At 37.3% G+C, this 72,089-nt stretch overlaps 1 protein-coding gene across 1 annotated transcript; it reads right to left on the bottom strand.

Annotated features, from left to right (window-relative positions):
- Positions 1-47,242: 47,242 nt before the first annotated feature.
- SPACA1 (sperm acrosome associated 1) lies at positions 47,243-70,670 on the bottom strand. The gene is made up of 7 exons (XM_004605655.2): positions 70,448-70,670; positions 62,606-62,647; positions 58,111-58,212; positions 57,371-57,477; positions 56,453-56,588; positions 47,945-48,065; positions 47,243-47,399 (listed from the first exon to the last, which is right to left on the bottom strand). The coding sequence occupies exons 1-7, from the start codon at positions 70,668-70,670 to the stop codon at positions 47,243-47,245; spliced, it is 888 nt and encodes a 295-aa protein (XP_004605712.1).
- Positions 70,671-72,089: the final 1,419 nt, after the last annotated feature.

Genomic DNA, 72,089 nt, shown 5'->3' with positions numbered 1-72,089 from the left:
AAATCCACTAAGGTACTATGACTTTTTAAGCTTCAAACTATGAAAAAATATCTTCTTATGCATGATCACTCAAAAGTATAGATCATGTTTAAAAAGAAAACCCAAATTAATTTTTCTTATTTAAAAATTACATAGTAAAATAGTTTTTTCCAAGTATCATGCTAAGTGAAATGAGTCAGAAAGAGAGAGACAGACATAGAAAGATTGCACTCATCTGTGGAATATAAAATAACAGAATAGGAGACTAATGTCCAAGAATAGTAGAAATAAGTACTAGTAGATTGGCTCCATGGCTTGGAAGCTGGTCTCACATGCTGGGGAAAAAGGCTGCTCAGATAGAGAAGGGAACACCAAGTAGAATGTGGTTGGAGATCCGGCCCAGGAAGGGAGATGTGTGCTGAAAGTAGACTAAAGACTGAACACAATGGCCACTCAATACCCCTATTGAAAACCACAACACCCAATTGGAGAGAGAGAGATCAAAAGGGAGTACCCTGCCACAGAGGCAGGGTGGGGTGGGGGGGGGGAGATGGGATTGGGGGGAGGGATACTGGGTTTATTGGTGATGGAGAACGGGCACTGGTGGAGGGATGTGTTTGTGAACATTGTATGAGGGAAAAAACAAGTTCTAACATGTGTGAATCTGTATCTGTACCCTCATGGTGATTCACTAATTAAAGAATAACATAAAAAAATACTAAAAAATAGTTTTTTCCAATTATATAATAAAATACTTTATTTTCCACTTATATAATTTATTCTCTGGTTTATTGCCACCAATAAGTATACAACACCAATGTAATAGGAATCTAGTGAATTAATATTCTAAGGCTGACCATCCAATTAAAAATTTAATTCCAGCTGTATCACCCTATTTAAAATTTTAAAATTCCTGGAGTATGTGGCTGCATTTGCAGCTGTATGACATGTGGCACATACTCTACTGATATACCAAGAATAACACACCACATTTGATAGGGTGTAAAGTAGAAGGCAACCGATCTCTATAAAAAAACAGGCTTAACCTGTAACAATATGTTAGTAACCTCTTGTAAAAGGACTTAATGGCTCCAAGGTGAGATACAACAATCTTCATACACTTTCTTCTAAGGAAACTTTTGGATCATATTTAGCAGATTATTTAAACAAGGAACACAAAATAAATTATTTAGGGGCAGGCTTTGGGGATGATGGAAATATTTGAAATAATGGTGGTGGGAAGGTATACTGGTGATGGAATTGGTGTTGTAATATTGAATGTAATAAATAAATGTGAATAATTATGAAATAAAATAAATTATAAGACTGTAAATTTATGTGTCTTGTTTCTTTGGGGGACACAACTGTGACCACACCTTGCAGTACTCAAAGCTACAATAACTTAGTGCTTACAATTGACCACTGAGAGTGTTCAGGAGACCATATGTGGTACAAGGAATCAAACCTGTGTTAGCCACATGTAAGGCAATGCCTTTACCCCTGTACTGTCTCTCCATTCCGAGGTGTCTAGTTTCTTAGGTTCAATATTGATTACAATATTTATCCATGTTGTGAGGGAAGGAGGAAGAGTGGGGAAAGAAAGATTCATCCATGTTGTTATGTTTAAAGATAGTTTACTTGTTCACTTTGATGTGTAGTGTTTTATTTTTGTCAACATGCTACCATCTATTTTTCCATCTATTATGGACATTTGAGTAGGTTGGCATGTAATGAATATACATATGTAGATATTTTGTACATATTTTTTGGCATGCATTTATATATATTTCCATAGTACATAGTCTCAAAGAAGGAATTTCTTGATCAAAGGTCATGCATATGATTAACTTAGTTGTTGATTCCTATGCCCCAGCAGCAGTCAGAAAAGTTTATTTAGGATGTAATCCCAAGAAACGCTTGTAGGAGAAATGGACAATGTCATATATGTGATGTGAAATAATATATCCATGGCTTTAGAATATACAGCTAAGTTTCAAATCACAAACTGGCCGAGCATTAGAGAAACTGACGCAAGTACGTTTATATCACTCTGAAATTATGGAACAGATTCTTGCCATGCATGTCTGAGACTCAACACCACTGTGAAACTTCAGAATTCATAGCACAAACATCAGAGCTGCACCAAGTAAAGAGTTAAAGTTTGGGATATTTAACTATTAATTTCCTTTTATTGAGTCATTTATTGAATTATTCCCCAAAAATAATACCTCCTATGCAGATCAAATGAGTTCCAGCATTCAGAGAAATCCTCAAACTTACAATTGTTTGCTGTTGGAAATTGTGAGGTTAGTTTGTATGGGTGTGATAAATGCTGAGAAAATATAAATGCAGAGTCAACAATGTCTTCTAAACTGATAAAGAGTTTATACACCCCACTTACTGAACAGTGTTCCCTCATCTCATATTTTCATCAACAACTGGTACTGCCCATTTATTTTTTATTTTAGCTATTATGAGTAGTTTTTGATATATTACTGAGCTTTTATTTTAAAATTCCTTGATTATGATTCATTGAAGCAAAGGATCTTTTCATTTGCATATTACCATGAGTCTCCACTATGTGAAGACTATGTCAAGTCATTTGCTTATTTTTCTATTAGGTCATTCCTGTTGACTTTAAGGAATTCTCTACATTTTCTAGATATGATTCATTTTCTCCTAAGTTTTATTACTTTATGTATTATGCTTTAACTTTTCTAATGTTTTAATATTAGAAGAAGGTTGAATTAAAAATTTTAATTTTCTTTGAATTTTCATTTTCTTTACAGTTGTTGCATTTTGTCTACTATCTAAGAAATTACAGTCTAATTAAAGATTATGATAACATATCCCTTTATATATAGGGATATCACTTTCAATGCATATGAAAGTGATTTTTATATGTGATGTGAGAAGATACAACTTTTTATTTCAGTACCTGCACTCAATTGATCCAGCACCATTTATTAAAAAGGTCATTTTTTCCCTCTATGTTACTCTTCTGTAGTTTAATTCTGGTTGGCAGTTACTGACAATATTTTCTTTCAGCACATAACTTAGTAGTTTCCATTGTCTTCTGGTTCCTTCCTTCCTTCCTTCCTTCCTTCCTTCCTTCCTTCCTTCCTTCCTTCCTTCCTTCCTTCCTTCCTTCCTTCCTTCCTTCCTTCCTTCCTTCCTTCCTTCCTTCTCCTTTATTTCTTTTATTTGGGGGCCACACCCAGCCATGCTCAAAGGTTACACTGGCTCTGTGCTCAGGGACCACCCTGGCAGTGCTTGAGGGGCCATATATGGTGCTGGGGATAGAACCCAGGTTGGCTGTGTGCACTGCAAATGCCCCCACCTGCTGTATCGCTCCAGCCCTGTGATTTTTGTCTTCCTAACTGGAAAGTTACAGATAGGTTTTATTTATTTTACTTTTTAAAGGAAATGTATTTTTTTAATCTCAAATTGTCTTTAAAATTACCTTCATATTCAGGTTCAACAATTTTACTATCCTGTGCATTAGTGAAATTTTCTTTGTGGCTGCTTGATATTGACCCTGAAAATCTAGATGATTTTATGTATAACCAGAGAGGATGTTATTTAGCTTGTTAGGCAGTTACAGCATGAAGCAATCCCATAACCTAATCAGAGACAGAACTAATTGAGGTTTGGTTTTACACTTAATAAGGCCTTGTCTGTCTCTAGTTTGGCCACTCTACAGGTCATATTGCTTCAGGATCAATTGAAAGCCTGGGTTTTTATTTCTGTTCTCCGCATTACTAAATACTAGTATTAGATTCACTGGCCTTGAATTCACCATTTCTGCTCCATTTACATACTCCATTTTTAATCAGAGCTTTCTACTTTTCATTCTAATTTTATATCAGTGCCACTGGTATAAGCAAATTCTTTTAAAATAGTTAATCTCATTTTAGTTTAGGTTAAATGATTTTAGTGATAATGAAGTATATAGTATTAACATAAAATGTTATTATACCCCACCACTATCAAAGTGCTCAAGAGTCTCCACCACTGTCTTTATCAAGTCCTTGATGTCTTGGTAACCTTCTAAACACTTTCCAATAGAGATCTAATACTTTTCCCAATACTTCTCTACTTATTCTTGGTGAAAGAATTGATCTCCTGCAAACTAATTCTTCATGGCAAGAAGCCCTGGTTTTTTTGTTCCCACTGGTATTTTCTACAACAGACTTTATTAATTGATTACCAGTACTCTTAGATGTTTTCAATTTAAGAGCTGCTGTTCATCAAATAAACCTTGTCACATTCTGATTCTAAAGTGTCTTCTAGAGCATCTAGAAATTGAATTAAAATTATATTAATTTTAGAGCTTAATATGTTTAATTGGTTTTAATTAATTTAACAGGTAATCTGTAAATTGTATACATGTGAATGTATTTCAAAATATTCTAAGATATTTTCTCATTTTGCTATGTTGCACAGCCTTGAGGCATCAATTCAACCATATGAGTTTTGAGTAAATTCAAATGTTTCTTTAGAAATGTCTTGGTCCTTCTCTCTGCACTCCATAACTTTTATGCATAAGAGGACACTTTCCATCTGTTTAAACAAAAAATCATGGCACAAATTTAATTTTTATGCAAAATATCATCTTTGCTAACAAGATGCTTGGAATCTAAAGTGTATGACTCACCTAGTCTTGAATTGTTTGCTTAAAAACTCTTGTCCAAAACCCAGATGAGACAACTGATATTTAGGAGGAATTATCTAGACATCACACCAGTCATTTATTTATAGCTACGTGGTAAAATTATTTTGCAAAATAAATTTGGGTCCTTTCTCAAACAAACTGAATTAGAAAATCTTGGAATTTTTCATGAGCATTTTCTGTAATTATAATGTAATTATAATCATTTTCTAATATTTTTATGGCCAGTAATATAGCTCAATAGTCAGAGGGTACAAGGCAGACATATGCCAGGACATGACTTTGAATCCCAGGACCATCTCCCCTTCCCCCATGACAAGCAGGGTTTTGTATAGGTCTGGAGGTTTTCTTCAGCACTATTCAATGCCCACTCTTTTTAATTTATTATTTGTTTCACTGTATCACTGTATCACTGTCATCCCATTTGTCAATTTACTGGAGCAGGCACCAGAAACGTCTCAGCCCTGAGATTTCCCAATGATTGAAGGCTCATTCAGGGTCAGGGAAATGAGATCTATTGTTACTGTTTTTGCCATATCGAATACACCACGGGTAGCTTGCCAGGCTCTGCCATGCAGGCGGGATACTCTTGGTAGCTTACTGGGCTCTCCGAGAGGTATGCACATATCTGTTACGCTATTTTGTATATGAATATGCCACAGGGAGCTTGCCAGGCTCTCCCAAGTAGGCAATAGACTCTCGGTAGCTTGTCAGGTTCTCCAAGAGGGAATACTAAGCTATTAGATGCTTCTGGGAGCTTGGTTTTATAGTCTTTAGATGTTGGCCGTTGATGGGCTTACACGGCGCTGGGGGCTGTGTAATCATTTGTTTACTTAATTTTTTTTGTAATTTAAAGCACCATGGTTTACACGATATTACTATTGATAGAATTTCATGCATACATTGTTCCAGTATCATACCCACCACCAGAGTGCCCACTTCCCTCCACAGATGTCCCAAGATCATTCCCATCCATCCTCCTTCCCAACCCAGGCAGACCAGCTCTCCAGTTCTGTTGTCTTTGGTCATTTGTTGCTCCCTTTTTTATTTTCTTTATATATATATATATATATACATACCTCTCGGAAGGCCCAGCAAGCTACCGAGAGTAAACTGCTTGCTCCGGCAGAGCTTGACAAGCTACTTGGGGTGTATTCAATATGCCAAAAACAGTAATAATAGGTCTCATTCCCTTGACCTTTGAAAGGGCCTCCAATTGTTGGAAACGGTGAGTAAAAAGAGGCTGCTAAAATCTCAGGGCTGAGAGGAATAGAGCCGTTACTGGTGCTCGCTCAAGTAAATCGACGAACAATGGGATGACAGTGATACAGTGATATACCGCATATAAGAGAAATCATTCTTTGCTGTACCCCTCTTTCTGATTCACATCAGTTACCTTCCAGTTCATTCATGTGGTGATAAATGCATGATTTTGTCTTTTCTTACAGTCAAGTAGTATTCCACTATGTACACGTACCAACATTTTTTTTATCCAGTTATCTGTTCTGGATGCTCAGATTGCTGACAGATCTCAGCTACAGTGAGTAGTGCTGCAATGAACACAGTGATGTAAATGTCTTTTTGAAATAGAGTTTTTTGTGTCCTTGGAGTAGATGCCAAGACATGGAATTGCTGGGTCATCTGGAAATTTAATTCTTAAGGTTTTGAGAAGTGCTCATATTGTTTTCCATAACAGATCAGTCAACATTCCCACCAGCAGTGGATGAATATTCCTTTTGCCCCACATCCACATCAACAGCACTATTTTATTTTTGTGTGTATGTGCCAATATCATCTGTGTGTGGTAATATTTTATTGTTACTTTGATATTTTTTTGTTCTGGGGTCCATATCCAGCAATTTGGATTACTCCTGGCTCCTAATTCACTAATTACTCCTGGTGATGCTCAGGGGTCCACATGGGATTCTGGAAATGAGACCCAATCTGCCATATTCAAGGCTGTACCATTGCTCCAGCCCCACACATTTTGCTTTTATGATATGTTTCACATCCATTTCTTTCTCTGTGCATTTCTATTTAGTGAGTTTATGCTCATCATTTTTTAGCAGGAGTTTAAGAACACTTCTAAATAGAATTTTATGGCTTACTCTCTTTAGTTCATTTCCACACTACTTCCAAGATAAGCTTTCTAACCAAAGACCTAATTTTTCACTCCCTGTCACCTTCCAATGAGCTTAAGATCTTGCCTATTCTTTATTTATTAGTGCAATGTTAGATAATTTATTAAACATTTCTAAACCTAAGTTCCATCAATTGTAAAGTAGAGATAATAATGGTCCCTGTTTTGCTAGAAGTTGGGGGACTTGCGTAAGGGAAGTGTCATGCTAGTATAAGATAACACAATACTTCAGAGCCATAATAAAAGTTCAACACATTAGCGGGATAGATGCTACTATAGGCATACAGTTAATCTTTTTTTCTCTTACATAAAATGGAGCAGTTCTGTTTTTATTTTACTTTCTTTTTCCATTCACTGGTACTAAGTTATCCATCTTATCAGATTATTCCCACAGTTTGCATATGCTAGTTTTCCAGTATCACAATCTAGCATTGATTCCACTACTGTCACTGCCAATGGCACCTGGTCAAATGCTTCTTTTTCCCTAGATATTTTCCTTTTCTTATCCTAGACCCAACATTTTATCTAGCTCTCCCTGCGTAAGCTTTAAGAAAGGACTTGGAAACTAGAGCACACACATCTAGGTGTTTCAACTAGTAGAATATAACAGATGAGAAAGAGGTACTGGAGGAGAAGATTGATGGAAATTAAGAAGAATAGAGAGAAACTGTGTAAAATTTCTTTTTTTTTTTGCAACTCTAGAAAATAATACTTTATTTATTTATTTATTTATTTAATTTTATTTTATTAAATCACCATGTGGAAAATTACAATGCTTTCAGGCTTAAGTCTTAGTCATACAATGCTGAAAAAATCATCCTTCACCAGTGCTCATATCCCACCACCAAAGACAAAAAAAAAAAACAAAAAAAAACACACAGTACACCTCCCATCCCGCCAAACCCCGCACCCCCGCCTTGTAACTGATAAATTTCACTTTACTTTCTATTTACTTTGGTTACATCCAATATTTCAACACAAACCTCACCATTATTATTAGGACCATCCCACAAGAGTCAGACCTGTTGTGAAGAGAAATGAACTGCGGCCGCGCGGTTTTGTATTTCTGTACTTTAACAACTAAGTCCAGGGAGATTTCTTCCAGATATTCGATCATTGCAAGCTTGTAAACCCCATCTGTGGTCGTCATACTATGGCGGTCCCCACGCCCTTCATCCCCTGGAAGGGACAGGCGAGAGAAAGAAATACCTTTCCCCTCCTGGGCGAGCATGGGGTCGCAGCTTAGTTCTCTGGCAGGAAACAATCTGCTAGGAGCAGTCCATGTTGTAGTTGGTTCAGCAGGGTCTGGATTCACGCGGGTGCAGCTGCGGAGGGGCTGCAAACACGTGCGGCCCCCAGGGTCACATCTCGGTAGCGGTGGGAGGGGCCAGTGCCTCCCACCTTCCCAAGAGCACCCTAGCGCCCTTTTGCTGCAGTTTTTGTCGTAAAATCCCATCTGTGGTCATCATAATATGGCGGTCCCCACGCCCTTCATCCCCCAGAAGGGACAGGTGAGAGAGAGAAATACCTTTCCCCTCCCAGGCGGGCATGGGGTCGCAGCTTAGTTCTCTGGCAGGAAACAATCTGCTAGGAGCAGTCCATGTTGTAGTTGGTTCAGCTGGGTCTGGATTCACGCGGGTGCAGCTGCGGAGGGGCTGCACACATGTGCGGCCCCCGGGGCCACATCTCGGCAGTGGAAAACTGTGTAAAATTTCTTATGGTCCAAAAAATTGTGAAGAGAAAAGAGTAATATATATGTTCAACGTTTAAGACTCCAGCTGCAATCTTTGCTGAAATTAGTCCCCAAACCATAATCTAATAATTCCTAAAATGGTACTCATAAGAAAAACTTTCAATATAAAAAGGGCAAATGTGCTCAGAGCTTAAATTTTTTACCACTTTTTATACTTCTGTTAATAATTAACAATTTATTTTATTTGGTTTTAATCTATAGATGAGGTTTTGTGTTACCTGACTTCAAATACAGTGAATATACACTCTCCTACAATACTTTCTAGCACATCACCAACTATTGTTATAAAATTTATTTTTAAAAAATAATGATTAAAAACCAGAAAAAAGAGTTAAGTTTGTTTTTGCCACAACATTAACATTACTGCAGTACTTTTTAACATATTAACCATGAGGCAAAATTTGATTATTTTGCATTTGCCAGAAGCAACTGAAAGCATTTATGATCTTATTTTTCAAATGTCTCTATTTTATTTCTACTGAGGTTTACTTTGAGATTCTAGAAGAATTCAGAATGACAAACATAAATGTTTTTTGAAGTGATGCATAATTTTGTTAAGGCATCATTTGCACATGTTCTTTTTTTTTATTTTTTTTTAATTTTTTTTTATTTTTTATTTTTTATTTTTTATTTTTTTTTTAATAGTTTATTTTTAATTAGTGAGTCAACGTGAGGGTACAGTTACAGATTTATACATTTTTGTGCTCATGTTTCTCCCTTACAGAGTTTGATAACCCATCCCTTCACCAGTGCCCATTCTCCACCACCAGTAAACCCAACATCCCACCCCCCCTTCCCAGTCCCGTCTCCCCCCACCCCACCCTGCCACTATGGCAGGGAATTCCCTTTTGTTCTCTCTCTCTGGTTAGGTGTTGTGGTTTATTTGCACATGTTCTTAACCATATATTTGATTTTGCTGGAAGGAAATACACTGAATTTCAACTTACTTGTCTAGGTGCTATAGGGGTTAGACTAGATGATTAACAATGTTGCTTAGAGATTTGAAAGTGTAAGACTTGTATACATTTTTTTAAAATCTTAGAAAATATAATCATCTCTCAAGAAATGTGATATTGAATAAACATATTGTGATAAACCCTCTATATATAACCATTGGCAATGTTCATAATTCTAGGGAGAAGAATGATAAGAATCATGAAAAATATTCAAAATATTCAAATAGATGATCAATGCATGATGTTCTTTGAAAGGATTCTGACATATGATGAAAAGGTGATAAACACAAATCATTGAGCATTATAAAAAGATATTTAAAGGAGAATATATTAACCACTAAATGACAGTATTTTCTGTGACACTTCAGCAGACATATGAGCTTAATTTAGTTTCATTATGTGACTTGCACAATTCTCAATACTACTGTAGAAAGTATAGATATAGATTTTTGTTATTTTGCATAGGCAAAGTTAACACAAATAATTAAATGAAAACACTATGCTTAGTTCTTGTGCTAGTGAGCCCAGTGTGCTACAAAAGAACTGATGGTATCTAGAGGATGGAGAAAGTAAAATAAAGCATAAAACTTATAAGAAAATTAGGAAAACCTCAGAACTCTTCTCTATATCCCACCTACAACCCCTCTTTGATGTTAAATAATAAATACAATATTTTTTTAAAAGTTAAATATTTTTATCTTTTAAAAATATAATTTTTCTTTGAATTTGGGGGGGATAGAAGTCTCCCATTTTCTTTTTTCCCTATGATTGTATTGAATAATCTGAGGAGCTTATTACTCCATATAAAATTCAACAGTGTTTAATTTGTGTTTAATTTGTGTTGCTGACGACAGGCGGAGCCTGGCAAGCTCCCCGTGGTGTATTCGATATGACAAATACAATAACAATGATGGGTCTCATTCTCTTACCCTGAAAGAGCCTCAAATGCAGAACCACTGGGAAGAACAAGTAAGGAGAGGCTGCTAAATTCTCAGGGCTAGGATGAATGGAGACGTTACTGGCACCTGCTTGAGCAACGGGATGACAGTCATACAGTGATAATTTTTATATTTTATAAATATACAGTGGGTAGGGTGCTTGTTTTGCATATGGTTAGCCTGAATTCAATCATCGGCATCCCATACAGACCCCTGCCCCTGCCAGGTGTGATCCCTGAGTGCTGAGCCAGAAGCAAATCTTGAGCACAGTCCTGTATGCCCCCCCCCCAATAGATACATTAGTCTAATATCAGGTCCATATAGCAGAGATTCAAAAGAAGACTATGATATTAATAAAATAGAAGCGTGAAGGCTGGAGGATTTATGAATTTGCTCCATAAAATTTTTAGGGATCCTTGCTCGCTTGGTTTTGTACGTTATCATTGCAATGGGTATAAGATATAACAATTTTATTTAGTAGCAACATTCCAGAACTGTCCCATCAGAATATTCCATAGGTTTATAATAAGTCAACACTCTGTAGCAATGGTCAGATTAAGTGTGATACAGCACAGATGGGTAATTGTGAAAGGAGAAAGGAAAATAACTGGGCTCACAAGTAGATAGGTGGTTTTTTTTTTTAAAATTTTATTGAATCACCATGAGATAGTTACAAGCTTTCATGTTTTCAGATAGATCAAATATAAGCAACAGTGCCTATCAGGAAATTTCCTGAAAACTATCCACGCCTATGTATCCCTTTGAGATATTTCTCTTATCTTTTTAGGATGTGCAGTTTGCAAGCCTAGGCTAAGTCAATGACTGTGTTTCCATTTCCTGGTCACAAGGTTGAATAAGTCCAACATTTTCTTTACCCTAGACTTGAGCCTGGCAGAATGCAAGCTGTGGCAGTCCTCTTGGAACTCTTAGGAGGGCTCAGCTTCCATGCAGCAAATGCCTCAGAGATAAAACAGAGAGAGCTGCAGAATCTCGGTCTTCAACAGTGTGTAATCAAGCGGGTGGCTAGGGAAGCCCCGGGGCTCTCTCTCGCAGCCAGCGTTCAGTGGCCTCAAGCTGCTCCCCCACTTGGGACAGCTGATGCCAGAGGCCGGATAAAGGAGGAAAGGAAGGCCAAGCTGGTTGGTGATCAGTTGCCATTTATTTCATTCTTCCCAAACACCTGTTCCAATCTCACTAAGGCCCTCATTCCCGTCTCCTCCTGTCTTCCTCACCCATCTTTCAGCACTCCCACTTGCTGCCCTGGTTTCTCCCTAGTCTCTCTCAACTCTCCAAATTTGGGCTAGTCACCATACCCCATCCCCTAGCACAATCAACATATGAAAACCCTTCTTCTCTGCTCAAGGTAGATATTTTGTATGGACACAATATGAGATACATTAAGCGTGTAGGGTGGCTCTCCTGGGGACATCTTGCTATAAATCTCAGACTACAGTACTCAGGCCAGATTAATCTTTCCTAACCCTAGCAGGGTCCTAATTCAGTGTTACTTTTGGATCCTGACATAATTTGTCTGTGACCATGCTCTTAACTTATAGTTAAGTATTATGGCACTTTGGCCTAACCCATTTCAATGCCAGGGTAGCTCAAACCTTGCCCTGGGTCCATCCAATCCCTTGTTGGGACCCTGCTTTTGGGGTGCTAGGAAGTAAGGGCAACTGAAGCTTAAATTGAGAGAACAGATGCCCACGAGTAAATATCATTTGGAGTCAATTAACTCCCAAATTACAAAAGCATAGCCTTAACTGTCTTCCTGTGTTTATACAAGAAGGACATTGCTGTGAATTAACTATGCAAAGGACTTAATGAGAAGAGAAAAGCAGTATTTACAAGTTGAATCTGTTGAGTCTGATCAGAGATAAAGGTGATTGACTGGGTAGGGAAGCAGAGCACAAAGAAAGAGGTTACAAATAAACACAGAAGAATGGGAGCACTGTGATGGGAGTAACCCAATCAACTTAAGCTCCCTGTGGCAAGGCAGAAAGGACAAACCAATGTTATCCTACAAACAGTATCATTTTATTTTTATTTATTTATTATTTTTATTTTTAATTGAATCACTGTGAGCTACAGTTACAAAGTTTTTATGTTTGAATTTCAGTCATACAATGATTGAACACCGATCCCTCTACCAGTGTACATTTTCCACCATTAATGTCCCCAATACTTTTCTCCCCCCTTCCGCCCCTCCCCCTGCCTCCAGCATACAATTTCCCTTACTCTATCTCTACTTAAGGGTATTATTGTTTGCAATACAGTTAATGAGAGGCCATCATGTTTGGTCCTTTATCTTCTGACCAAGCCTTGCTTTCTACTATTTTTCTCCCTGACTTAGTCTAGGAGCTAACCCATTTATTGTTTCAGTTCCTTTTATTTAGAATTTGTGTTACCTTTAACAAAAACATGCCAAACTGACATGCTTTAAAAAATTCTTATACAACTTGTCAATACCTGTCAGCTCTATTCCCTTGTCATTTCTTTCCTGAAATCAGCTTCAAGTTAGAGTACAGACATGAGCCAATAGCTTCTTGCCACATTCATAGTTATTTTTGCAATGGTATTTCTTCTGCTTTGCCATGTATTATATAGGTTCATCACTCTTAATCTACAATTCAGAAATTCAAATGCCTTGAAGAAAGAAAATATATACACATATACAGACTATATATTGTAAATATATACTATATATGGATACATATATGCATACATGCCATATATAGTCTGAGTGTATATGTCTATATCTAGGTAACTGAACATATATCTTTCTATATACATACATGTGTGTGTGCAAAAACTCATATTCAACTGATATGGAGTTATTATGTGTATTTTTCAATCAGTACAAATATTTGTGTGCAGAGATTATTTTACTGGAAAAATATTAAGGGCTTGATTCTAAACTGCTTCACCAGAACCTATTGTGGATTCTAGATAATGCTGGTCAACAGTTCCAAATCCAAATTCTTTGGAAGCAGGTTTATTGGAGGTGTGTTTGGAACTTAATGTCTTGTTTTTGTGAATTTAGGAAAGTTTTATAACATATGTGAGATATTTCACGCTGCTGAGAGTATCATGTAGTATATAGTGGGGATTTAGAAATGCCGGAAAAAGAACACCTACAAAACAGAAAGTACATTCAAAGCTTCTCAGCACAACAGTGGGGATTCATTCACTTCATTACAGTGACCAATGCTATGTTGGCATGGAGAATTTCTTCACTATACATTTTGAATGAGAAGTAAATATCTGTATGTATCTACTGATAAATGAATGACATTATTCATTGATCTATAGATATAGAACTATATGACATGAAAAATTGAAGCTTCATTAAAATTATGGGTCTGAGTTGGTACTAATACTGTTCTAATAATATTGGTTTGTTAAAAGTAATAAATGCATCACACTAATAAAAACAGGGAAAACTGTGGAAAGGGATCATTCTGAAATTCAACTTTCTGTTCAATCTTTCTGTAAACATAAAATTGCTCTCAAAATAAAGTAAATAAAATTTTTTAATTAAAAAAATTCCCCAAGGCTAAAGAGAGAGAAGTTAACAAGGAACTATCTGGGCTTCAAAGTAAATGTTTAATCTTAACCTATAGATGCCAGTTAAAAAAATTAGACATATATTTTGTGGTTTTTTGCATAAATGTTCTCCTTTTCCAGGAGTTCTTGCAAAGTGCCAACCACACCACTAGCAGATATTAACATATGGGTGGGAAACTGACAAGAGACTCCTGAGTGATCCGTGAGTAACCTAAATCCCATCAACATACTAGGATCTCTGCCTCAGGGAGGATTTTTCTGCCATTTTTCCAACAAGTAATAAATGGCTTAGCTTGTTTGAAAGCCATGTCAGAAATAGCTTTCCGTTAAGTTGAATAATTAAAACTAGACCTCATCAATCAGTGGTCTGCCTTCTCACATGTGGATCATTAAATTTTCTATAAATGCCATCCCTGAAATAGACTAAGGTGATAGTGCTTTGAAACACAAATTTTCCCATCTAAATCACATATTATAAGTACCAAACTATTTAAGGGTTACCATGTTTACTAACTTGGCATTGAACAGGAGGCAAAACTTAATATTAGAATTACATGGGATCCGAGGATTCAGGAATACACAAATCTAGTCCAGCTTCAGGAGTTACAAAAAGAATCTATTTCTTGGTGAAATTGACAAAGAATTTTCTGCCATTTTTAGCATATCACAAATGTAAAGGAAGAGAATACTGGCAGAAGTTTACTCTTGCATAAATCTTTCACGAAGACCAAAAAACCTTTTAAAGTTGTAATGGGGGAAGAAGACAAAAAATAAAACACTGTTTCATTGATTTGGATAAATGACAGGAAATTGTGTGGATGACAGAAAAAAAAGTAATGTCTCGACTGTATTGCTTTAGTCAATAAGAAATTTTGTCAGGTACTAAAGGGCAAAATTAACATTGATATGAGGGAATTGAAGACCAAAACAAGCAAACACACACACACACACACACACACACAAATTTAACTGCTCTGAATGACAATTCCCCTTCCCTTGGATGGTCCAACTGAGGTTTTGTAAACAAGAATTTATTGAGGTCATAGTATGTGTCTGGTATGAGTGTCTACATTTATAGACACTGAAACTTGAAAGAAAGTGTGTGTGTGTGTGTGTTTGTGTGGGTGTGAATGAGAGAGAGAGAAAGAGAGAGAAAGAGAAGTTTTGACATTACTGATTAATTGATAAAAGAAAATGACCACTGAGTTTGTCAGTGGCTTTGATGTCTGAGATATCATAAATAGCAAAAATCCATCATTAACTGCAATGTTTAGTAATAAAATTATTTTTATTGGAAACAAAAATGATAAATTCCATTGAAAAGGATACAATTTAAAAGGAATACACAAATTTAAAATTTACTTGTATAAGAGAAGTTACTAAATAGCTATATGCATGCAAAAAGGTTAAGTGCTTTCAGCTTATTATAAGTTGAGTGTGCTACAAAAATTCATAAACATACAAAAATAGCAATGAAATATTAAGCTATAAATAGAAGAGCCTACTTAACTTTACTTGAAAGTAACCAGAGCAGACCTGTATCAGAGCAGACCTATATTCAACTTAGAAGCTTTACTTCAAGTTCACTCCCAGTAACCTGGAAGTATACATAGAAAAAAACTAGGAAAACAAGAGGACCAAGAAGTCTGGAGATAGAGACACTTGAGAAATATATAAATTTTTACCCTGAAAGCAAGAAATCTTTATATTACTTATAATAAATTGTGTTCAAATGTTTAAAGGGTCTTTATGTGATTCTGACTGCTTTCTAGTATTTAGATCAATTTGATACAAATATATTTATTAAGAGACTTAATAGATCATATTGTTCTCTGGTTTAGAGCATTCTGTAGGTTTTCTAGAAAATATTGAATTTAGTAATGAGAAGTATAGAACATTAAGAAAAACCCAAATGGAAATTATAGAGATGAAAAATACAATCTGAAATTAAAAAAATTAAAAGCACACCGCATGTTATATATTATAGTTTCAAAACTGCCTAAGAAAAGTGAAACTAATATATATAGAGAGATACTACCCAAGATGAAGTACACAAAGCAAAAATAAATGGGAATTACAAATTTGAACATAATGAGCTAAATAACCTGTATGATAATAGCAAACATCAAGTGTGCATAAAATTAGTCACAAAATATGGAAGAGAAGAGCATGAAGTTAAAAACTTATTTAAGACATCATAACTAAAACCTTTCCACATGTCTTAAAAAGTTAGCCCAAATATTAAAAAGCCAATAAAACTCAATTACAAGAAATGTACACCCACACTTGGACTCATTATAATCAAATTACTAAGTATCAATGTTAAAGAGAAAATCTTACGTTAAGGTAGAGAAAAGTCTTGAGTGTGAATACAGAAGAGGAATAAAATTAATAAAGATTACATATGTCTCATCAGGAGGTTTTTATAAGGCAACATCTTTAAAGTATTAAGAAAAGTGCCAAATGAGAATTTTGTAGTTAAAGACATCATCTTTCAAAAGTAAAGGTAAAGTAAAGATTTTTACACAAAATCTGATAAGACTTATTGGAACCAAATATGTATTACAAAAAGTGATAAAGTTCTTTGAAGAGAATGATATGAAACAAGATGGAACTATATTAAGGGGTAATAAGCATATAGGAATTCAGTAAAGTCAAAAATATGGATTCTTTTCATGTATATATCTTCTTAATAGAAAATTGTTAAAAAGAAAAATGATAATGTTTCTAACTGTTTTTGAATAAAAATATAAATGATGAGAGGACAAATGAAATAGTTCATTTGTGGGCTGGAACAATAGTCTAGTGGGTAAGGTGTTTGCCTTATACATGGCCCACCCGGGTTCGATTCCCAGCATCCCATATGATCTCCTGAGCATGGTCAGGAATAATTCCTGACTGCAAAGCCAGGAGTAACCCCTATGCATTGCCCATTTCCAGGTTGCCAGGTATGACCCAAAAAGAAAAAAAAAAGAATTATTTTGTAAGGTCTTACACTATCTGTGAAGAAATATTATTTGAACCTAGATTATAAATTAAAAACATATATAGTAAGCTTTAAAGTAACAACTAGAAAGTTTAATATAGGAAAGTGATACATGTATTATAAGCAAAGGAGATACAATTTAATCATTGAAAAGTTTAACTGAATCCAAGAAAAAACAGAAAATAAAAAACTCATATAAGAAATATAATAAATAGCAAAAGACAAATTTTCTTTGATTCCCCTAATACTGAATATCTAGAGGAGTCAGACACATGGAAACACAAAATAGAAAGACACTTCCCTAATGTTAATGGGAAGGATACAGGGATAGAAGAATTAGGATTAGAGGGGTTGAAGGGATAGAATGCTTAAGGTTGCAAGACAAAAAATTTCCAGAAACCTATACTCAATACTACTGAATAGTAACATTTAAAGATGGTTAAGATATCACACTTGACAATTATGTTATTTTTATCATGATAATCACAAGACAGTAAATTCAAACTTATCATGAAATAGTTATACTACTTGTAAATTGTCTAAATATTCAAGATAAAGGGCAGAGATTACGTTAGAAAGTAAGACCCAAATATAAACTCTCTATAAGAAATCAACATAAACTACATATAAATCATTATGCAAGGAATAAATGTGAAAGCAAAGAAGAAAATGACAAAAAGGCATGTCATGAAAACACGTGTCAAAGGAAAGTAGGAAGGCTGGGGAGATAGTTCAAAGGTCTTGAGCTCACTCTTTGTCGGTTTCAGTCCCCAGAACCTCATGGTCCCCTGAGCACCACTGAGAGCAACCTTAGCATTGAACAACATGTAGGTACCAAAAAGAAAAGTAAGAAAAAAGAAGTAGGTGTTTCTCTTTTGCTATCAAACAAATTATATTTTAAAGAAAGATTATGATAGAAACAGACATTTTACAATGAGCCAGTGTCAACTCATTAAGAGAACATAATGAATATGTATATTAGTTGAGTATGGGTCAAGTAACAGGATTTCAAAATATGTGAGTCAAAAACTTGGAGAGATAAAATATGAAGTTTACAGATAAAGCTGGCCATTTCAACATTCCTCTTTCAGTAATTGATAGGACATATGTAAAATCCTTGAAAATACAGAAGACTAAATCTACAAAATTTTTAATATTATACCAAGTTTGTATTCATGAACCAACACCCACTTTCTTATATTACATTAAATTATAATATATATCTGAAATTAATTTGATAACTTGTAATATATTGTTAGTTTGATTCACTAATTATTCAAAAGGCTATCTTTTTAAGCTTATAACAGAAAGATACACATTCTTTTTTGAGAGTACATAGTACAGTCGTCAAGGTAGAACATACTCTGGAGGATAAGTAATTATCAAACTTATAAGTATTAAAATCATAGTAAATAAGTAGTATATTTTTGACACCATAAAATAAACAAAAATTTTGAATAGGAAGTACCTTAAAAACACAAAATTTTGAAAATTGAGCATCATAATTCTAAATTACCCTTAGGTCAAAGAAGAAATTAAATGGAAAATTAGGAACTAATTTTTAAGTGAAAGAAAATAATACAACACCAAAATGTGTGGGATGTAGTTACAGGAATATTTTTAATGAAATTTATAGCTTCAAATACTTATGTTAGAAAAAAGAAAATACAAAAATGAATCATTCAAATTTATAACAAAGCTATAATAGAAAAGCAAATTAAATCTAGGGTAAACAGAAGAAAGGAAATGTTAAGGATAAGCAAACTGAAAAAACAATATAGAAAATCAGTGACACAAAAACACCAGTCTTGGAGAAGACAAAATAACATTGGCTAACCTTTTAATTAGAACTGTTGAGGGAGGTGGTGAGAAATAAATTGCCTGTGTTAGGATTAAATAAAAGAGTTACCATCATAAAGACTGTAGGCATTAAAATAGTAGTAAGAAAATGTAAAAATATTATGCTCATAAATTAAATTTATTGTAATGTATTGTAATTTAATGTATTGTAATACATTAAATTAATTGTAACGTTTCAATGAAATAAATTTCTTAAAAAGCTCAGACTGTTAAGGTACTATGTTCATTTAAGAAGAAAAAAATTGTATAGCTCTATATGTATTACATAACTTGAATTCATAGTTTAAAATATTCCTACAAAGGAATTTTATGACTTGATTTATTTCACTTGTCAGTACTATGGAAAGCAGATATACAGTTTTCGAGCAAGACAGACTAAATTCAAATGAACAGGAGGGAACTTTGGGGGATTATTAAAATAATTCCCCACGATTTTGGTGATAGACACATAACTGTATTAATTTGCAAAACCTCACCAAGTAGTATACTTTAAATCAGTAATCTTTATTGTATATAAATTGAGAATTAATAAAACTAACAAAAAACAGTAACATCACTAAAATATTAAAAGACCATTTAGTTTGGATATAGAGAACTACAAACATGCGGAAGTATATTAAGGTACAGACCACTTATTCTGCATCCTGATGGCAGTTAGAATAACCTAAGTAACTTTTCAACAAATACCAAGGTCCAGCACCGGAGAGTTAGATTAGTGGGCCAAGTTCACACTTTGTGTGAAGGGGGGCCCAGGTTTGATGCTGGGCACCACATGGTCCCCCAGCAGTGCAGGGAGCAACTCTGAAGCACTGAGCAGCGAGTACCACTTAGCACAGCTGAATGTGGCCCAAAAACCAACCAAACAAGCCAAAAAACAAATATCAGAGCACAGATCCTAGTTCTAAATGTTCTGATCACTTGTGAAATACTATTGGACTAAACTAGAACTAAAAGATATCTTCTAACACTAAACAATCAGATTTCAGCATCTTAGATCTTTATTTTTAAGTTAAAATGGAGTTAATTTAGCATCACATTGTTCCCAGCTGCTCCCAGACACCTAGTTGCCCTGCCAAGTGTATTTTGAAAACTATTGGGCAATATTCTGAATAGTTTAGCAATTATAACTTTAAAATATAGGTTATAGAGAAACAGACATACTTTAGACTACAGCTGAGATACAGTACCATAAGAACATATGTGAGTTTCCCAGATGGCTAATCCCAAGGAGACATATTTAGGTGTATATTTAGTATGAACCAGCAGAAAACCCTGGTAGTCCTGAAAGTTAATCAGTTTTCACAAGAAGAGAGAATGAACGAGAATAATGAGTTCTTATTACTCAATGTATTATCTTTAAATCTTATTTTCTATATGCTATGATGACTATCTGGGGAGAGAAATTATTTTACCGAATGTCTTATGACTCACCACGTAAATTTTAGAGCTATAGTTTCTCCTGATTTTAGTAGAAGATTAATGGGTGTGTTTTCTGCATTTACATTGAAAGGATTTTAAATTTCAAAGTCAAGGAATCTGTAAACAGATACATTAAAGATATTTCAGTGGATTGTTACTATTCAGGTTCTTTCCATTTTCATCATCATTCACAATTTCAATGATGCAGCTTATATAATCAATTTTTGTGTAAGTCAGAGGAATCTTTTAAAACTGATTTATTATTAATAATATAGCTACTCACTTATACCTTACATTTAGTGCAGTACCAGATGTTGAATTGGAGCACAAGTTTTGAATTCTGAAGTAAATATCATGTTTCTGAAATAATAATAAAGCATATAATTTATGTATTCACTTATTATAATAGTCTTAAGATTTTATCCTTTATTTGAGGTTTTTGAGCCACACCTTGTTGTGCACAGGGATAACTCCTGGCTCTATCTTCAGGTCACTCTTGATGAGGCTCAGGAAACTATATAGGGTGCTTGTGATCAAACCCAGGTTGGCCCTACCTGTTTCAATATTGCTCTGGCCCCAGTACAATGCTCTTCAGATTCTCTAAGAAAAATAACTTATATAACTCACGAACTGAAATAAAGATGGCATTTTTCACTGATTATGGATGTAATAGGATATATATCAAATGGCTTTGTGTGCATGTTATTCGATAAGCAGACATTAAGAGAAGCAAGATATAGAGCTTGGAGAGTTACATATGTGCATTTTCTTTAAAATGGCAATCCTCTTTTTCCCTTTCTATTATTCAAGTCCTTCTTACCTCTCTATTTTTACTACCAGAAATGCACATGACAGAGTCCAGAGAGATAGTAGATTGTATAGTGGGCAGGGCCCTTGCCTTGTACACAGCAGACCCAGGTTCTATTACTGGCACCCCATATAGTCCCTGAGAACAGATTCAAGAGCAATCCTTGAATACTGCTGGTGAGGCAAAAAAAAAAAAATGTACATTACAAACTATACCTAGTTACTTTTTTCCATGGGCCTGTCCAACCATCCATGATTGCAGTCCAATTCCCAACCCCAGATGGTTATTAAACAGCATATTGAGTAGTTATTTTTTTTAGAAAATTAAAATATTTCAAACCTACCCTAAATAATAAGTGGAAACATCTGAAGTCCATAATTACCAAATTCTTTATATCTTTCTATGTACCACAGTATGCCACAAACGTGTCCTGCCAGTGACATGAGTGTGGGCTAGTAGTATTGCTTTAGAACTAGAAGGATCTTAATTGAAACTGAATATGCAGTAAATAAATCTCATATTTATAAAACCATGGTGTTTTCAAAAATGACTTATGTTCCATGCAACAACTTGAAGAGAGCAGACTTTGAATCTATCAAAATGTATTTTTGTGTATTTAATTATAGTTTTATATGCAATAGCTATGAAAAACTTTGTACAAGGAAGAACAAAATCATTCTACTAGTGGTAGGGAAATGTTTTTCTATATTAGAAAAAATAAGGCTTGTCTTATCATTCATCATATTGTCATAGACACATTGCAGCTAATACTTAGGATTACATGTATAGTTCTTTCCTTCCTCTTTGGAATTTTCAGAGCTCATTTTTATTTAATATCCAAAGTAGACTTCGTTGGCAGAAATATGTTAAACCAGAGTAACTTTTCATCATTGAATTTTATTACAATGCTTCCTAGGTAATCTCTTGGGGAAGTAAATAGACTGGCATATGAAGACCACAATATTCATCCTAAAAGTCACCAAAATGCATCATTATTCCAAAAAATTATATAAACTAGGGGAATAAAGAGTGAAGGGGCTTCTCCTCTATTATCCAGTTTTCTTTTTGGCTTCTTGGGTCACACCTGGCAATGCACAGGGGTCACTCTTGGCATTGCACTCAGGAATTACCCCTGGCGGTACTCAGGGGGCCATATGGGATGCTGGGAATCGAACCCGGCAAATGCCCTGCCCGCTGTGCTATCACTCCAGCCCCCAGTTTTGCTTTTAAAGCTAAGCCTTACTGACTTTTTGAGTACCACTATGTGATGTCTCATTGATACAATCTACACTTATGATGAATAAAATTGACAAGGTACAATCCAGAAATAGCACCAGATAACAGAAATAGGCAATAAATATTCAATTTAAAGGTTTCTATCTGTCATTTATATAGGACCCGATACTGTCTAGCTTCTTGACTTTTTCTGGTTTGTCGAGTTCTATAGGGAAGAAGATAGAGGTTTGTCTTCTGGGTATTCGATTAAACAAATGTTACATTTTCAAGTATGGACTGGAGTGATAGCACAGCTGGTAAGCGTTTGCCTTGCAGGTGGCCGACCTGGGTTCGATTCCTCCGTCCCTCTCAGAGAGCCAGGCAAGCTACCAAGAGTGTCCCACCCGCACAACAGAGCCTGTCAGCTATCTGTGGCGTATTCTATATGCCCCAAACAGCAACAAGTCTCACAATGTAGACGTTACTGGTGTCTACTTGAGCAAATTGATGAACAACAGGATCACAGTGACAGTGATTGTTCTCTTGTTCAAACTAAAATGCAAGCTAATTTAAAGAAATAAACATACAAATTTTAAGTTGAAAATATTTCTAACCTCAGAAGTCTTAGCAGAGTGTGTAAAAAACAAAAACAGGAGCCAGAGAGATAGTATAGCAGAGAGGGCACTTTGCCTTTGAATAAGACCAAATTTGATTTGATCCACAGCATCACCTATGTACTCCTGCCCCCTCAGGAATAATCCCTGAGCACTGCTGAGTTTGGACACCTAAAAAAATGGAAACCAAAACCAAGACTTGGTGATGATTATAATGATAATGATAAAGTTGACTCCTAATCTATGCATTACTGTTAATAAATACTTTATGGATTTTCTAACTGAGCTCATTTCAGAAATAACTCTTTTAGATGGCTAACTAGGAAAAGAACAAGTGGGTAAAGGACAGACGTGATTTCCAGGTGCCTTCTCTGTAGATGAAGATTTCCTTGTCCTTTGATGAGAAATCATTGACTGTATGGGAACATAGAAAGGATACAGATGGTAGCAGAAGAAAAATTGCACACCAGCAGATCATCAGAACAGATCTTCCAGGGATCCATCCCTATTACCAGAATTCAGAGATGAAACAGTCACTCCATCCAGTGTGAAAAATGAAGAGGCTCTAGTTCCCTTTAGGTTCAAACACTTGAAACAGAAATTGAAAGGAAAGGAACCTGGGAGTCTCTCTTGGTGATAAGGAGGGTAATGAAAGTTCCACACAAAGTACCATTCCCACCTGGGGAGTTCCCACATATTCTAGTGGAGGGGCCTCCCCAATAGTGCTCGGTGGTCTAGAGGCCTCTTCTGATGATTTTAGCTCAGCTGTGGACCTTAAATCTCAGTGTTCAGGCTAGTGCGGTGGGGGCCACCTTGGTCATTCTGATGCTACTAGGCAGCCAAGAAGTCCCAGGGAGTTGAATTCTGGGCCACAGGTGCACCAACCTTTTGAGCTACTTCCACAGTCCTGGGAGACTAAACCAGTGTAAGATTGCTTTTTTTTTTAGACATTAAATTGCTCACGAAACTTCCTGAGAACAAGAGAATAGTGTTTTTTTCCAGAGCTTCACACGTGTGTGACATGTGCTCAGTCAATGAGTTACAACCTTCAGCTATGAGAAGCATTTGACTCAACTCAGAAATAAGGTTTGTCTCTTTCTTCCCTGCTTTGTATTTTCCCATCAATCCTTTTCAAAGATAGTCCTGCAAGAGGAAAAGCTTCCCTTACCTCTGAACTTCTTCTCCCACCTCCCATTGTTTTCCTGACTAGACATTTGGAGATGGCTGGTAGGGATGAGATGGCTGTGGTCAGAATGAGGTGCTAAGAGAGATGCAGATAAGGGACCCGGAACTTCCTGAGTACAGCTGAACATACTCACTTTCCACAGCTACCTTTCTCTTACACCATCGCACAGAGTAGAGCTCCTTTAACAAATAGGCATGTGGGGAGAGAGGGAGAGAGACCCAAATGGACTGTAGATACTGTAGTATATTCGTTGCATTTTTTACTTTTGGGGTCTTACTATGCTCTTAGGATTTCCTGTGAAGCTATTTCTTTGTGCCTGTATTCTTAGAGTTCCAGAGTTCTTCAAAGATCGACCATGTTCTTAGTCAGCACTCAGGTCCCTGCTGTGGCTTCCTCTTCAGTCGTAACTGGCAGCACAGCAAATGAAATGGACTCAGTAGATGGCTATTGAGCAAAAGTCACTGTCACTGTCATCCCGTTGCTCATCGATTTGTTTGAGCGGGCACCAGTAACATCTCTCATTGAGAGACTTATTGTTACTGTTTTTTGGCATATCCAATACGCAGGGTAGCTTGCCAGGCTCTGCCTCGTGGGCTTGATACTCTAGGTACCTTGCCAGGCTCTCGGAGAGGGGCGGAGGAATCGAAATTGGGTCGGCCACATGAAAGGCAAATGCCCAAACACTGTGCTATCGCTCCAGCCCTGAGCAAAAGTATTGGTAATTAAATATAAAATATAAGAAGCTGATTAAAAAACTAAGGATAGAATTGCAAGGGAGCTTTTTTTCTTTTCATCATTAAAATAAACTGTATTTAAAATTAAATTATTTTAATAATAATAGCTACCTTCCCAAGATTATCTGTAATAGAAGGAATAGAGAGAAATTCTATCACTCTTGAGTTTACAGTTCTCAGGTTGTACACTGCAACTTCCATCAAGCAAACCCAGAAGAAAAGCAAGATATCTTCTTAGTAGGTTGCTTTGCACCTTAATTTGAAGATATTACTTCTTATTTTTCTTTGATTACAATAAACTCTGCTCTTACTAAAAATCACAAAAATGACTCTAGTAAAGCTTTTAAGCAAAGTATCCTTTGCTTATAATTAAAACAATTAAAAGAAACACAAAGGTTTACTGTGTTATTTCTGTGCTCATACCATAGTCCAAGATATTTAAGGTAAGCTGCAATGACCTGAATTGCTTTGGTATATTTTTAAGTGAACTTATTATTGAGGTGAATCCTAGGAACCAAATACATATGCTCCATTGTGGTAGAACAAGAACCATATTTCCCTAGTTTTCAGTTGAGATGATTTTAACCTGAAAGTACCAGAAAACTAGACAAGCTTATATAATAAGGAAAACCACCCCTCCTCTCAAACCTTTCTTTATCCAAATTTTGCTTTTCATGATTTGTTTCTTGAAGCCAACTATAGTTTCCAAAATATTACATACAATAATTTATAGAAGCAATATTCAACAACTTTTATTATGGTATATTATAAGAACTGTTCTATTTTATTTATTAGTCTATAGCACTGTAGCACTGTCATCCTGTTGTTCATTGGTTTGCTCGAGCAGGCACCAGTAATGTCTCCATTGTGAGACTTGTTACTGTTTTTGGCATATTGAATACGACACGGTAGCTTGCCAGGCTCTGCCGTGTGGGCGGGATACTCTCAGTAGCTTGCGGGGCTCTCCAAGAGGGATGGAGGAACAAACCTGGGTCAGCTGCGAGCAAGGCAAATGCTCTACCTGCTGTGCTATCACTCCAGTCCATTTATTAGTCATTGTTTTTAATCTCTTGTTCTGCTTAATTTATAAATTAAGTATATTGAGGCATGTATTTGCAGGTAGAAACATTGTGTATACAGGATTCAATACCATGTATGGTTTCAGGAACTCATTGGGACCTGGGGTGCTTGGGAAATGTCCCTCTAGCTAAGAGATGTGGGATTACTGTGTCTCTACATAAGCAAGAACATAGAAGCTGGGGGTGGGGAACTTGAGAGTTAGTATAACTTAGTGGGTTCAGTATCTTTGTTCTTGTGTTTCTATGTCTCTGAATACACCATATATTATCCTCCTCCTAAAAACTAAATTAGTATGGATGCATCACTTCTTTGCCACATAGATATGCATAATAATAACAGTGGAAGTGAAATATTGTCTTTTCCAGTGTTCTCTTCAAGACAGAAGAACCATTTCTCAAAAGGTTTGAAGATTCTATTCAAACCTCTTTGTTACAGGCCCAAGCTTGAGCCATGGTCACTTAAGGAATGTGCCATTCTCTGAATCATTTCTTACATCACAAGAATTCTATATAAGGTAGGTGCATGAAATAGATATCAAGGAGGAAACTATCCTTTCTAAGCATACCATCATCTTGTTAGGATATAATGCAAGATATTTTTTTACTAATTGATATTAAGCCATTAAAAATGACACTTATAGCAAAAGATGAAATTTCTTTTACTAGAAATTTACCCAAAGTAGAAAAATAACATAGCAATAAGAAATAAGAATAGCCTCAAATCACATAGTGCCAGTGCAGAATTAGAGGAAAAATAAATAAGGACACTGAGAGATATAATGTAATTCCTAAGATTTCTGGAAAAACACAGGTGAACAAAAATAAGATTTATTATTTCTCAAATAGCCCATCCAAGGATTCTGTGATTAGAAAAGCAGTCTTCTAATGGCTGTGTGTCAGACAGGCTGAGTGGCCACAGAACAAGTCATTAATGCAATGAGACAGAGGTAGATAGACATTTAAGAAACAAACTGCCAAACTAAGAAAGTTTGGCATGCACATTAATAAAATTTCTGAAGAACAGAAGAGAATATATGAAATAAATAAAGATCAACAACACAGTAGTAAAACCTCTTCTAGAATAATTGATAGAATATAACTTACAGGATCAAATACCTCAAATCAAAAATATAACACAATATTTTGCAATACCAAGCAATATCCACATAAGATTAACTAATCTCTAACATCAGCAAAAAATAAAATTAAATTAAGTGAATATTTCTGCCAGTAGAAGAAAATACATTTCTGTAAAAGCAGAAACAATCAGGTTGGTATCAGAGATTTCTCTTTAGTAACAGTGGATGCCATAGTAGATAAGTACCTTCAAAGTTCTACTGGTAATAAAGTATATTTAATAATTGAAACAGGTTTAGAAAGTGGGGATTTTCTTGTTATTGAATGATATAAAAATTAGCAGTAATTTTGCTATTGAATACAATAATTCTCATAAAAATCAAGAAAAAATTAACATAATCTGTAATTAGTAAAAATATCTGCAATCATTCAATTAGATAAGCTGGAGGTATGTTTGATATGTTGGGATTTTAACAATATCTATGCTCTTCCTTTTGTCTAATAATGGTTTTCTATAAAATTTTGTTATTTCAAGAGAACTCTATGGTCTATTTTTGAGTGCCAGTTCAGCTCTTTATACAATCACCTGTAATAGCAAGTTATATTGTCAATATAAATATCTAAATATGATATCTTGTGAATTCTGGCTTTCCTCAAGTGTTAAAATCATATGAATAAAATTGATACTTATTAGTTGCTATAATGGGAAAACTTGGCTTTGGGATTTCATTATGTTATGTTTCCATTGGGTTTGTTTTTGTCTGTTGGGGGCCACGCCCTGCAGTGCTCAGGCCTTACTCCAGGTTCTCTACTCAGGAGTCACTCTTGGCAGTGCTCAGGAAACCATATGGGAATCTGGGAATAGAATGCGGGTGTGCCACATACAAAGCAAATTCCCTACCCACTGTATTATCTCTCCTATGTTTCTATTGTTTTCATTTGAGTGTGGGATTTTTATTTTTACTAGTCACAAAAATTGAAAGATATGTACCAAGACACCTAGTAAAGCCTGAAATCACAGATAGTACCAAACCTTATGTACATATCTTTGATAAAGCTTAATTTATAAATTAGGCAGTTTGAGATTATTATCAATAACTAATAATAAACTGGAACAGCTATAACAATAGACTGCAATGATGGATGTGCTTTTCCCACAGAATGTCTTACTGTGCATAGTATTTTTGAACATGGTTAGCTATAGGTAACTGATCACAGATAAGGAAACCACTATAATAATTATAATAAGAGCTTCTGCTGATTGTCTAATATATATAAGAAAGTACATTAGATGTTCTATATTTTGATCTCTTTGACTCTCTCAAACCTTAATGAGGAAGGTGTATTTTTGATGAAGAAAGATATACCAAATTGTACGTATAACTGCCTCCAAGGGTACACATAAAATAAGTGATATAAGTAAAAATAAGACACAAAGACACAGAACTCTCCACGTCTTTCTTCCCTCCAATTTCACATTATTTCTGTTGATAAATGTAGAAAGAATTCAGAAGCTTATTTTCCATGACCAAAACAGAACAAGAAATGCTTTTTTAAAAGGCAGCAAGTAACAATAGCAGAAATAAATTTTGAGAGCAAATCTTTAAAAATTATTTCTTTCCCAATAAAAGGATTTTTAAAACTATTTTTAAAGCTATCTACTGGACTATCTGTCATTTGCATAATGACTTCCTTGTCATCATCTTGTTCTTTCAGCTGATCCCAACTAATTTGTTTAGAATGACTTTCATCTAGATTTCTAATCCCACTGGTGAGCAAATTTTAGAAATAATATTCTCCAAGGCACAGTGAAGAATCCGTCTATGATTACATAAACCACAGATTATCACAGAGAATAAAGCTCCTGACCTAGGTGGTATTAGAAAGTCCTCCCAGGCTGGTCCTTTTGGGGAGTGGAGCAATAATTCTTTCAGAAAGTCCCAGGTTTTAGAGGTGCCCTTAACTATAATAATTTAGTACTTATCTATCTGGCCTATAAAATTTCACATAATTAGCTTATCAAGCAAGTGTTTTTGGTTGTTGGCCTGGTTTGGTTTCTGGGCCACATCCAGCTATGCTCAATGCTTACTCCTGGCTCCGCACTCGGGATCCTTTTAGTCAGGACTCATGGGATCATATGGGGTGCCTGGGATTAAGCCAGGTTGACTCTGTGCAGAGCAAGAACCTACCTGCTATATTATCTCCTAGCACCTTAAAAAGGAAGGTTTACCTTCTATAAAGCCTTCCTAACTACCTACTCCTGCCCAAAGTCTATGATTACTAAATAAAGAAAGACTAATTGCTTAAAGTTACAATATGTGCTTAACTGCCGGCTTTAAGTTATAAATCTATGACACACTCACTCCAGGGGCAGCTGCTTCAACTTCTAGAGAATACTAGCGATAATATGACTCCAGACAATACCTGAAAGGGCACTCTGGTTTGGACAGAACATATTTAGAAAAAATAAAAAAGGACGGGAGATGAACTGACTCAAAACACTGAATAAACAAACCAACAAGAACAAATGATTCATAGTTAACTGATAATTGTAACACATATGTGTGTAATTTCTACAGAGAGGAAGTTTTGGGTTTTCTGGAGTTCCATTTTTTAATCCAGCTCCTCTCTTTTGGAGAGAATGGGAATTGAGTCACACCCAATCGTGCTCAGGGCTTACTTCTGACTGTGCTCACTCCTGGCAGTGCTAAGTGAACCATATATGAAGTGCCAGGGATCTAACCTGGGTCAACTAGGTGCCAGGTTAGTGCCCTACCTGCTGTACTATCACTCCAGCCTCAAATTAAACTGATTGGGTTGGAGAGATAGTACAGATGGTAGGGTGTTTGTATGCAACAATCATGGTTCAAATCTCTGGCACCACATATGGTTCTCTTAGTACCACCATAAGTAATCCCTGAGTATAGTCAGGAGCAAGTCAGAGCAAGTTCTAAACACTGCAAGATGAGGTCCAATATCTGCACATTTCCATAGCTCATTATTATCTCCTTTACTAATAGGAACTTCAGACTTTTATCTCCCACCTTCTCAAAGATTTTGGGGGGTACAGCATGATTTCAGACTAGGTATAAGCAAGAGTATTGTGATTGCTATAAATATTATCATTCAAATACAGCAGTAAAGATGCTTGTTTCGGGGGCCGGAGCGATAGCACAGCGGGTAGGACGTTTGCCTTGCACGCGGCCGATCCTGGTTCTAATCCCAGCATCCCATATGGTCCCCTGAGCACCGCCAGGGGTAATTCCTGAGTGAAGAACCAGGAGTAACCCCTGTGCATCGCCGGGTGTGACCCAAAAAGCAAAAAAAAAAAAAAAAAGATGCTTGTTTCACATATGGTCAACTTTGGTTCAAATCTCCAGAACCACAAAACACAAAACAGTGGCCTGATTATCTCTAAGAGAGATCCCTGAGCACAGAGACAGAAATCAACCATGAACACCTCTAGGTGTGGCCCAATACCCACACTCACACACAGACACACACACAAATGTTATCATCTCCATTGTCAAAGCAAGTAGGACTTACATAAGTAGGACAAGCACAGTCTCCCCCATGTGCTGACTCCTGTTGGATCTAATGAGACAAGATCATGGTTTGATTCAGGGGACACCCAAAGAGTCTGAGTAGGGCTAGATTTGTAACCACTAACATTCAGGAGTGCGGCCATACAGTAAAGTGGGAATGCCTAGATCCATCCCAGGGGACTTTGTATGGGGACATCATGTTAGAAAATTATGGACATCAAGTTTCCTTGGGGCTCACTCTGTCAAAGCCATCATCTTATTGAAACAAAATTAGGAGCCATGGAACATGAAGAGAAGTGAGGTAAAGGTAGCTAGACTCCAAGGTATTTCAGCTCATGACACCCAAATCTTATCAAAATGAGGCACAGATGGCTCACTCTCAAAAGCTCAAATATGAAGATCTGGACGATTCACTCTTGAGAATCTACAGTTAGAAATGAATGGGAATGTGAGTGGGTGTATGACTCATGGAACAGTTATGACGTACATAACCAAAGTAGGGAAATTGTTGGAAACGAAATTTTTACTGTCAAGAAAGATCAAGTGTATAATGCATCTTGGAAAAAATTTAATGTAGATTCAATCTACATTGGACCTTTATGTGTAGATAAAAGTATTTCTTTGAGGAAAATCCCACATGAATCTTCTAAACATACATATACTTTGAGAGGAAATTTGGAACATCTAGAATGTCAACCAGTACATTCTTTATATAATCACTTAAATCAATACATAAGAAGATGGTATTAAACATCCATTGCAGCATATCTGAAAGTCAGAATTTCACAAGAGAAGAAAGTTCTCCATATGCTCAAACTTAGAAAACTTCCAGATGTTAAGAACATAGTAAAGCCTTTTATCTGCATTCATATCTTGCCCAATATCAGCAAATGCATTTTGAAGAGAAGCCATATAGATGTGAAGACTGTGGCAAAATCTGTAATCACCATTCAACTCTTATTTTATGTGAGAGAATTGATTCTTGTGAGAGACCATGCTACTGTGAAGATTGTGGCAAAACCTATAAAGTGCATTCATACCCAGCATCAGAAAATTTACTCTCACGAGAAACCATACAAATGTGAAGAATGTGGCTAAGTCTTTTATGCACATTCAGATCTTACCCAACATGAGAGAATTCATTCTCTTGTGGAATGTGGCAAGGTCTTCAGTCAGCATTTATATCTTATTTGTCATCAGAGAATCCATTCTGATAACAAATTATAGAAATGTGACAAACCATACAAATGAGGCAACGCCTATAATCAGAATTCATCTCTTATTATACACCAGAGAATTCATTTTGATGAGAAACCTTACACACGTGAAAAATGTGGTAAGTCCTTTAGTCAACATTCAGATCTAACCACACATCAGAGAGTTCCTTCTGGTGGGAGAGCTTACAAATATCAAAGAATGTAGCATCAAAATCTTACTGGACATCAGAGACTTCATTCTGCCAAGAAGCCTTGCAAGTGTGAAGAATGTGGGAAAGCCTTTAGTAAGTATTTGTCCCTTACTGTACATCAGAGAATTCATTCTGGTTAGAGACTTTAGAAATGTTAAGAATGTGGCAAAGCTTTTATTCAGCATTCACAACTTACTGTTGTGAATTCATTTTAGTGACAAACCTTACAGGTCTGAATAAGTGGCACAGCTTTTAACCACCATTAAATTCTTGCTGAACCTCAGAAGATTCATTTGGTGAGAGACTATATAAATATGAAGAATGTGGCAAGCCCTTATTCAACATTCACAGTTCACCCAACACCAGAAAATTCTTTCTGGTGTGTAACCTTACAAATGGAAAGAATGTGTGAGAGACTTAATTTTGCATTCACATCTTCCTCAAACTCAGAGAATTCATTCTGGTCAGAAATACTACCGATGTGAAGAATATGGCAAAACCTTTACATACTGATCTAGCCTTCATCAGTTTTGCACAACTAATTATACAGATAGGCATACAAATTTTTAAAATATAATGGGATTTTTAAAAAACTTTGGAGGCTAGCTACACCTGGCTGGCTCTGAATTCAGGGATCACTCCTGGTGGGGCTTGGGGGACCATATGGGATATCAGATATCAAAACTGGGTCATCTCATTGCAAGGCAAATGGCCTATCTGTTGTACTATCACTCAGTCCAATAAAAACCTTTTACCAGAGTGAGGGATAAACTTTGTAGTACATGCCGAAGGGAAGCCTTAAAGAATAAGTATGTGAGCATAACATGAAGCCTGCCATAGCCATGCCGCCAGACTCCACGCCAGGCTATTTCACTGGGGGTGCCCCAGTGGGGGACGGGTGAGAGCCCTCCCTGCTCCAAGGGACGCAGTCCCAGCAGCTGAAAACCTCCAGAACCCAACCACCACCACGCTCAAGGCCATTCCCCACATGCTCAGGCCGAGCCTCATGCATGAGTGAACATATCCCTGGACTGCACAGCCACATTTGCAGCTGTGTGACACATCATATGACACTCCCTACCCATTCTCCATAAGTATCACACCACATTTGATGGGGTTCAGATAGTTGGCAACAAATCATAGAGGGAAATATATATATGCATATATGCATATTCTTATATGTATATATGTATGAAAGCTCACATCACTCAATCTTTAGCAACATGTTAGTGATATCCTAAAGAATGTCTTAATGAAAAAAAAATGTCTTAATGGTCCCTGCCAAAATAGAACAATCTTCACACTGTTTTCTATATGAATACTTTTTGTAAGCGTTTTCAGCAGTTCTTTGTAAGAGACAATACAAAATATATTATTTCGGTTGTGCTTTGGGATGAATGTTAAATGTAATCAAATATTGTGAACTACCTTATAAAATAAAAAAAAATTTAAAGAATATGCAACATTGTGCAAAATTGATAAAAATTTCCATTAAGATAGTATAAATTTAAAGATGTAAAAAGGGTGGTGATGATTAATTTTATGTCAATCTTTGGAATATTTTTAAAAAGTAAACTACATAAAGTAATTTGATTGTAAATTGGGGGAGGGGGTTGTTTTGTTTGATTGGATCAGGCCTGGTGATGTTCAGAGATTACTCCTGGCTCTGCACTCAGGAATATTCCTAGCAGTGCTTTGGGGACCATATGGAATGCACCGAGGACAGGACCTGGATTGGACGCATTCTAGGCAAACACCTCTCCAGTCCCCCATATCATTTTGTAGTGTGCCTTTATTCCTTCTGTGTGTGAAAAATATGTAATTGATTGCTATTATTTCACACTTAGGAGATGCCGTTATCTATGAGGTCATGTTGATACCTACATATATTTTTGTGATTATACTAATGGCATTGGGATGCATAGTATATGCCAAAAGAATGAAGTGGAGATGCTATTCATAATTGACTTATAATGGTGTTATTCGTAACCCAAAATTCAGTGTTTAGGGTGTCATTCTGTAAAGTGAGACAAGGGGACACTGTGGGGTTTTATTGTTGTAGATTTGTTTGGGTCACATCTAGAGATATTCAGGGGTAAGTCCTGGCTCTGTACTCAGGAATTACTCCTAGAAGTGCTCAGGATACCATATGGGGTGCTGGTGATCAAACCTGGGTGGGCTGCGTACAAGTCAAATGCCTTATCTGCTGTATTATTGCTCCATCTTAGGACACTGTGTTAAATAGCTGTACCACTTGAGTCAGAAGCTGATATTGGATGGCAATTAAAATCTGGCATTTTTATAATGGAAGGGATAAAAACCTTGGTAATATTTTATTTGACTTTTAAAAAATTTAGGGGAATCCTCACGTGGTGATGCTCAGGGGTGAGTCCTTATTTGCTCTCTGGGATCACTCCGGGTGAGGTTTTGGGGACTTTATGGGGTCCTGGAATCAAATCCAGCTTGGATGCATGCAAATCAAGCATCTATCTATTGTACTATTGTTCCTTCCTCTTGATTTGAAAAAAAATTTATAGTAACACTATGATTTACCAAGTTGTTCATAATATACTTATTTTAGCCATTCAATATTCCAACACCAGTCCCAGCAGCAATGTGACCTGCCCTCCACCAATGTCCCTAGTTTCACACCCACTACCCAAGCCCACTCTTTTAGCAGGCATAAACAAGTTTACCTACATCATATTGCTTCTTACAACACCAAGGTAAATGGAATTATATAAAAAAATTGATCGATAGTCAGTTTGTGATTAAAAACAAACAAGAATTGATGCAAGTATATTTTCTTTATAAAGAAGGGATGGTTGTACTTCTCCAAATATCCTCCTTTCTGGGAAGATAATCTCTGTAAGAGATCTATTGGACAGAATAGTCTGAATTTTCTGACATTACTTTGAAATTATATCTATAAGCTAGTTATATCAACTTATAATTTAATAAGTTGAAGGCAATTCTTTATTTCATACTGAGAACATGAAAACCTACTTTCCAGTTTTCCTGTGAATATACTAGCAGACTTCGTGCATTCCACTTACACAGAGGAAGAATTGGGGTTCAGTTGTGTCCCCGCAATGAAATCGATGCCCCTTGAATCCTCAGTCCCTTCTTTATACTGCTGCCTCAAAATCATGTGTTGTTACTCAGCCTCTTTTTATCCCTTTGTTTGCCATTTTGCCAGAACATTTACATTATTATGAGAATACCTCTCTGAACCTTTTAAAAAATCTTACTTTTTAAATGAAAGAAACTTAGAGAGCTGTTTTGCCAGCCTCATTCAGTGTGACAGTGCTTGTTAATGATGTTAATGGCTTCTTGACCATCTGGACTATTATTTTTTCATATTCCTCTGTTCTTTTTCTCGTGCTAGGAAACCACTACCTTGTACTGATGTGACTTATTTCACATACTCCCTGGTGTTTCTCTGCAGGATTCAGCATCCCGACATAGTCTGTCAGTAGCAGGATGATGCTACTTTTTGCTAAAATCCTCCTATCCTTACCCTACCCCCACAGCCCTCTTGCTTTGCTCATTTGGGTTTTTCTAATAGTTGGCCTAGAGTGCATGGTTCTGAAATGTGTTTCTAGCAATACCATAGCATCTATAGTTAAAATCTTTTGCCTCTGTAAGATGATTTGTCTAAAAAAAGCTTTTAAATGACTTCTACCAGATATCTCCAAATTTCTAAACTAAGCTGTATTATCTCCTTTGGCAATATAGATTTGTCTGTTAAATCATGCCTCTCTTGAAAAATAACCCTTATTTATGTTCAGAATTTCTGCTTATCTTATTGTTCATCTTTAATGCAGCAGATATAAATTTGTGGTGTGTGGGAAGGAGTTGGACTTGAAATCATAAAACCAGACTTGAAATCTGTCCCTGCACACTCACATCATATTGGGTAAGTTCAACTTCCTCTAAGTCTTAGCTTCCTTTCTTGGTTTGTGATTCCTCTCATAAAGGAGGATAATTCTGTCTCACACAGATGTTAGAAGGTTTCAGTGAGATCATGGGCCTGTACATAAACTCCTTGGATCTGTTATCATTATATTTAAGGGCATTTCATTTGGCATGAGGAAAGTTTGACAAATGTCAAAACACTTTTAGGTTAATACTTTAATAAATATGCAGTTTTTGTTATACAATCAGATACTTGTCTGCCCTGGTGTCCTTCCATTCATTGCCTCTGAGAAGGCTACAATATCTTGGCCAAATGGGCAAAATTTATGCTTATCTCACTAGACAAATAAAGAATATTTTGGGGAACGTATTCAGGGATGCTTGGGGAATCATGTAATGGGGCCACTTATCATACTGGCAGCTCCCACATTTAGAGTAAGCACTCTAGCACGTTAAGCCCAAAGAACATTTTTATTTGGCCTGAGTGGTTTAATTTTGGGGTTGGAGAATGATACAAAAAATATTGCCATATAGGATGGGAGATGCATGCTGAAAGTAGACTGCAGATCGAATGATGGCAATTCAATACCTCTACTGCAAACCACAGCACCCATAAGGAGAGAGAGACAGCAAAAGGAAATGCTCTGCCACAGAGGCGGGGTTAGGTGGGGGTATGGCGTGGAAGTGGTGGGGGGGGATACTGGGATCATTGGTGATGGAGAATGGGCACTGGTGAAGGGATGGATACTCGATCACTCGATCATTGTATGACTGAAACATAGTCACAAAAGTTTGTAAGTCTGTAACTTTACCCCAAAGTTATTCAATAAAACAAATGGGAGAAAATGTTGTCATATAGCCTAGTAGTATAAGGATAAGGATCTTGTCTTACTGTAGCCAAGCCCAGTTCAATCCCTGACCTTAAGTGCCACTGGGTGTGACCCAAAAACCAAGGGGTGGGAGAAGCAGAGCATTATAAATTAATAGTAATGGCATTTCTAGATTCAAAAAATAACCTACTCAACCATATCAAATAGGGCTGTTCTACTTTTAGAGTGAAGGGTAAGTCTATAACTCTCATGCTTCTGTAAAAGTAGAAATTAACATCAGGAGTACGACATGGTAGGGGAATATAAAAAGCTATAGTTATATGACACCAGTGGATCATCTATTATTTGGATACACAAAATAATGAGGCTTGGGGAGTTTATGAGGACCCAAAGTTCCACTACTCGCCTACTATGTCTCCCACCACATACAAACACCTTCAATCTTCATCCCTGGGAGACTCATTAGGTACAAAAGAGAGAAGAAACTTCTTGCTTATGTGAAGTCATTAAAGAGACCACCCAAGTCAGCCGGTGGGTTGGACATAGCAGCCTAAAGATTAGAGTGCATTGGTCTATATTCTGTAAGCCTGTAGGGAAATATTCCCTATGAGCACATGGAAACTGAGAAACAGGATATTGGGTCCTGCCATTTTCCAATTAAGAACCTCAATATATGAGAGTATTCACTTCAAAAGACAAGAAGCACACTCTCTCTTCAACACTCTTCTCTCCGAAGTTTCTCACTCTACTGCTAAAAATAAATCTTCTCTCATTGTTATCACTGTATTACTGAATCATTGTCATCCCATTGTTCATTGATTTTCTCAAGCGGACACCAGTAACATCTCCATTCGTCCTTGCCCTGAGATTTTAGCAGCCTCTCTTTACTCATCCTTCCCAAGGGTGCCGCATTGGAGGCTCTTTCAGAGTCAGGAGAATGAGACTCATAATTGTTACTGTTTTTGGCATATTGAATATGCCACAGGGAGCTTGCCAGGCTCTGCCGTGTGGGCAGGATACTCTCTGTAGCTTGCTGGGTTCTCTGAGAAGAAGAACTAAACAATAAGAGATCGCTTCCAGGAGCTTTGTTTTATAGACTATGGATCTTGGCCTTCGATGGGATTACACTACACCAGGGGCAGTTTGTGGGTGTGACTGCCTAGCTACTGGAAAAAGGGGAATCTGTGTGAAGGAGGCTCAGTCTGTATCCAAGCAGGCTTGGAGATCTCAGCCCCAGGTCCTGCACACCTGGGTTCCTCTGCCGGTTTCTTCATGCTTGAGGCTGGTCCGAGCATGTGGAAAGTGGCCTTGAGCATGTCTGTGACTGGGTTCTGGAGGTCTTCGGCTGCTGGGGCTCTGCTCTGGGTGGAGAGGGAAACTCAGCTCACCCCCCTCCAATGGGCCCTGATGAAGACAGCCAGGCATGGGGGCAGGAGACTCTGCCTCTCATTGTTATATGGAAGAATAAATTTCCCTCTCCATCACTTTTATTGGAGTGGTGCTACTCCAATCATGTTCAAATAGAAAAGTTATGTCAATGCCATAACTTTCAAGAATAATCATTTTAACACACTCATCAGGTACTAATTACTACACAAGGTACACAAAACACAAACATCATATCATCAGGTCATTAAAAAGCTCATATTTTAGACAAAAGATTTCTAAGTGATTTGAATAATTATATATATATATATATATATATGTCAGCATAGATAGTAGAGGCCCTATCGGCTAGGATTGGTAGTGTATAGCACAGAATAATGATTTACCTACCTTCCATCAGCACTTTCTCCACTTCTCCTGAACTTCAACATTTCCCCATACATTTTTAGCAAGATAAAATCTTAGCTAATATCAAACTTCTAGATAGAAGATTCATTTCCAGTCACCCTTACAGCTAAATGTGCTCATGTGACTAAGTACGGCTCAGAAGATGTGAATGACAGGGGCTATAGAGTTTCAGATAGGTCACACCTTTGAAGGATATGGTTCCATCCTCAACTTTCTCTTTAACATTGACTGCAAACTGGAATGGACACCTGTACACTTTACGCTCATTAAAAAATATCACCAGGATAATGAGTAGAACAATGAAAAAGACCTATGAATCACTTCACAGACAATTGTGAGTTATCCATCTCAGACTTCCTGTATACTTCTAATTTACTGTATAACAGAGGGGTGGGAGTCTTTTTTGGTTATTCATCTGACCTCTTTATTATAGTGACTTTACCCCACAGAGTAGTAAAAGGAAGTTTCTTGGTGGAACACGTTGAAGTATGGCTAGAATTTAAAGAAGCAAAAATAAGGACTTTAAGAAGGAAGAAACAAAGAGTAACCAAACTGATGAACAACGATGAAGGCATAGCACAAGACATAGTTGAGAAAAGAGTCAATAGATGGATTTTATTACAGTTAAAGATGGTATACATGAAGGGTGAAATTCAAATTGGACTTAGAATAAATTTGAGAAGCAGTTGAATAAATACTAATTAGAATTTTTCACAAAAATAGGATCGATGTTCTCACAGAGAAACTGTCTGAAGGGTACTGAATCACCAAAGGTAGCTAGCAGAGACAGACCCTCAAAAGTCAAAGGAAAAGATGTATCTGAACTGAAATATTAAGGTAAAAGAGGGGACAAAATGATCGTACAGAGGGAAGGGCATTTGTCTTGCATGTGGCCAATCTGGTTTCAATCCCTGACATCCCATATGGTCCCCCAAGCAATACCAGGAGTAATTCCTGAGTGCAGAGCCAGAAATAATCCCCAAGCATCATCAGGGTTTTTACCCAAAAGAACAAAATAATAATAATAATAATAATAATAATAAAATAAAAATAAAACAAAAAAGTTTTAAAAGCACATGTGTTTAAAAAAATAAAAGAAAGATAGGTAAAACAGATTCTGAGGAGAAATCTCCTGGCTCTGGTGACTATTTGGATATGCAGAGGTGAGATTTTGTGCCTAGAGGATAATGATATAAAAGAAGAGATACTTTTCAATAATATGCATATAAAGGAAATTTTGTTTTTACATCATCTGAGATTCTAGTATTTATCTCCAAGGCAATATCTAACAGCAGAAGTGCTAAAATTCTCTTGGAGTTCTGTTCAGGTTGTGTATACGTATATATATATATATATACATATATATATATGCATGTTTATGTACAAGTACATAGTGATGAAAGAGACAAACCAGAAGAAATATAGCTCTGAGAAAATGGTCATATCTTCCAATGAAAGGTGGGAAAACAATCCTAATAAAAAGTGAAGCAAAGATTTTTATAAAAAGGGACTGATGACTATGGGAGTAATTAGGGGAAAAGTAACTGAGGAGATTCAGATTGATAACCAGGTTCATGAACTCTTCATCTGTATATCCTCAAATCTAATTTAAAAACATTTCCCCTTAAAATATGTTCTTTTTAATTTCTCTTTGCTGCCAAGACATTCATCACATTCTGCCTTGACTTACAAAACTCCTTCTCATTGGTCTCTTTTTCACCAGTTCTCTACTCCAGTGGATGCCAAATGAAACTGCCAAGTCCACTTTCCTTTCCTGCTGTTCAGACTCTGTTTCTCCCACTCTGTTTTGGCTTCTCTTCACCTTCCAGCCTCCCCATGACTCTGCACCTGCTAATATCTCTTCCTCATCCTTCCTGCAGCCCCCGGTCCATGCCACCCGCCCTCTACCCCCACTCCTTCCTCTAGCCTTGTCATCTTCTCTGGCATCTTTAACCATGGGATTCAGGGACTCACAACTTTGGGCCAGCAACCCTACGTCATCCTCCCCCACAGACCTCCCAACATGTGTGCCTCTACACAGATCCTATTTCTGCTGCAAAGGAATCCAGCATATTCCCTTCCCTTATGAAGCTTTATACTTCTAATAACTGAGTGTTGCATGCTGCTCTACCCCAGAGTATACAAAAGTGTATTGCTTGTACTGTACTCTTTTCTGTCCCTACTACCTCTAGGGCCTTATATTATTTGTTCTGGAAGAACATGATTTCATTACTGTCAGATGATTTCTGTTACTTGTAAAGCACTTATTGGTGTTTCCTTCGGGTACTGCATAAATAATACAAATCTCTCAATGCTTCTCTGATATGAAGGCTTAAACCTAACCTGCTTACCCCAAAGCACCTAGAATTTTTAGCTCAGTAAAGCTTAGGAGGAAACTGTCAAGAAAAGAATATTAACATATAGGGGAAAACTCTGAGGTCTCTGTTGTCCTCAAAAACTAATGTGCATCCCCAAAATATATTTGAACAAGAAATTTTGTGTACATTATAGGGAGCTCAGCACAAACTGCTCTAGATACGGAAATATTTCCCATGAACATCTATTATCATCATATAAAATGACAATTTATAGTGCCTCCTCTAATACATGTTTTCCTTAGCAGAGATACTGATGTACTTCATCTGTAGTGAAAATGCTCACTAGAGAGCCTAGAAGAAGAATTTTAAATTGTATCCACCTTAATAAATATATAAATAAGTATAAATTTATAAAATAGAATGTCTTTAAGAGCATTATTTAAATGCATGTGGCTTAATCTTAAATTCTAACAAAAAAGACTGACAACCTATAATTTATTTAAATGCACTTCTTCTTTCCACGAGCTGTAGAAATTGTTTATCAAATTGTGTTTTTTACATTTCATTTCTTTTCAATAGTGTAAAGAACCTTGGACAATCAATATCCAAGTTTCATTTTTGACAAGAATCAGAAAACTGTCAAAGACAAACTGTTTTCCATCACATAAATGAACTGATCATGGAAAATAAAATTGTGCAAATCTCAAAGTCTAAATAACTATGTAAATAGGCTTTATGTTTTCTGAGACAGATGGTGGATCACAACAGTAATGGGTTATGAATTCCAAAAAGATTGTCCTCCAGAATACAAAAAAATATAGAAATAGGTTTAAAATACAACTAAAGTAGACCCAAAATAGAAAATTAACATCAATTTTTGAGAGATTAAGAAGACAGAAAGAGAACATACAGATTGCATTAGAATCACTCTGGAAAGAGAATAATTTTAAATTGAAACATTATCCATATGTTAACAGAAGGAATTGGAATGTTTCAACAGAGGAATGTCGTCCAAGATTTCAGAAAACTGCAGCCTACTATGTCTGTCAACCACTTTGTCAGCCACTCTATCAATCACTTTCCCTAGGCCCACAGGCAAGTCACCAAACTAGAAACTGCTAGAAACTCAGACTGCTGTACCTAGTTCTAAGCCACATCAGGGTTGTGGATATTATAGAAGGAAATTAATACCTAGTTAATAAAACATTGTATTAACACTCTGATGAACTCATTTGAAGTATAGACTGCTCTGTATAAATAAAGATCATTGTATGAATATGTCAAAATTTTAATAACAAATGGCCTAGAAAGGCGTGGGGAAACATGGTATAGTAAGAACTCAAGAGTACCAACTCAACAACAACTCCTTGGTATTCTTGTGTCCTTTATCTTTATCATTACACACACACACACACACACACACACACACACACACACACACACACACACAAACACACGACCTGCACCTCATCTGCCTATATCCACAGTGACATCTTTTACTATTTACCCCTTTGCTACACTTGAACTTAGTAAGCCCTCTCAGATGTTAAGATCCTCTTTACCTCTCCTTTGATGTGGTGCTGGATATTGAATCAGGACCTCACAGTGCAAGACAAGCACTGAACCAGGGAGCAAAACCTCTGCCCGTCATGTTCCTTCTCGACTCAGAGCATTCATGCTTGCTCTTCCTTCAGCCTTACACTCCTCCCCCCTTTAACCAGAGTAATCCTATTCAGACATGTGTCATTTCCCTTACTAAATTTCACCAGAAGTTACACGTTTCCCTCAATATATTCACCCCAGTTAATTTTAACATGTTTCTTAGTAAATAACAAACTCCAAAATTAAGAAAATCCTTTCTTCTTCTTCAAATTGTATTAAAAGTACCTAGTACAATACCTAACCTAAAGGAAATAAATGAATATTCAGTTGCATTCTTTTAGTGACAAGGGTATTCTCTTAACACTTCACAAAATCCTCCTGTTGTGTGAGTATAAAGATCAGTGCCTTGGGATCCAAAGGGAGTACTTCTTGATACGTGTTTGCATGGCTTTATCTCCTGATCCAGATGCTAACTTCAAGAATTTAGCAGTAAATATTTTGTGATTGGGAAATATAATAGCTGAAATTTAGCAGCAGTTGGAAATATGATGCCTCTGGCTTGTCTTCCTGGAGAAGGAAATAACTGGCCTCATTAATCTTTATGGCATACAATGGAGAACTCATAGACCTTGTCAGGGAGAGATCCCTCCAACCAACTGTGTTCAAAAGTAAGTGACAGAGGGTCTTTATGAGACTTGGAGTGACTTCACAGAAAACTGGGACATATTATAATTTACTTTATTGTCAATTCTGGTCAAAGAACTTGATATCATCAGCAGGCTGATGGTACCTTCAGCCTTCCAGATACGCCAAAATTGCCACTGTGCCTTTGGACAGATCTCAACAACTTGGGGCCAAGTTTACCAAGAAATTAAATGGCCAAAAGTTAGGGATGTGGGAGCCACACCCATAAACCACCTCAGGCTCAGCTATATAAGCTCATTTATTGGCCTTATTTCAGAGACCCAGAACTCTCAAAAGAGATCAAGAGATGCAGTTAGTGCCAGTGTGAAGAAATACAGGTGAGCAGGCACACCCTGCAGGACATATGCTAATAATTTATTTTTCTAGAAAAGATGGAAACAAGGGCCATGATCCAAAGACACACAAAAGAATCTCCAGACTAAGCAGCTTACTGTGAGTTGACTCCAAAACTTTAAGCCAAGCCAAATTCACTGGGATGCCTCAGATGGGGGCAGCTTCAAACCTCTGCCTGTCCCCTAAAAACCCCAGCAGTCACCAACTTCCAGAACCCAGTGAGAAGTGCAGGATGTCTTCACTGGGGCACCTCAAAGTGGGGGCGGGTTGAGTTTCTCTCCCTGACCAAGCAGAATCCCGGCAGCTGAAAACTTCCAGAACCCAACTGTTACCATCCAAGGCCACTCTCCATATGCTCAGATGATCCTCATCCAAGAGGGGACGATCCTCACCCACGAGCAGACTGAAGAAAAACCCAGGTAAGTGGGAACCCATGATTGAGATTCTAAGTCCACTTAGACTGGGAGGTCCCCAGTTCTCCAGTACCTTGGCAATCACACCCACAAACTGCCCCTGGTGCCATGTAATCTCATCAACGGCCAAGATTTAGAGACCATAAACTGAAGCTCCCAAAAGAGAACAACACAGAATTTCCTGGACACTATATTCTATCCATAGCAAGCAATACAAAATTGCCTTTTCAGCAGGTTTGCGTGGTTGTGGGACTGGTGTCAAAATATTGAATGTAACCAAAGTAGAGAGTATGGGGGAAATTGTCTGCCACACGGACAGGGGTAAGGGTTGGAACCGGGTGGGGTAGAGTGGGGGGGAATACTGGGGATTGGGGTGGTGAAAAATGTGCACTGGTGAAGAGATGGGTGTTTGATGATTGTATGACCAAAGCTCAAATATGAAAGCTTTGTAGCTGTATCTCACGGTGAATCAATAAAAAGGGGGAAAATAATAAAGTAAAATTAACATTGTGAATTAAAAAAATAGTAATGTGATGTTCATGCTCAATTCAATCAGCTTAATCAATGGCTGAATAAATAGCAGTAACTCCTACATTAAAAAAAAAGAATTTGATATTAATTTCTGGTCTTGGGAGTAGAATGGTTTCACATAATTCCATCAAGGTGGTGCTAAAACAATGAAGGTCAAAGGAAGATTTTTAAAAGGGAACCATTCTTAATGTGCATTTCTTGACATTTGCTGTTACATATAATGAGATAGCTTACTTAATTGATACCTCTCAAATTTGTAATTATGAGCTCTAATAGTATTTTATAGCATATAATGATAATGATCTAGAATCTCCCCTTAATTCTTACAACACTAAGAAATAAATTTATGTTGTCTATTCACTCAAAACAAACAAAAAGAGGCAATTTTGATGTTCAGAAAAATAAATATCCTGACTTTGAAATACTGCATACTAAGCACAATGAAGGTACTCATCAATGATCATTCTTTTTTTAAAAATGTAGAAGTATCACTGTATCATTGTATCACTTTCATCCCATTGCTCATTGATTTGCTCAAGCAGGCAACAGTAACGTCTCCATTGTGAGACTTGTTACTGTTTTTGGCATATCAAATACACCACGGGTAGCTTACCAGGCTCTGCCATGCAGGCAAGATACTCATAATAGCTTGCCAAGCTCTCCGAGAGGGGCAGAGGAATTGAACCCAGGTTGGCTGCATGCAAGGCAAATGTTCTACCACTGTAGGAGAGCTGCTATTTATTCAGCCATTGATTAAGCTGATTGAATTGGGCATGAACTACACATTACTTTTTTTGTTAAGATGAATCACCATGAGATACGGTTGCAAAGATTTCATGTTCGAGATTCAGCCGAACAATGATCAAAAACCCATCCCTCCATCAGGGCACACTTTCTACCACCAGTGTCCCTAGTATATTTCCCCTCCCGTATCCTAGTCCTCACCCTGCCTCCATGGCAGACAATCTCCCCAGTACTCTCTCTCTACTTTTGAGCATTATGTTTTGCTCAAATTTTCCCACCACCATTCAAACCTGCCTGCCAGGGGCAGATGCTAGAGCATATATTGTCTCTTGCTCGTTTTGAATGTTATGGGTGTCATGGCTGTGCACTTCTGCAATCCCAGATTGTATATGATTTTGATTGGGTTCCAGAGACATTTCTGCAGGTCACTAATAATTTTAGGATTCAACTGGGTGTCTCTGGACCAGAGCTGTTGGTGTGCTAAGATGGCGCCTAGAGGCACATTGTGGGTGTGACAGCTAGGCTGGAGCGGGTGGGGAGTCGTGTAGGGACAGTCCAGCGCCTCTGCCACTATGTGGCATGGAAATTTAGTCCTGGAACGCGAATACTTGAGTCTTGTTTGTGGAAGCTCCTGGTCGATGGGATTCCATCTGGAGTAGGCAGGGAGACCGAACCTACTCCATTTGGGGTGTCCCAGTGCAATTGGTTTGATATGGGGCCTGGAGAGATCTCTGGCTCTGGGGTGTCTTCTGGAACTTGCTGCTGTGTCTCTGGTTTTTGATCTCCTTCAAGATTTATTTATGGGTCTCTGAAGCAAGGCCAGTAATAGAGTTTACAGGATGGCGCTGGAATTGGTTCATGGGGGTGACTGCAAGTGCTTCCATGTGTATTGGAAAGTAGGGGGAGATAGCCCACCCGAACTCCGTGAAAGCCGGGGTTTCACGGAGATTTCAGTCATAAAACCCGCATACCCAAATTTTCAGTGGTATATATCTTGGTGAGGTTTGTCCTGAGATGGTGGAGTCAGTACGGGGTATGGCAGTGATTTTGGATTGTGGAAGCAAGTGGATGTTGGAGCCTCCGCTTGGGCAGACACAGGCCAACCTGCACCAGTCTGTTCAGCCATGTGCGAGTTTAACTGTGGCTTTTGATCTCTTTTAAGATTTATCTATGGGTCTCTGAAATAAGGCTAATAAGTGAGCTTGTATAGCTGAGCCAGTGGTGGTTTGTGGGCATGGCTCCCCTTCCACATACCAAACTTTTGGCCGTTTAATTTCTTGGTAAACTTGGTCCCAAGTTGTTGGGGTCCGGCCAAAGGCACAGCAGCAATTTTGGAGTATCAGGAAGCCTGAAGGCACCTTAAGGTTGCTTATGCACTTGCCTCGTAGGTACAGGTTGACCTATTGGCAGCACCATACCCCTGACTATTCTAAAGTTCTTAATTCATCATTTTTGTAATGTGGATCAGGGGTGTTACTTAGTCAAAGCTTGTACCTTGCATGTGGGAGGTTCCAGACACTCCATTTCTCCAGCTATTCCTTACATATTTCCTATACCATCACAATTGCCCCAAACTATGTAAAAAGCTTTGAGGAATGCCTAAGGCATAGGAGTCACTAAGTATTGGTTGTTATTATTACTGTTTCATATCTTACAGTGATGCTTTGTGTGTCTCATGTCCTTGTAGAGATCCCAAAGTATGATTTTTTAAAGCAAGCTTAATCCAGTACTCTTAGAGGGGATAAAATCAAATAAGCAACATATCTTTAATGTTATATTTTTCTTATTTCGGTTAGAACAAGTAACTTACCTTAGAAGTGATTGACATGACCAAAAGTGTGTTTGGAAGTATTCGTGGTAGTGTCTTTAGATAAATATTATACCCCCCCGACACACACAGACACAGACACACAAAGTGATTATCTGAAATAGTGAAAACTGAGAAAATTCCACCACAAAGATGTATTCATTAAAACAGCCCTTTTCTTACATTCCTTACCTTCAGACTATAGTAAATCACTCACCATTTTATTAAAGTAATTTATTATATATTTTATTTTATAATAAGAAATCTGATATTCTCTAATCTTCTGTAATTTGTTATATAGCATTCATCCATCATTCATTCCATTCACTTAAAGCATCATCTTCACGTGCAGGCATTTCTGCTGGTGATTGGTCAATTGAGGCTGAATCTTTATATCTCATTGAACTCAGATCAGAATGTATCTCAGTACTTGAGGATTTTGCCCCCCAGAAAGCTTTGACGGCTGCCCTGGAGGATTAAAAGAAATGTAAGAACAAAGGATTATTTATATGATTAAAACTTGAATTTCATTTATATTTACATTTTTATGTATAGAAGGGATTCCTTAGTCACTTTAAAAAATATTGGGGGACACAGATCCATTGGTAAACCTTCAGACATACTAAGTAGGAAATCCTACTCATGAAGGCATCAAAAACATTTAGTTATATTGATTATTAGATAATTAGTAGGCTACAATAACCAAGTCTCTGGATGTTATAATTACAACTAGACAACAGTTATTTGTCAAAAAAAATCATATTTGGTAGTAAATATGGTTATTTATATATAATACATAATTGTAAAATTTGTATTTCAAAGTTCTCTTGTGTCTGGGGAATTAAGTTATAAGATGAGTTAGCCTAAACTGGATAATCCAGGAGGAATGGAGTTGGACAGTGTTAAAGCCATAGGCAGGAAGCATTGTGAATTCATTTGGGTTCATTTGACAGAGGAGGGGAAGAGCAGGATGCCAATCGAGGGTGATGACTCACGTTCATTCTTCCACCTACCAATTTATAATTATGAAAATCAGTACAAAGATCACAAATACGCAAATAATGACTCCTATAGTCAGCACAAAAACGAGGACTGCATCAGTATCTGGCCGGTTTGTTCTTTTAAGCTGCAGTTCTAAAGAAAAACCACACAACTAATTATTTTTACTACTGGAAAAGTAAAACATTAATTGGAAAATTTATGGTAAAAAAACAATTTTAGAAACATCATGGTGGAGAGAAAGTTATTAATAAATCTGGTCTTCATATCTGAAATGTCCATGACAAACACAAAAGTTAAAAATGATCAGCCTATGTCCTCAGCCCTTATGTTTACTATCCATCTGATCAAATCATTTACCCATCATTTATTGTTGATGCACACAACATAATTTGCTAATATCTGTATAACTCATACAAAACTTTTCAATGGGCATATCATTAACCAGAGTTCAATATTATTTGTAGTTTTTTCTTTTGAGATAAATCTTACAATGAATTGAACAGATGTACATTTTCTAAGTTTTTAGAAATTAAACACACATATGTAATGTAGATCCTTATATAATTTTACTATACTCCTAAATGTGCAAACCTGTATCAGCACTCAGAAGTGCAAACCCCTATATAACAATAAAAGATTATTACTATAATACCAGAAAGTTTCCTGTCCCATCTTCCCTAGGGAACCTGATGCTATGATTTTTCTTTTCTACCATTGGTTCTGCCTATTATAAAACTTCTTAGAAATGAAAGCAGATACTATACATGGTTTTATACAAAATATTTTTACTTAGCATATGTTTTAAACACTTGCCCATGTTGTTGTATATATCATTTTCCCCCTTGTTATTAATCAATAGTATTCCTCAATTTGTTTATTGAGGAATACCATTTTACCAGTAGACACTGAGGCTGTTTCAATTTGAGGTGGCTACATTGAGTTGTTATGAAGATTCTTGTACAAGTCAGTTGTGAACTTATGTTTTCATCCTCTAGATAAATACCTAACAATGGAATTAGTTGCTGGTTGATAAGGTAGATACGTATATATTTGCTTTTCCAGGGAACTTCAAGACTTTTTTTCAAACTGCTTCTAATAGTTAACTATTCATGTTTCAAGAATATTTTCCTCTGAGTGGTTGGTCAGCCTATTAATTTTTAAATGATTTCTTTTAATGAGCTTAAGTTTTAAATTTTGATGAAGTCTAAATTTATTAATTTTTTCTTTTTATGGTAACTATTTTCTGAATCATGTCTAAGAAACCCTTGTCATCTTCTAAATCACACAAATTTCTCCTGTTTCTTTTCTTTTTAAAGATTTATGGCTTTATCTTTTCACATTTTCCTTTTCGCTTTTTGGGTAACACCTGGCGATTCTCAGGGGTTACTTCTGGCTTTGTACTCAGGAGTCACTCCTGGCGGTCCTCAGGGGACCATATGGGATGCTGGGAATCAAACCCAGGTCAGCTGTGTGCAAGGCAAATGCCCTACCCGCTGTACTATCACTCCAGCCCAACTTTTTACTTTATAACTATGATATGTATCTTATTTTTGTATATGCCATAAGGTGGAGGTTGATGCTCATTATTTTTATACAAATATATACACTCTCCTTTTAAATCATGCATTCTCTCCCATAATTTTGTTCTTACCATAAGATAATTAGTCTACCATATGTTAACAGTTTTATATTATAAACTGATAAAAGTCAAATACTAAGAATCACTTACTTTATGAATTCTATGCCTCCTTAGGCTTCTTTCCTGGTCCCTAAATCAGAGAATCATAAAAGATTCTCCTGGGGAAGGATCAGAGTGATCATCTGGTGCACCAATCAAATTATAACTGATAACCAAGACATTTTCATTGTGTGCATATGCTGTTTTATGCCTATGAATGCTTTCATTTCATCAAGGATTGCTCTATATGAAGTAGTGCCCCATATGGCAATCTCAACTGTTTATTTGTCTACACATTCTTCCACCACTTTAAACACATTGAGTATAAGTTTTCATTTTCTTAAGTAATTTTAGAGCTTTGAATTCCATTTAGTGATCTCACTATATAGTTCTAAGTATAAGAGAAAAATTACATAATATTTATTATCCAACATAAATTAATATTTTTAATTTTTTTAAATTTAAGCTTATATAAGAGGATTAAAACTTGAGAACAGCAAAATTCCTTCATATTTCACTCACTTACACTATAATACTAGTCAAAAGAGGGTACAGCATAAAGGGTATGAAGAACTTAATTTATTTTAAAAGGATCTTCTTTTTTTTTCTTTTTAGCTTTTAGGGTCACACCTGGCAATGCAGAGGGGTTACTCCTGGCTCATGCACTCAGGAATTAACTCCTGGACGTGCTCAGGGGACCATATGGGATGCTGGGAATCAAACCTGGGTCGACTGCGTGGAAGGCAAACGTCCTTCCCACTATCCCATCACTCCAGTCCAAAAGCATCTTCTTATAAGGACTTCCACTTAGATGAATTTTATATTTAACTTTAAAAGACTGTATTTGTGGACCAGATAGATAGTATAGTGGGTTAGGCTGTATAGTGGGCTAGTACAGGGGATTAGGCACTTTCTTTGCACAAAGTAGATGAGGGTACTATCCTTGGCATCCCAAAAGATTACTGAAGCACTGCCAGGATAGAATCCTGAGTGCAGAACCAGGAGTAAATCCTGAGCATTGCCAGATGTGCCCCACCACCACCACCAACAACAAAAAGGATGCATTTCAGTACAATAGTTTAAGGTACTTACCTTGTATGTGTCCAACCGGGTTTGATCTCTAGCACACAGTATCATTCCGTAAGTGTACTAAGAGTGAGCCCTGATCACAGCTGGGTGTGGTAAAGAAGGGGGGAGGAGGAAGAAGAGGAGGAGGAGGAAGAGAGTCCGAATTTCCTATTAAAATTCTCTAACTAAAAAAAAAATCCACTGTATTTGAATGTTCCACTTGGAGAAATTTTGTTTTTGTATTAGTTCCTAGAACCACCATACAAAAATACCATTGTCAAATGGTAATCTAAACACAGATTTTATTGTCTCTCAGTTCTTGAGGTTACAAATATAAAATAAAATGTTGTAAGAGATATTGATCTCTCTCCTAAGGCTCCAGGAAAGAATCTTCCCTTTCATCTTCCAGGTTCTGGTAGCTCCAAATATTCCTTGACTGGTGGAAGCGTAAATTCAACCTCCCAGTTCACATGAGTGGTTTTCCTTTTCCTTTCTCCTTTCCTCTCCTCTCTCTTCCCTTCCCTCTCCTCCTCTCCCTTCTTCTCTTCTCCTCTCCCCTCTTCTTCTGCATTTCCCAATTTCTCTATTCTTATAAGGACACCAGACATTTTGATTCAAGGTCTTTATGGTGTTGCTTTATTGTAGATAAAACCATCATGTCTATATACAACCCTCTATACAAGATGGTCACATTCTAAGGTTCTGAGAATTTGAACTTGGAAGAAACATTTTAGGGGGATAAAATTTAATCCATAACAATGCTTAATTACAAAAAATTGAGGCTGGAGAGATAGTACAGCAGGCAAGGTGTTTGCTTTGCACATGGTCAACTCAGGTTTGTTCCCCGACACCACACACATTCCTCCCCAATCCCCATCAGAAATGATCCCTGAGCACTGCCAAGTGTGGTGCCCCCAAAACAAACAAAAAGTTATCATGGAGGTAAAGAGATAGTACAGGGGTAAGATACTTGCTTTGCATGTAACCAATCCCAGTTCTATCCCCAGCACCATACATGGACTCCCAGGAATAATTCTTGAGTGCAAAGCCAATAGTAAGCCCTGAGCACTGCCAGGTGTGGCCCCAAAACAAAAGAATTGTGAAACATCTGATGAAAGAAATTTCTCATTGAACCACATTTATCCTAAAATATTTCAGCTATTTCAGTTATAGCTATGTATTTTTTAAATCCAGTACAATATAATGTAGATCTTTCTACTAGAATGTTTGTTTTGATTAAATTATCGCCCTCCCCCACCATTCCCTGTGGTTTCCCAGTCTCCTTGTCAATTCTCTCAGAAAAGCGTTTTAGGAGAGGACTGATAGTGAAGCAAAGACATTTTATTTAGAACATGTGAGGGAAGAGGTGAAAACACATTCCAGAGTCAGCTAGGGCTGAGAGAGAAAGAGACACCCAACATAAAAGAAATGTGCACTCCAATTTGAGATACAGGCATCTCCCAGAAAAGAAGTGAGTTCCACAGAGTCAAGAGGAAATGCATGGGGGCCGGAGGATGGAGTGGTACACCGAGAGTAGTGGGTTGTGAGCCACTTCCGAGATGGAGTGTAAACCCTTTGCTTCTTCAAAGCTGTTTTTAAGGTTTCTCTGAAGCAACTGCCAGATCTGTTGCTAGGGCAGTGTCAAGGATGGGTGCTGAATCGTCCTTAGGTGGGCTCTTGTTGGCTGTGACATTAAAAAAAAATGACCTGAAATTCACTACAAAGGGATCAGGACTCAACGGGTGTAAAGGATTTGAGACATGGACCTCGCTCAAGTCCACCCAAGTTGTCAGGGTTGCTTCCACCAACCTGCTCTTAGGAACTAGCCAGTGTTGGTGCCAGGGCTGGGCAGCCAGCAGAATGGCTGCCTGGCTATGTTAGTCTGAGGCAGCGGGATTCTGTATAACTTGGTTTAGTGGTTCATTAAGACATAAATATTCATCTCAGGGATGGGCATTGCTCCAGTTATGGCCGGGAGTTTGTATCTCCAAGCAATCTCTGGTAGCTCAAATCATAAGACTGGCTTTCTGCTCCAGTGGCCAGGATGTCAAAGAGGTTTTTTGAGGAACATTTCCAGAAGCTCTTCACCTATAATGGAGTCTAGCTGTTCCTCCAAAGTGAATTTACCTGTGAAAGCACTAAATTGGATGGCTGCACCTTCCAACGTGCCAATGCCCAACACCACCTCCCTACACTGAAAGCAAGGAGAGAGACTGAATTTGAAGAAGGGGCAAGCTGAGGGCCTTCAAGGGGATAAGCCTCCTGGCTCAGATCAAACCTCCCATTTTGGATTCCCCTTCCACTGAATTCAGAGGCTACCCCTGCACACAACTCCCATATGGGGTCTTTAGTCTGAAGTATTTATTGATTGCCTCCATCTATGAGGTCAACTGGCAAGTTCCTCTGAGAATACTGTATGCCATCACTGAAGCCCCAAACCACAAGTACAGAACAGAGGCATAAAGTAACTGACCTTTTCAACCAGTAACTAGGTGCTTTGGCATGTCATCCTCCAGTATGAGACACACACTAACACAGCATACAGGACCCACAGTGTGGATGTGGTGGGTCTAGAGATCATGTCCTCAGGGATTAACTTTTCTGTCACTTTCCACTATCTTGTTCTACTAAGATATACAACCCCAGGTCAGAGAGGAAGCTTAAGACACCTGGTGACCATTACCATCAAAACTGTCTTCTATCCTTACAAGTGCAAGACCTTGCACTTCAGAGTGTTCAGGGAATCTAACCTAGACTTGATCTTGATCGTAGCTGATAAAACTAAGGAGCCCCTGAAAACTGACAAGGGCCATCTGACAAGGGCCACTTGAAGTGTAGCACTACACCATGCCCATTGGGAAGGGTTAGTTGCTGGTAGAAATCTGGCCATCAACCTCAGGTTACTTGGTAGTGAGTCCCAAAATGCTTTCTCTGGGTACATGATGATTTTCTCTTTAATAGCAAGACTAAGAATGAAGTGCTGGTGTGTGTATGAAGAACACCCCCAACTACGTGGGGTCAGTGGCAGTGATGGGAACCACGTTCCAGTTTAGGCCATTTGTGGCTCAGAGCAGGTTCATGGACTGTATTTACAAGAGTGGAATTTTTCTTACTGTTGGATGGCTTCCCAGCGTCCAACTTCTTCCTGGCCCACACTTAGCGACTATAAAGAGTTGGAGTTTGCCAGTGGGCTCCTGCCTGAATGGGATTATAGATCATTAAGTCCTTTCTCCAGCAATGGACTTGCAGCTGACCTCTTGGAGATAACTGATAGTTCACAGCCAGCCAACACCAAATCCTAGAGCTATCCACTCTGGCCCTCCATTACTTCAACAGCCATCCATTGCCCCACAGGAAGATACCTCAAAGGCCAGAAAACATAAGGCTCATCTAGAAGGATGTATTGGATTACCCAAAACTGGACTCCTGAGAAGCAAACCAAGCAATGAAACATCTAGTGTGTAGGGTAACAGGGTCTGGAAGAAATAGACTAAACAAAGCTAAAGGCCATGAGAAATGGACCAATCACTTATCAGGGTAATGAAGACATTAACAACAACAGCAACCAAAAAAAAAATACACAAAAATTTGTTCTAAGTCCAAATAGTGAAAGGTTCCATTTTCAGTGTGTTTCCCATTGTTGTTTTATTTATGTTTTAGGGCAACACTTGGCAGTTCCCAGGGTTTACTCCCAACTCTCTGCTCAGGGATCACCCTTAAAGGTGTTCTGGAGACCATATAAGATGCCAGAGATTGAAACAAGTTATGTGCAAGGCAAGTATCTTACGCCCTGGACCACTATATAGAGAGAAGTAGACTTATCTTATTGAGGGCTGTCTTTTTCTGTGTTCGGTCCCTAGCTTATGTACCTTCAAATGCATGTGGCCTTTTAATTATGGGAGAAGCTATCCATTGAGCAGTCCTGATGAGGACCAGGCTGTAGGGATAAAAACTCAGAATAGCATCCAAAATATTTAAACAAAATTCTGAAGTAGGACCCATTGAGAATTCTATTAGTTTGATAATATGTTGGTCCTTTTTCTTTTTTTTTCTTTCTGTAGCACCTTACTGAAATTGAAATTATTCCTTTAATACTGCTTATATGTCAACATTGGAGCAATATTATGAGGTTTCATCATAAATATGATTTTGAGAGCAAAGAGTGTTTGGGTCACACCTGGTTATGTTCAGGAATTATTACTGGCCCCTTGGTCTTTGCTCAGGGTTCATTCCTGGTGATGCTCAGGGGACCGTATGTGGGTCAGCTGCATGCAAGAGAAGTACCTTACCTGCTGCACCCTCTCCAACCCTAACAATAATTTAAAAAAACACAAAACAACACGTTAGAGAAATTTTTAGTTTACTTTTAAAAATTATTTTCAAAGCACTTTACCTTGTTTCCATTTCAACACAGGGTGTAGTGATTATAATGCTAGGTTATAAGAATTCAGAAGAAGTTTCAAGAAATCCACAAACTCCCTTAAAGTTATAGATAACTTTTGTCATATTTGTTTATAAGGGCATTTTTTTTTTCTGGAAGGTCTCCAAATACTTGGTTGTATATTAAAAAAAAAAAAACCTCGTGACCAAACCCTCCATATTCCCAATAACAAAGATGACAATAACAATAACAACAACAACAACACACAACAACAACAACAACAAAAATAGTTAAGAACAACTGAACCAAAGGAAATGGTCAGTTGGGGATAGAACACAACATAGTTTAAACTGAAAGGACAGGTGTAAGAATCTGCTTCACAAAGGAAATACAATTTCTAGCAATCAAACTATGTTCAGGACAAAATTTACCTTTTTTGATATAGAGCAGTATCTCATCAATTTCTTTAAGTAAATAAATGCCAAATAGACATAACTTGATACCATGTCTTTATTTACTACACCAAGATTTATGTAAACATCATTGAGTATTTCGTGATGTATTTTCAATTTTGTGATAAAAGTAAAAGAGAATAAAATTGTGTCTTTGGAAATACTTCAGGTACCACTTTCCTAAAGTGAGGCATATGTGACTGATCTTTATGAAAAAGAAATTAAGCGCTACACCTTGCAGAAAAACCTGACATGAGACATTGCTTCTAAGAGTGGTCTCTGGGCTGACAGTATCTCAGACTAGGTAGTTATACAAATTCTATGTTAGTCCCACCAAAATCTAAACATCTAGAAAATTTGGGGGTGAGGTTAGCCATCTGTATATATTTCAGGAATTCATCTACAGGTGATTTTGATCTCTTAAAATTTGAAATATGAGAAAAGTACGAAGTAGGAGGCAACCAATATTAGAGGGAAATATACATTTTTTACAGATTATATACACACATATATACATATACATATATATATATATATATATGGCACACAAGTCTCAACCTTTAACAAAATGAAGTGATCTCTTATAGAAGGGCTTAATGGCCCCTTGGTGAAATACAACAATTTCCACACTCTTTCTTCTAATAATACTTTTTGTAACATTTTCAGCAGTTTTTCATAACAAACAGTATAAAATATATTATTTAAGTTCTGCTTTGGGGCAGGGACTGGGGTTCGGGATGGAAACATCCAAAATATGTTGGTGGGAAAGAGTATTTGGTATGTTGGTAGGATTGGTATTTGAATGTTAAATGTAATGAAATATTGTGAACTACTTTATAAAATTTAAAAAATATTAAAAAAATAAAATAAAATTCATCATCATTTCAGATTGTAAAAAAAAAAGAAATATGAGAAAGGTAAAACATAGCTGGGCACTTACCATTTGATGTGTAGACTGTGAATCTAACAGATGCTACTAGGTCATTATTCTCATAAGTATTACACTCAAAAGCAATGGGATGAGTTTCCCTCTTAATATCCAATGTTACTGTATCATTTGAAATTACAATAGGTTGCTATTTAAAAGGGAAAAAAGTATTAACACTTTTAATGTAAACCTAAGATTCAGGAACAATGGACTATAACAAAAGAGGAATCTTTGTCTCTCTAATATTTAATTATGTTAGTGGATTTTAGAGTCATATGACGCAGACATTAAGTACCAATGCTAACAACTACTGCCTGTGCAACCAAGGACAACTTACTCTCTGGTCTATGTTACTTATCTGTCAAATGGGTGTAGTGTTCAGATTATAAGGAAAGTTAAAAGAAACTCCACCAGGTGAATATTTTTACTACTTAATAAATTCTCAGTTAATGGTAGTTTACTGTCTTCATTAAGTAATTTCTATACATACAAATAAAAATCTTGCTTCAAAAATGGAATACGTTATATAAAATAGTTGATTTTAAATTCCAACTTTAAATTTAAAATTTACAAAGGCTTTAAGACCTTTGTAAAATCTTAGCCTTACTACATGATAAACACTTTAAAATTCCAACAATAAGAAAATTATTAGACAGGACCAGAGCAATAGGAAAGCCTTATATGTAAGTGGTTACCTGGGTTCGATCCCCCAGCACCACATATGGTACCCTTAGCTCCATCAGGATCCCTGAACACAGAGCTAGGAGCCCTGAGCACTTTGGGTGTGCCTCCACAAAAAGAAAGTCATCTAATTTAACTTCACTTTCACAAACTGCTTTTAAAGAGAAAGTTTTCTGAAACTCATCAAAACTGGGAAATAAATAGTATCAATTAGTAGAAAGCAGCAAATTGCATACACTCCTTACTCACCTGGTCTGCCCTTATAACTCTCCAAACATATCTGAAACGATTTACAGGAGCTACATGAACACAAGCCAGTCTAGCACTGTCAAGACTTTCTGAAATTGGTGTGCCCCCTTTGAAAAAAAAAACACATATACACCATTGTGAATTATGAGTTACTTTATATGCAATGCTAACTTTAAAAGTCACTTGTAGAGAAACAGGAAAGAATAATGGATGCAAAGAGGTAAAAGAAGCAGGTAGAGAATACCACAGCTCCTGTACACAGCCAACCCAGGTTTGATCCCTAGCATCCCATATGGTCCCTGGAATCCCACAGGGGACCCTTAGTGCAGAGAATACCATAGTTCTCTGTTCCGTCCACAGAATGAATTTCAAACAGTTTTAGAAAGAGCAATCTATCTGGTTTGAGATCTACTTGGGTCTTCGATAGCCCACTTAGAGACAATGAAATCTCAAAATAGTATAATTAGATATGAATTGTCATGACCAAATTGCCAAAAGCTGAATTTTACTATACAATAGCCTCAATTATAGACCTTAAGTGCAATCCAGTGTGTAATAAAAGTGTAAAATGTAAGAAATCACTGAAAAATTGTAAAGCAAAACCTGAAAGCTACTCAGAGCTATCACTGTCTAGAAAATTGGAACTTTATCATAATTTTCTTTCAATGTCTCAGTTGATGACCTCTTTCACTTGTAACAACCTGAGGGTTAAGAATATCCAACACAAGAGTCCAACTCACAGCCACAGTCTACTGGTCCACGGCACTCTTCCACCCTCACAATACACTTGGATTCATCTCCAGGGCATCCTTTTGTTAATATAACTTCTCTGATACCAATGCCTTTGATAAAAGAAACAGCAAATATTAAAACAGAACAACTGCATTGTTGGCTTACTTTTCCATCAAGTTCCCTTTTGAAACTTTTCCCAGAATTTCAAAAATTAAATTTCTAAATGCAGAATAATATCTAGACTCTTTTTAGATTCTCATTTTTGACTATTTCACAAAGCAGCATTTTCCAAAGTAAGCTATGGTGAAATACCACTCCCTCTGAGTTTGAGCCATAAGGAAATGGGATTCCATAATAAAGCAAATTTTAAAATAATGCATTAAATAAAATGTATTACAGAATATTTAATTACAGAATTCTTTATTACAAAAAAATTAAGGAACTTAAAATATGCTCTTATGTGTAAATCTTTATTGACCTTAAAATAAAGAACTTACATTTTAATATGTTTGAAATCAGAATGCCTCTAATAATTAAAGCATGTCAAAAAAATGGGCATTTTTCTTTTTTAAAGGTAAAATAAAAATGTGCTTCTTACAGTCAATAAAATCTTAGATTTGATGAAATGCACTAAAATCTCCTAAATTCACTTGATCATGGAACATTTAGAAAGTGGAATTTGGACTTCTTGAGAATATTCCAAAATTGCATTTTAACATAGATGCCTTTTAAGATGGGCAAAAATCTCTGGATTAAACATAGCTGCATAAACTATTAATAACTAAAGCTCCATCACGAGGATACCCTCATTAGAACTGTCACATTTGAAGTCTAAGATCTACAACATGATGATTTAATCAGCTATTTGTTGAAAAATGATTGCCACAAATTTAGTTAACATTCATAACCTTCCCTGTTACAATTTTTCTTGTGATGAAAGTATTGCAAATCTATCTTTTTGCAACTTTCAAATATAATTACAATACTGTTCATTATTGTCATCATCCCCAGAACTCCCTTATCTTGTAATTATGAGTATTTTTTAAATTCCTTTCATCCCTAAAATCCCCTTTCTCCACTTGGAGACCACAAATCTGCTGCTTCTATAAGCTGAATTTTTTTCAGATTTCTCATGGAAGAGAGATCATACAGTAGGTGACTTTGTCTTAACTCACATAGTCTCATCTATATTGTTACCAGAAGGAATTGTTGCACTTCCTTGTAACAAAAAAACAGATCTTTATTAACTAATCTCAGATTTCAGTTTCATCACAGAACTGAGGAAGACAAAAAAAATAATAACACTAGACATGTCGACTAGAACCTGTGATAAGACTGTGTGATCACACTAAAGTAGAATTCATCTCAACGTCCTTGTCTACCAGCTTCCCTCTTTCAACCTAAGGTTATAATCACAGAGCACATTCTCAGGGGCAAGGGACATTAATGTCTTCCAGCAGTAGTATTAGAGTGCATGAAAAATATCTGGAGAGCGTATCTAAATGCAAGTTCTGATGCTGGACAGATAGTACAGAGGGTAGGGTGCTGGTCTTGCATGCGTCTGACCTGGGTTTGATCCCTGCCACCATGTATGGTCTTCGGAGCCCCACCAGGAATGCCCACTGAGCACAGAGTTAGGGGTAAACCCTGAGCACCACAAGGTGTGGTTCCCATAAAAAAAAATGAACAAGCACAAATTCTGATTCAGTAGATCTGGGGTAGGTCTTGAGATTGTGAATTTCTTTTTTTCCTTTTTTTTTTATTAGTTTATTTTTAATTAGAGAGTCATCGTGAGGGTACAGTTACAGATCCATACATCTTTGTGCTCATGTTTCCCCCATACAAAGTTCGATAACCCATCCCTTCACCAGTGCCCATTCTCCACCACCAGTAAACCCAACATCCCTCCCCACCTCCCCAGTCCCGTCTCCCCCCACCCCACCCTGCCACTATGGCAGGGAATTCCCTTTTGTTCTCTCTCTCTGATTAGGTGTTGTGGTTTGCAATAAAGGTGTTGAGTGGCCATTGTGTTCAGTCTCTAGTCTGTATTCGGAGATTGAGATTGTGAATTTCTAATCAACGTCTAGGTAATGCTGAGGCTGAGATTTTGAGGAGCAGTGAAGACAGCTCCTTTCCTTGAGAAGAACAACTCAGGGAGGAACAGTCTCCTCTAGTTAAGAGATATGCCAAGAATGAATTTAACACTGCTCCACCTGAATTTATGAAATGCACAGCCTTGTTCGGAAATGAATAAATATTGTCTAAGCAGGTGTCATGCTTTTATTTCTTTATTTAAGTACATTTTGTCATAATGATGTGTGTAGGTGTGAGGATTTTCTGTAAGTCCAAATAACATCTAAAATCTGTCTGTTATCCAATAGGGAGAGGGGGAGGAACAGCATTTAGATTGCTAAAATATTACGTGGGAAATTGCAAGGAATTCTCTTGAATGTCTCATTTCCTCTAGTTGTTATAAATGGAAAATATTTTAAAAACATTCCTAAAGTCTAGATATGAAATATTGGCCATGGTTTATTTTTTTCTAGAACTTAGTACCTATCTGATGTGTTATTGTTTTACATATTATTTTTCTGTCTTACTAAAATACATTTATTTCTTGAAGGAAGAGTTTTCCCTGTTTTTCTCACTGCTGTAGTCCCATGATATAAAACAATACTTGGCACATAAAGGACCCAAAATTCAAAACAAAACCAAAATTATTTCTTGAATAAATAAATGCAATATTCAATTTCTAAAACACATCGTTAAATAATAGAATATTATAATATCAATTATTACATTTGCCATTAAAAATAGTGCCTCAGCTGTACAAATTTCTCTAGCAAGGAGTCAAGAAAGATATAAAATGCAAATAAATAATCAGAGGTTGATTATAAGGATTTCTCTCATTTTCTAGCTCTAATTTATCAAGAAATAAAGATTTAAAAAGATAGATTTAAAACCATCTCAAGAGATAGAAAGTAGTATAGTGGTTGCCAGGCTTTGGGGGTAACAGGAAATTAGAGTCTGGTGGGTGAGAGGTTTCAGGCTCGGATGATGAAAGAGTTCTGTAGGTGGATAGTGGTAAGGTTGTGCAATGATATAAATATGCCTAATGTGACTGACTTGTACATTTAGAAATGATTGAGATAGTGCACTTTATGTTATATTTATTTCACCATTATTTTAAAAAATGACTCCTCAAAAATTCTTCTTCCTTTTTACTTTTTTTAAGTAAAAAAGGTTTACTTTTTTTCACAGGTTTACTTTTTCCTTTGTGGGGAGGGCTGGAGGACTTCCAAGTAGTGCTCTGGGGACCCAAGGAACACTCTCCAAGATTCTCCACTACCCAGGCTATTGAGTTGGTGCTATGCCCAAAGATGTGTTGATGCTTAGGCCCTGAAGCACCAGATCCCTCCAACGCTGCCCTGGTGGGGTTTCAGGAGTCACCAGAGATACATCAGGCAGTGGTGAGGTGACGGGGGAGGGGGCAATGTGATATGCGATACCAGGACAAAAGTGTCCTTATGCACACTCCCTGTACTATCTCTCTGACAGCTCAGGATTAATTTTGGGCCCAATAAATGAGTTCCCTTCTAGATCTCCATGAATTTTTGGCCTGCATACCCTGCAACGTTTTTCTTTCCTACCCACCAATAGTCCTCCCCACAGGGAATATTCTATTTAGAGAAATCTCAATTTCATTGTGAATTATTTATCTTCTTAGCATGCCACTAGTCTTTAGTAGTTCTCAAAAAAAAAATCTAACCAGCAGCATTAGTCTTATTAAGTAACATATAGACTTGATGGAAATAAAATTCTCAAGCCCTTCTGAAGGCATAGTCAGAAACGCTGGAGGTAGGCACAGTAATCTGTGCATTAACAAGTCCTTTCAATACTTGCAGTAGATTCTTCATGCAAGATATAACATGTGCCCTCTTAATCTCACCCCCATGCAAGAGACACCACCTGCAATTCCTATTTATGAAGCAATAAGACAGTCATAGTTGTTGAATATTACCTTTCCCATGAAGCCAGCATTTCTTTTCTCCAAGACATGACATATAAGTGGGAGAAATATGGAATTTGAAAAAGACTATTGAAAATAGTAAAATTTCATAATAGATTTGCCAGCACAGTATGTGGGAAGACATCTGTGAAATACATCAGAAAGTATTTCATCTTTTGAACATCTGTGAGGTAAAGAAAATTTTACTTTGGTGTAGAGAAAAATCATGCCAAAAAATTAGAGGGAGCCGACCCAAAATAAAATTAAGAGCATTTTATTAAAATTAAAATTTTATTAAAATTAAAATTTACATGGTAGTTAGAAAACTAACTACCATATAAATCAGTTTGAGCTCTGTGTGTAAATTCAGTTAATAGAAATGTAAATCAATAAAAGGGAGATAATATGCAAATTATAAATTAAAAATGCCCTATTACCTGATTTCAGCTCCTCTCTACTCACAAATACAATATTATTTGCTTTATGTTACTTACCACATGTAACGGTGCACATCCCATATTCTACTTCTTTGACTACTGTCGAATTTGTAGCTAAACATAAAGTGCAAAAATAATTTAATCAGAAGAAAAAATAACAAGTGAAAGACTTTTGTGGAAAGAAAGCTATAGAACTTATCACATAGATAGGACATTTAAAAAATTGTATTAAACCATAATATCTATGTCTTCTCAATATCTATAGCTTTTAGTATTGTTTAAACCAAAAGACTATTTTTTCAAATGAATTAATTAGAAAATAAACCTTGCATGAAACTAAAAACTAATTTTTCCTCACCTCAAAACATAGTGATATAAAGTTCTTGATAGGGAAGAAAAAATTTAATTTTTAAAAGATCCTTCCAACATTAAGATCCATTTGTTCCCTGTTGTCCATTTTACAATAATTATTGTATTATTTCCATCCTCAAAGACATCTATAACATCTATATACCAAATTTTCATTAAAATTAATCTGTTATAGATTAATTCTATTTGTTCTCATGTTAAGATGTAAAATATCCCCAAGAATTCCTTTTAATACTATATTTAGAAAGGTAATCTAAGAATAAAGAACTATTTGAGCATTTAAGTAATGTTTTAAAATCTCTAAGATTTTTCCACAACCTGTAGAACCATCTTTTCAAAACTCAGAATAGGATTAAAATCTCAATTTTGAAAAAGTATTAAGTGAAACATTAGAAATTAATTTTAAACATTATATACAGAAGTGACAATATTACATAAAAAAGCACATTGAAGTAGGAATCCAAATTGCTGTTCTACCATTAATTAGCAGTTTTGAGACCGGCACACCCTCGGCCCAGATAAGACCCGGAGCTGCTGCTCGAGAAACAGACCCTCTGCTTGTAAAGATGTAAAGACTATGATCCAAGAGGTCTTCTTCTAACCCATTTTGGCACCCAGAGCGGCTTCTTACAGACATGCATCTAGACTGTGAACTGAACTAAAATATCAGAAATCCAAAAGAGTTCATAGAATCTTTATTCTCAGCAATGAAAAGAAATTATTAAATGATGCCTTTTCAGCAGGCCTGATTGTTGGGGGTAAATTCCAAACAATAATAGTGAGTTTTCTATTGAAATATTGAATGTATTCAAAGTATAGAGAATGAAATGAAGATCATTAACTACTTAGGTGAAGTCTGGGTGGGAGGGGGTATATTGGGGTTCTTGGTGGTGGAACATGTGCACTGGTGAAAGGATGAGGATTCAATCATTGTGTGACTGAGACAAACTTGAAAGCTTTGTGTTTTTTTCTCACGGTGATTCAATATAATAAAATTAAATTAAAAAATAAATAAATCTTATTTCCTATACAAAAAAAATAGCAGTTTTGAGTTTGAGCTAATTATTCTGCAAAATTTGGGAAAGAAATCCTATCTCATTTAAGTATTATTAAGATTAAATGAGATAATGCATGTAAGATAATTCTGTCATTAATACAAGAGATGTCAAGTAAATCAATATTGACTCATTTTTTTTACTGTCATGATCATCAACTGTGACTTAATATTGTTTAAAAATGCCTATATACATTTTGTTGACACATTTCATTAAAAGCCAAGTTGTAGAACACAGAAAACACAGGTATCTGAGTGAACATGAGACAACTTTTAAATATTACCACTTTTCAGAAACCTTTTGAAAAAATCAGTTCCATTATTTACTATGGTAGGAAAGAAAACAACATGCAATTGAATCAGGTCAGCTCTTCAGTCAGTACTTCTCAATCTTTAACCCACCATGGCCCCCTTCTGACCTTGTTTCCTTCCTATGGCCTCCTTTCCTTGTGGGTTGGCTCTCTAGTCTCCTGCCATCACCAGCCATTGTGCAGATGTTCACCTATGGTCCCCTTGGAACGCCCTGGGGGCTCATAGGGAACCATATGGCCCACAGATGAGAAATGCTATCTTAAATCCCCTTCAGCTTTGAATATTGACTGCCCATTAGTTCAATGACTTTTCTTTTGATGAAATAGCACAGTGATGTGTCAGGACAATTGTATGTATCTGGATTTCAGTGTGGTATTTGTCAAAATGTCCCATACACACCTATGAGTGAAAAGGGGAAATGCAATCTGAATGTCAGCAAAAGTTTGTCGATAAAACAATAAATAGTAAAGTCTACAGATAACCATTAATGAGTTGGTATCAAAGTGGTAGAAGTGATATGTCATAGGACTCTGCCCTGCTCAACATTTCCACTAATGATCTGGAAAATACTGATTTCATGCTGACTTAAATCTAGAGGTTCCAGCAAAGCTGGAAAGGATAGCAAATATGTTTGAAGATAAATCCGAATCTAAAAATGACAGGGTATAATAATGGGCACATCTAATAAATGTAACCATAAAAAAATAAAATGTTCATTATCTGAAGATAAAATATCAATGTCCCCCCAATACTAAGTGGATTGTCTTTATTTACTGGAAAGATAAGTAAAATGAATGGAAAGTTCAATGAGCATTGAGACTTAGGCAGCTTTCCTACAAATCTGCTGGGTCTTTCAACTGTGCTGATAAAAGGCTCTCAATCTAAAATATAGCAGATAATGACACTGCTCTTTCTTTTCTGGCCAGATCCGTGAATGTTATCTTCAGTTCTGGATAGGATATTTTATATGTTGGAATGTACCAGCAAGCACCAATTTTAATTTTTGAATTTTTTTTGTTTTGGTTTAGTTTGAGGGCCATACCCAGTCGAGCACAAGGCTTACACCTGGCCCTGCACTCAGAGACCATGCCTGGAGCAGCTCAGGAGGACGTATGGGATGCTGGGGATTGAACTCAGGTTACCATGCAAGGCAAGATCCCTACCCGTTGTACTATGAATCCAGTCCTATAAATTACTTTCTTGGAAATTTCTAGAATTGATATAATGTTGATATTTCATGACCTTTTACATTCTTAAAGGTCTTTCAAAGAAATAGAAAAGACATATTTACATAGAAAAAATCTTAATTGAATAAAACTATCCTATAATTATGTACTCTATTGTTGGTCTCTTTGATAAGTATATTAAAAAAGACCATTATGTTTATAAGAAAAATTAATATATAAGGGGCATAAAGAAGTATAAAAGATATGAGTATAAATCTAACGTGACATCCTAGGGATTTTTCCTATCTTTTGAAACATTTTATTTCAATATCCATAATTGTTTTCATTTTTACTCATTAATTATTCTCAACTCTGCTTTTAAGAAATATTAAAACAATAGAATGGAAGAATGGTTGAAATTACCTAGAAATACTACATGATTATGAAATAAATCATAGCTACTATATCATTATTTGTCTCACTTTTCTGCCCAAAGTATTGTATCACCTTTCAGAAAGGTACAAAAAAAGTCCAGGACTCACTTCTTATAATCTATTTTCAGTTTTCACTGAAACAGGGTTGAGATTTTACAATATTTAGGTTTTGTCTATAATGCAAAGAGAAGAAAACTGACAGAGAAAAAACATTTCATAATTCTAACATGAATCAGGAGGTGTAGAGAGGCAAATATCATCAGTACTTTAAATGTTATTAATGATGGTGCAATTGATTGCATAAGCAGAGTGGGAGATGATGGTATCTTAGATGAATATCCTAGATGAAATTTCTGAAACTCAACAATCCGTGAACGAATGTCATATTTCTAAGGATAAAAAGGACATATGGTTCACTCATCTAGTTAGTCTTTCAACAAGGACTTGATCCTTAAGTGTTTTATGAAAGTAAGCCAGACATTACTGTTATGCTAAAAGATACGGGCAGTGTGTTCTTTCCTTTCTTTGTGAGAGGGTGGGGTGGGGTTGGGCATCCAGGTTGTCCTCAGGGAATCATAAAGTGCTAGAGATTTAGCCCAGATCCTCTACCTCCCAGGTCTGTGATCAGGCCCAATATTCCTTTATTTTTTTAAGCTTTCTTTTTTTTGTTTTTATTTTTCTCATGCAACAAAATTAATTCAATAAGGTTAATAAATAGACAAATCATGATGGCAGGTATGCATCCAAAAGATGATATAAAACAGATGGCCAAATAAATTAATTGGACCAATCATTCCAGTTTGCCTTTATAAAATAAAAATGAAAACATTTGCAATTATGGAGGAAAGTAGGTGGCAGTCTTCAACAAAATATATGTGTTTGCCTTCGTGGTTTTCAAAAATATTGTTTTGTAATGCAAGTGCAAAATGAACCAGATTATTCTGATGATAAGCAAGAATCTATTGTATATGTATTAAAAATCTTAAGTCAGTTTTACAAGATAGATACATTCCAGTTTCATGTATAACAGCTGATGAATGTTTAGTTAGTTTCAAAGTACTTTGCTCATTAAGGTATATACATCTTCCAAAGCAGAAACCATAGAGTTAAAAACTGAGGAATTACATCTTTAATTTTTATTCTTCTTCCTCTTTTCCTTCCTCCTGTTCTTCCCCTTCTCTTTTCCTTCCTCCTTCTTTCTCCTCCTGCCTCTCTCCTTTTCACCACTCCTTCTCTTATGCCCCTCCTCTTCCCTCATCTCTTCTCTCCTCCCCCTTTTTTTCTCTCCTCTTCCTACACCTTTAAATTCTTATGAAAATTTTTGAAGTTATTTTCATGATCCTTTCATCATTATTATTTTGTCAAATATGTTAAACATAAAAATGAATAATCCATTTGATAATAACTAGTAAATGGTGATAACTACTTTTACTGGTTCACTGTGGTCAAAAGATGCTTTGTCAAATTTTAATAAAGGTTCTGAAAATTTTTGAATTTCAAACACCTCAAACTATTTAAAGTCCTGGATTCTTTTCCTAGGAAAAAATCACCTGTGTATAAAATTATATACAAAAAATAGCACAACTCCTTGAAGTTTAGAGATGAGAAAATCAAGGCAGAAAAATACCAACTTGACCATGTTTGCATTTGAATGTAAGGCATTATAAATCCATTGCCTGAGCTAAGGCTCAACTCTACATACCACTTTACAGCTAGAACTAGCCTTAGGCCAGCTTAATGCTAAAACTGCCCAATTACTGACAGAGAGAGAGAGAGAGAGAGAGAGAGAGAGAGAGAGAGAGAGAGAGAGAGAGAGAGAGAGAGAGAGAAGAGAGAGGTGAAAAGTGAAAAGTGAAAAGTGATGGGGGAAGGAAACTGGGGACACTGGTGATGGGAAATGTACACTGATGAAGGGATGGGTGTTGAAACATTATATAACTGAAACACAATCATGAACAACTCTCCCTCCCCCCTTTTTTTTTATTGAATCACCAGGCTCTGTTGTGTGGGCGGGATACTCTCTGAGAGAAACGGAGGAATCAAACCTGGGTCAGCCTCATGCAAGGCAAACGCCCTACCGGCTGTTACTTGAAAATGTAACATTTATTTAATTGAATACCCAGAAGACAAGCCTCTATCCTGTTCCCTGTTGAACTCAGACAAAATCAGAAAAAGTTGAGAAGCTATACAGCTACTGGCTGCAGGTAGGGCATTTGCCTTACACACGGCCGACCCGGGTTCGATTCCTCTGTCCCTTTTGGAGAGCCCAGCAAGCTACTGAGAGTATCCCACCCACACGGCGGAGCCTGGAAAGCTCCCTGTGGCATATTCCATATGCCAAAAACAGTAACAACAAGTCTCACAATAGAGTTGTTACCGGTGCCCGCTCAAGCAAATCAATGAGCAAAAGGACGACAGTGCTTAGATAGTGCTACAGTGCTATTGAATCACCATGAGCTACAGTTACAAAACTTTCATGCTTATGTTTCAGTCATACAATGATCAAACACACATCCCTCCACCCAAGTACATTTTCCACCACCAATGTCCCCAGTATCCCTCCCTCTGCCTCTGTGGCAGACAATTTCCCTCTTACTCTCTACTTACGGGCATTATGGTTTGCAATACAGATAATGAGAGACCATTATATTTAATCCTTCATCTACTTTCATGAACAACTTGTAACTGTATATCTCGCCGTGATTTAATAAGACAATGTTTAATATATTTGAAAAATAAAACTGCTCAATTGTTTTTAAAACTAGAGTATAGAAGTAGCTATTATGGCGGGGGGGGGGGCTGGCTGGAGAGACAAAGCAGGCAGAGCTCTTCTCTTGTCTTGCACAAAGCCTAGGTGAGTGGGCTTTTCAGTTCAGTCCCAGGTACCATATACAGTCTCCTTGAGTCTCCCCAGGAGTGTTCCTTGAGCAGTCAGGAGTAAGCCCTGAGTACCACCAAGTGTGGCCCAATAGTCTTGTTTTTATTTTATTGAATCACTGTGAGATATCGTTACAAGCTTTCATGTTTGGGTTACAATCACACAATGACCAAATACCCATCCCTCCACCAGTGCACATTCCCCACCACCAATATGCCCAGTATATCCCCACCTTTCCCACCCTCCCCCTGCCTCCATGGCAGAAAATATTGCTCATACTCTCTACTTTGGGGCATTATGGTTTGCAATGCAGATACTGAGAAAGTTATCATGCTTGCTCCTTTGTCTACTTTTGTGGCCCAATAGTTTTTAAAAAGAGAGGGAGAGTTGGTGGGAAAGAAGAGGAGACAAGAGGGGAGTGGAGGGGAAGGCAGAAAAGAAAAGGAAGTAGCTACTATGCTTTAGAACAAGTTGTTTTTATTTCCCCCCTAATCCTTTGTTCACATTTGCAAAGACAAGAAGCCCTCCAAGATCTTTGCAATGTAATGATGAGAAAACATTAAAAAAAAAAAGAGAGAGAGAAAGAAAGAGAGAAAAACACCTTCATCCAATCATTATCCTTAGATATTCAATTTCTTTCTGGAACTCAGGTTCACTCTTGGTCATCAGCAAACAGCAGGCAGAACAAAACAGCACCTATCCATATAAGCATAAAACCTGCCCAGGAAAATAAGACTTGAGTTGGGATACATACATATAGGGGAAGGGAGCCATCCATCCTTATGTGTCTCCTAACCTGCAAATGACCTTTTATCTACCAGCATGTGTGTTGCTGATCAATATGGCATGTACAAAAGCTTGTCAAGTGTTATTTTTTAATGAGCGAGCAGAAAAAGCCAAGCTTGTGTACCATGCGGTGGCTCACTCTCCCCTGGTGAACAATATCCTTTAACACTGCCACTAGTTGGATCCCTGGCTGAGTGTTTTCTGCCGCGAGCGTTCATTTATGGTCTAAAGCTGAGCTTAGAAATAAACCACCACCTGGCGCTCAGCTGCCTGAAACTGACTCGTGCTTGCGGGCAGGGCCGTTGGGCCAGGAAACTGGGCTCTGGGATAGATCATACCCAAGGGAATTCTGAGTTTCACTGGCACTCTCCGAGAATGCGAACGTAGATCGTAGAAAAAAACGGATGACCTCGAGCAATTGGAACGTAAAAGAAATGCTAAGGAAAAACAAAACAAAACACATATTCCCAAGGAACATACACCCTGCCGTCAACTTCTGCCTGAAAACAGCGGGGTGGGGTGGGACTTTACAAAGGTAACCCTTTTTATTTATTTTTATTTTTTTGCTCTTATCCAGAGCAATACTTAACAGTATTTCTGCAGCGACTTCTATGTATGTGCTTATTTAGCTTGCTGAGGCTTTGAAAATCTTGCTCTTGGCCCTGGTGGGGCAGGGAGGGGAGCTTTATTGATTAGGGCTGCAGTCTGCCAAAGGACTCAACCGGATCCTCTCCTGATCCCCAGACATAAGAGCGAGTGGGCGGGGGCTGTGACCTTGTGCCCTCCGCAAGGTGAAAGATTAAGCCTGGGTGCCCTCACCTTCCTCGGAGTCCTCCTGGGGTTCGTTCTCGGCATCCACATCTGCGACCTCCTGCTTGTCTGTCCCCACCATAGTGTCGCCTGGATTTTCAGCGTTCTCGGGGGTCTCCGCGGATGCGGGCAAGTTGCTGGACTCTGGATCCACGTTGTCGCCCTCCGGATCCCCCTCGCTGACCATCCCAGGGCCGGGCCCCTCCTGCAGGGCGGTGACATTGGCCCCGCACGCGGCCCTGGGAACCCCCAGGAGCAGCCCGGCCAGCGTCAGCAGCAGCCTGGCGCAGCAGCCCGTGCCCCTGGGGCTCATGGTTCCCGGGCCCACAAGGCCGCCCAAGGCACAGTCACAGTGGCCGCTTCCCGACGAGAGGTTCGTGGAATAGAGAAGCCACTTAGAACCCGGGCCACGATGCACCCCAGCAACCTTTGAAGCGTCATATCTCGTCACCGGCTCGCGCTCTCGGCTCCATCAGGCTGCAGGGGACGCGCCACCTTGCAGGCTGCGTGGTTCCCGCTTGAGGCCACCGGGGCACTGGGATGGGCTTCCCTCCCTAGTGCGTGCTTTTCTCTGAGAGCTTGTTCTAGTTCACCTGCTTCCTTCAAGAGGGTATTTCCTTCTCGTCTTTCCTAAGTCACTCTTCTAAGCCCAAGTGGAGAGAGAGAGAGAAAGGGAGAGAGTCCTTCCCGCATGTTTCCTGGGCCAGCCCAACAGCAGTAGAGGGGATCCACCTTGGTGTGCGACCTGTCCGCTGCTCTTGCACGCTCCCAGTGACCTGGTGCCCAGCTCCTTTTGCAAAGTAGCCAACTGGGAATGGCTCGAGAAGGGGCACAACCTTGTAAGGGCACGCTAGATTCACAATCCGCAGCTGAGGGTTGGTGCGAAAAGGACACAGGGCTCGTTTCCTTTGTTCTGAATCAGGGTGAATGCAGGGGCGTTCACAGCGTTAAGAGTGTGCTAGTCCTGGGGCTGGGGAGATAGAACAGCAGGGGAGACGCTTACCTTGCTGTATGCCGCAGACCCAGGCTCGATCCTTGGCATCCCATACAGTCTTTTGAGTACCACCAGGAGTGATTCTGGAGTACAGAGTCAGGAGTAACCCCTGAGCATCACCAGGTGTGCTTCAAAAACAAAAATCAAAAGTAAATAAATGAAAAAAGTGTGATGATAGTACCGTTAGCTTGCTGTGGGCCAGCTTTGAGCTAGGTTAAGGGACAGGAAGGAAGAGTGAGGGATGCAACTAAGAGCTAGCTGTTTGCCATCACCATTGTTTGGGGGAATCAATTCCTAGGTTTAACCTTTAACTTTGTATATTTCCTTTCTTCTTGCATTGACATTATTTATCAATGTCTTCTTGGAATTCTTTTGAATCTTGATTTTGGTGTCTGAATAGATACTTCCCTCAGATTGATTAGGAAAATAGGTGTCTTTTAGGACACTGGCAAACGTGGGTAAGAAAGCAAGGGGTCTGGGATGGAAACCGAAGCAGTCACTGACAATAAAAGAGTCTTTTACTACAATTGAGTCAGATTAGTGGCAAGAATAATACTTTGGTATTTTCTCTTAAGAAAATGTTAGACCTTAGTTATTTCCCACTGTTCTCTTGCTGTTATTCTGCAGCGTTCTATCCAGTTATGTAACAGAAAGAAATCAAATCTGATTAAATTCTGGGGCCAGAGTGACAGTAAAGCAGGTAGGGCATTTGTTTTGCACAAAGCTGACCCAGGTTTG

This window comes from Sorex araneus, chromosome 4, assembly GCF_027595985.1.
Source record: "Sorex araneus isolate mSorAra2 chromosome 4, mSorAra2.pri, whole genome shotgun sequence".
Lineage (NCBI taxonomy): Eukaryota > Metazoa > Chordata > Mammalia > Eulipotyphla > Soricidae > Sorex > Sorex araneus.
The sequence above is the reverse complement of the archived record's forward strand: the minus strand, read 5'-3'. Positions and strand labels throughout refer to the sequence as shown.

Bases quoted from the DNA above. Each gene is read 5' to 3' on its own strand.
- SPACA1 (XM_004605655.2), bottom strand. From the start codon at position 70,670: ATGAGCCCCAGGGGCACGGGCTGCTGCGCCAGGCTGCTGCTGACGCTG. The intron at 62,648-70,447 runs GCGACACTATGG...CAAATTCGACAG, and splicing joins CGAGAACGCTGAAAATCCAG to TAGTCAAAGAAGTAGAATAT. The intron at 57,478-58,110 runs GTGAGTTGGACT...TTTTTTTCAAAG, and splicing joins TGGACCAGTAGACTGTGGCT to GGGGCACACCAATTTCAGAA.